Genomic DNA, 72,089 nt, shown 5'->3' on the forward strand with positions numbered 1-72,089 from the left:
GACAGACCAGGAAGTACACAAGGTTTTCATGTGCCAGACCTAGATGTGGCACCTTTGCCCACATTCCATTGACCAGAACTCAGGCATGTGCACGTACCTAACTGCAGAGGGATGCTGGGAAATGTAGTCTAGCTGTGTGCCCAGGAAGATGAGGGAAAGGGAGAGATAATCAGCCAGTTCTGCCACATGTTCCACCAACCCTACATAGATTAGCTTTTCAGCAATACTTTCCCATGAACACAGGCTGACCTTAGCTCATTCCGTAGGTGTCCTCAAGAAAGAGGAGCCTGAGGATGTGCATAAGGAACGACTGCATAAGGAAATGCCCTCCAGAATCATAATTTGTTCTTTGTTTCAATAAATCATGGGCTTGTGTTCTCATAGCGTTTTTGATTTTTTAAATTATTTCCTTTCATTCCAGTTCATTCCTGGGAAAAACAGAGGATGATAGAGGAGATTATTTCCAACTCTTTTTGCCTTTTTGGTATTTAATTAATGAACTCATTCACATCCACTGTCAAGAAGAAAAATAAAACAACAAAATTCCAAGCATATACATATATTGAAAACAGATTTCTGCCATTTTTTTGCTTGCCTTTTGATTTTGCTTATGGTGTCTTTGTATAAAAGTGTTTTATATTGTAATATTACAAACAATTTTTCAGTGATGTCTTTCCCCTTCCCTATTCCAAAGTCATAAACACATTCTTCCATATTTTCTTCCAGTACTTTTACGTATATATTGTTTAGATTTTTAATCCATCTGGACTTTATTTTTGTGAATGACATGGCATAGAAATTTGATTTTGTTTAGTGTTTTAGCCAGATGACTAGCTAAGTGTCTGTTACCAAATACTATGCTCTTTTCCAGTTATTTGAAATGCTACTTTTATCATCTCTTGATTCCTTTGTATGCATGGTGTATTAGATTCTATTGCTATTGTAAACAGTTAAACTTAGCAGCTTCAAACAGCACAAATTTATCATCTGACAGGTATGAAGGTGAGAGTCTGAAATGGTTTCACTGGGCTAAAAGGGCTGTGTGGAGGCAGCCATCTGGGGGCCCCAAGGGAGAATCTGTGTCTTTGCTATCTCCAGCTGGGCACATTCCTTTGCTCAGGGTCCGCTTCCATCTTTAATACGTTGGTGGTTGGTTGCCTTTCTTATACTGTATCACTCTGAAGCTGCCTCTCATGATGACCTCTTCCACTTATGAACTCTTGTGATTACATTGGGCCCATGTGGATAATCCATGATAATCTCTGTTTTCTGTTGCTTATAAGAGAATACCTAAAGCTGGGTAATTTACAAAGAAAGAAACTTTATTATGTCTTACAATTATGGAGGCTATGAAGTCCAAGTTTGGGCAGCCACATCTGGTGAGGGCCTTCCTGCTGGTGGGGACTCTACAAAGTCCTGAGACAGCACAGGATGTCGCATGTTGAGGGTGCTAAGCATGGTAGCTCAGGTCCCTCTTCCTCCTCTTATAAAGTCACCCATCCCACTCCTATGATGACTCAATAATCTATTACCTCATTAATCGATGAAGGAATTACCCAATCACTTCTTAAAGGCTCTAATTCTTGATTGACTACCACATTGGGATTGAAATTTCAACATGAGATTTGGTGGGGACAAACATTCAAACCACAGCAATATTCCTATCTTAATCAAGGTCAGCAGATTGATTCCATCTGCAACCTTGATTCCTCCTTGCTATGTGTTACAGACTGAATTGTATTCCCCTGTCCCCCCATTTCATATGTTGAAGCCCTAATCTCTGGTATCTCAGAACGTGACTATATTGAAGGATAGGGCTTTTAAAGAGGTAATTACGGTAAAATGAGGTCCTATAGATGCACCTTAATCCAATCTGACTGATGTCCTTATAACAAGAGGAAATTTGGACATAGGAAAAAGACATGAGGGATGTACATGTACAGAGGAAAAGACCATGTGAAAAAACTGAGCAATAGGGCTTCTATCTACTAGGCAGTACGAGAGGCCTCAGAGAAAAAGCAATCTTGTTGGTTCCCTGACCTTGGACTTTCAGCCCCGGTGCCGTGAGACAATAAATTGCTGTTGTCTAAGCTACCTGGTCTGTGGTATTTTGTTATGGCAGTCCTGCCAAGCTAATATACCAAGTAGCATAACATGATCACAGGTTCCAGGAATATCATCTTTGCGAAGCTTTTGTTCTGCCTATGACACATTAGTTGATGTGTAAGTTTTCTATTCTGTTGCATTGATCCACTCATCCCTGAGCCAATATCATGTTTCTACAATTACTAGGGTGTTATTTTGTTTGATAGAGTGAACTTCCTCTTTTACTTGTTTTCATTCACCCAATATTTTCTTGATTATTTTATGCATTTATTCTTCCATATCAATTTTAGAATCATCTTGTCAAGTTTCCTTGACAAGGAAACTTGTGTTTGCAATACATTGATAGATTGATCTGGGATTTATCTTTACATGAACAAATATTTTCCCACTTAGTCTGCTCTTCTGTATACCCTTCTTCATAATGTTATTTTTTATTTACTGGTACTTTTTTTCCCAAGCACTTTCTAATTTTTGCTGATGTTGTGAACAGGATAATTCTTCCTCCTTTACAGCAGGAAAACAGAAGCCCAGAGAGGGAAAGAGACTCCTCTGAGACTACACAGCATCAGGGAGCAGGCTCTAAGTGGAACACAGGCCTATGATTTCTAACTCCTGTGCTCTCCCCCTGGCCATGTGGAGCTTCTGGGCCAGATTCTGTTAGGTCCACAATGTGATGTTCTGTTTTAGCTCAACACTCATGTGTCCACTACAGCATTACTGGACCAGGCCTTGGGATGGTTGAGAGGTCACATAGGGGCCACTCTTAGTTCACTGATGGAGATATCGTAGGGTAGAGGGAAGGTAAGAGGGAATTTTGGAGAGCAAGCAAGGGAGCATCTGTAGAATCACTTACTTCTTAATCCTGGATGATTAAACAGCTATTATCAGGAAAGAAGGGTACACTCATAAAAAAACAACAAATAGAGCTCTTGTTCACAATTCACAATAGATAAAATCCAACTCTTACTCACCGAGGAGCAGTAAAGTCCCCAAGTCTCTTCATTAGGATGACTAAAAAGATTCAGAATGATACAAGAGAGACATTAGGTTAATTTGACTATGGAAGAGAATATGTCAATGACTCAGAGATGTAAAGGGTTAGGGAATGCAGAGAGAGGAAGGAAAAACTGTCTCTCAGGTTGTTCAAATCACTCCTCTACACGGCCCCAGCAGTAGGAGCAGCAGGAAGTAGCAGGAGGAGTTGACCTTGACTGTCTACCTGAATGACATGGGGCCCATCTCATTAGCTGCCCAGTTTGGACTCCCCCAGCCTCTCATGCAGATTTGGGTAAGAGTCATTATCCTTTGGCTACATGCAAGGATGCTGCATTCACAAATACTTTGGAGGATTTTCCAAATCTCTTTCAGCAGCTGTGCTTTCTAGATGGCGAGTGTCTAGGAAATTGGGGAATATTACTTATTTCCAATGAAGAAGGGGCTTTTGGGCTCCCATCTCTGCTCCATATCTGAAGGCCTTAATTTCACAAACCAGGAAATGGAGCCCTGAGAAGAAAGTGCCCTTACTTGAGCAACATTGTTCATTCATCCTAGGAGTCTTAATGCTGGGGCTCTAGCATCATTCACACTTCAGGGTACAACCCTTCCCCTGACCCCTCTAGGCAGATGGGTTTTATTGCAAGCCATAGAAACAATAGAGACCAATATGGCAATCATGATAACGGGTGTGTATGGGGTGGGGAAGGGGATGTGCAGGAAAAGGGGATGAAGTCCTTCATTTTTCTGAGGCAAATAGAGGACTGCCACTACTCCATGGACAAAAATAAAATGTTCTAATGGGAAATTGCATGTTGGCTGTATTTTGCCTTTTATTCATTTGTCCGTCCATTTATCCATCCATCCATCCATCCATCCATCCATCCATCCATCCCTCCCTCCATCCATCCATGCATATATGCACTGCCTGCCTAGTGCCTGAATGGTATGGAATTGTGACACGCCATGATGAAAAATTTGGAGTTAATTCAAGAGTTAGTGAGGAAACATTGAGGGTTCTTGGAGGAGGGAGTGACAAATGCAGGAAGCGATTCAGAGAGAGTGTGTCAGCTTAAAGATAGATCTAAGGGGCAAAGGCTAGATACGATCTTTTCACAGAAGTTTGAATGTGTCTGTTCTTCATTTGTTGTACTGAACCAGCTTCTGGCCCCATCTGAAAAGGGTTCAGACAGAAATGAGAAGGATCTAAGGATTGACCGAAAGCCTCAGAGAACAAGGTATTTGATGTGATGTGTCCAGTGGACTTGACTGGAGAATAATTGATTCAACCACTATTTGCTGGGTGCGTGCTCCTGAATTTTCACTATTATTTTCTCCCCATCTTCCAACCCAGAGGGGCCCTCTGCTTTCTGCTAGGACTGTTAGAAAGGAAAGAAAGAGACTGGGGATGGACACTGGGACGACATAGTTTGCACATTCCTAGACCCCTAGCAAATTCAGCAACCTGCCCTGGGGACTGGGCATTAGGGTTGAGGAAGGTACACCGTACATGGAGAGACAAGAATATAGAGAAGATAGTGGTGATCTGTTGGGGAATAAGCACCAAGAGTCTCCATTAGGGACAGTGGGAAAAGAGACCCTCTTCCATCTTTAATTAAACAGTTGCCTGTACAGTCTCTGTGTTGGAGCCCTTTAGAGTACATTGCTAAGGTCCCTCCTTCCCGAGGATTATGGCAAGGGGTAGCAGAAGGAGCAAGAGATTTAGAATCACACAGATCTGCTTACCAGCTGTGTGACCCAGGTCGTGTACTCCTCAGGCTCTCTGAGCCTCAGTTTCTTCAACTGGAAAATGAGGATAATAATGTCACCTGACTCATGGGATTATTTTGAGGACTAAATACAATAATGCATGTGAGAATTACTTTGTAGAATGTCAACCACTATTTCAAGATTGAGTATGAATAATAACAAGAATTTTTCCAATGTAATTTCCATGGTCTTAGAATGCAAGCACATTAACTCCTTTCCAAAATCCACTGTGGTGTTCCACCTGGAGGGACTAATGCCTGGGAGAGAAAGGCTGATCTGAGCCCCCCAGTATTTACAAGTGACGGCTGTGTTCTCAGCCTGTAAGTTCATGAGCATATGGATGAAGCACCCTGCCTTTCTGGGAATGCGTGCATGTCCTGTTTTCAGATTTCATGATGCTGTATTGGTTTTTAAAATATAACTTACTGCACTAGCATATCTAGTTGAATGTCTCATATTTTTTCCTTTTAAAATCACACTTAGAAAAGTAAAACACTAATTCCAAATGGTTGAAATTAGAGACAGAGGGTAAGGAAACATGGGCCCAGGTTGAACCTGATGAGATGAGGGCAGACTCCATAGCTTTCTGGAGACTTGATGGCCACCTCCCACTTTATCCTTCTCTGGAAGGAAAGACTTGCTGCTTGTGAGTCTCTGGTACAGCCCTTCTTTCTCCTGGGAGAACCTGCCATTTGCTGGACATCCCTCCAGACCTGCAGGATAGGATCACCACCGGGGCCAGGGCTGGGAGCTTGTCCTATTGTCTAGAGAACAGGGAGAAGAGGCGCAGGTAGAGGGTTAATGGCAGGAAGCCTTTTTCCTGACATCAAGTCTTGCTTCTAGGGGAAAGAAGGATGTTAAAACTGTTTAGTTTTAGTTTTTCCTGTTCAGCAACTGATAATCTGTCCCTCTGTTGAGGGGACGGTTTCAGTTAATGCTGGGGCTTTTTGCCTGTTAAATTGTTAAAATGCAGAATGACAGCCCCTTTGCTGGTTAAGGATATTTATTTCAAGTCCTAAATCAATTTCAGCCTCTCTCTCTCTCTCTCTGTCCCCCCTTTCTCCTCCTAGTGTATCCCTCCCCTTTGGAACTTGGGAAAATCCAATTTCCTTCCTGCCTTAATCTCTCTCCAGTTTTGCACAGGCTCTGCTCTGCCTGCACCTGCTCCTTCCAGCTGTGAGATTCCTTTTGGTAAAATACTTTGTGTCCTGCCAAGTTGTCGATGGACAAGACCTCCATTGCTGCTTCCTGGCTCTCTTAATGAACACAGTTGTTCTGTTCCACCAGGTCCCCAGGACTCCCCCGTTCACTCTATTAGCCAACAGCGGTTTCCATAGTTAGCATGAGTGAAACCCTTGCCCTGGGCTCCCAGGCTCCTGCTCTTGAATGAGGAAATAACTTGAAATCAAGCGCTCCCTTGCTGGTACTAAGTGTTCTGAGCTTCACAGTCCCAACTCCTGTATCACAGGAATGTCAGGCTAAGTGAGAGGGACTCCAGATCTGCCACCAACCCAGCCTTGGGGCTGAGCCATCATTATTAATGACAGCAATCACCACCCAGAACTCAAGTCATAAATAATAAGGGTCTTTCAGTCACAAGAATGGTTGCAAACATTCATCATCTACACACTTCTTGAAATAGCCATGGGAATGAACAGCAGAACTATTATGGCCAATTTCTCTCTCTATTTCAATGCTAACAGCTTAGTTTTATTTAAAAAAGAAAAGTCCAAAGCAGCATGAACTTCAGATGATAGATAGATATTGCACAAAAGAGGGTTCTGTGGCCAAATAAGTTTGGGAAGTTCTTTGTTATGAACAAAAGATAAATAGATTTCTTGATAGAAAGATTTCTCTGAGTCTTTAACATACTAATGTGCATTGGGAATTTCCAAGAGAGGTAAGTTATGTTTCCCAAAAGCATTTATTCTTAACTTTGCTTTTTTCTTCTTTTGCCCTAACATGCTATATCTTGCAGGTCACTAGTCAGTGGTGTGCTGAAAATATTTAACAATTGGTTCTCTGTGGGGGTGGGGAGCCCTGATTCATAGTATTTGCTGATTTCCATGGTGTGACTACCCCCACTGTGGTCAATTGTAAGCTATTAACATGAAGTCACTGAGAATGAAAGTTGGGAAGACATGCCGATGATCAGACCTCTAAGCTGATGTGACCTGATGGAAGCTGGTGCCAGCTGGCTGGAGGTGGTTCAGCACCCCACCATGAAACGCCATTGAGAGAATGCTGCTCTTTGATACAATATCCCTCTTTCCACTGAAAATGAGGCAGTGTAAAAAGCCAACGGATGTGACTGGTGTTGAATGCCACAGTGAAACAAGAATGGAGCATGAGAGGAAATTCCTGATTTGGGGAATCTTTGTTCATTCCCCTCATCAGTGATTCACGTGGACTTTGCCTGAGACCAGCTTATGATGGATGTTGGATTCTCTGACAAAGTTTCCCAGCCCTCTGAATTGATAATCAGAGCTGCTTTAGGGCACATCTGTCTTGATTTTGTTACAACTTTACTGGCCTCTTGTCTACCTGAAGATAGATGCATGAGTGCCTGTCCACTCTTTGGGCAGCTGAGTGGCCTCCTTTGCAGTGGGGGTCAGAACAACCTTTCTGAGCAACTTCCCTGCTGATTCTTGGGCAAATCCCTTTGACCCTGACTAGTGAATCTTTGTCTACATAAGTATATAACACAGAGGCCAAAGCTCAAATTTATATCTCAGCAGCACTTGGGGTAGAGGACCACTTTCTTCCTTTTTTTTAGTCATTTTCTTCTAGATTCCAAGATGGCACTCTCTCCTGGTTCTCCTCCTTCTGCTTTGGCCACTTCTGCTTGGCCAATGTTTTCACTTGCTCTCAAGAACTAGTTTCCTCTACCTCTGCTCCCCCAGCCTCCTTTCTTCCCCTTCTTTGCTTTTCCTTCTCTCTGAATGATTTGATTTATTCTCATGGGCTTGATTTTACCTTTGTTTCCTGATGACTCCCAATTTTTGTAACTCGAAACCAAACCTCTTGTTTGAGCTCCAGGCTTATATAACCCACAGTCTACTTGACATCTCTATCTGGATGTCTTACAAGTTTCTTTACTTGAACTTTTGTGAAAAGGAACTGAATGTTCCCTGTGCTTTCCACCCTGTTTCTCCCTCAGCCTTCCTTAACTCAATAAATAGCTTTTTTTTTTTTTTTTTTTGATCCAGTTGCCTGAGCCTGAAATCTAGGAATCCTCCTTGCTTCAACTTTTGTTCTTATCTCCATACTCAGTCTATTAGTCTTAAATGAGTGAAGTTCTCTCTACTTTCCTTTTGTCCCCTGAGAGTCATTATCTTATATTATAAGATATAAGATGTATTATAAGCTCTACAACAGTCTGTTGGGTTTTTAATCTACTGCTTTGCCCTATCAAGGAGAAAGATCTAGGAAAGGGATTTCAGCTAAATGACTCTTAATTCAAATTTCTTCTGACCATTCTCCAGAACAGTAAGCTCCCAAGAACCCCCATGTGTTCTCTCTGTCTGACAGATCCCAAATGAGTGTCTCTCATTCAATGGATCCAGGTTAGCCTGGGCTACCTTCATGTTTTTCTCATATTTAATTGTTGTCCTGTGGCCTTTGCTATGACAACCCCAACTACCCAACATAGATGAGTAGTTCAGTGGAACAGGCCCCTTGAGAAAATTCAGATGCGTGAGGGAAATTCTTTAATAAGAATTGATTTATTCAGGCTGGGTGTGGTTGCTCATCCCTGTAATCTCAGCACTTTGGGAGGCCGAAGCAGGCAGATTGCTTGAGTTCAGGAGTTTTAGACCAGTCTGGCCAGCATGGTGAAACCCATCACTATTAAAAATATAAAAATTAGCTGGGCATGGTGGCATACACCCATAATCTCAGCTACTCAGGAGGCTGAGGCAGGAGAATTGCTTGAACCTGGGAGGCCACGGTTGCAGTGAGCCAAGATAGTGCCACTGCACTCCAGCCTGGGCAACACAGTAAGACTCTGTCTCAAGAGAGAGAGAAGAGAGAATGGATTTATTTTTTCTTTTATCAGTTTGAATTTCTAGGATGCTTTTGGTTTCATGGTGATTCCTGTGTATCTCATTGTCACCTATGGGAAGCAGGGATTTTCAAGAAAATTTTCCCCATTTTAACATTGAGAAACTGAGGCCCAGCTTGTGACTGCAAAGCTCAAGACCATACAGGCAGTGACACAGCCATGTGGTTCCTTCGGCCTCAGTTTCTTAATTTCTGTTAAGAATAGATACAGGTTAAAGCCCAGGTGTCCCCAAGAGTATTGCTGTGTTGAAAGATGGGCATAAGAAGGTACATACCAGGTTCTGGGGGCCTCATGCTCATACAATCAGGATACAATTAGGAGCCTTTGTTAAGAAAAAGAATATGGAATTTTATACAAAAAGGAACACTTAACTAGAAAGGAAAAAGAAATCACAACAAAAATGACAAATTAAAAAATGCTTACAAAATGCCATAAGCATCACGGAATCCCGAAAATAATATTTATGCTTTTATTAGTTAATTAATGGGCTACTTCCATAATGCTTTCCTCTACATTTTTGGCTGCATAGTTTTTTAAATCACTTTTTCATATATTAATAATTTGGTAAGATTTTCCAAAGTGAGAACAAAGATAATTCAGTCTTTCTTCTATGTAGATTGAATTTTTTTTTTTAAAAAAATGGCTGATAACTTAGTATATTTCCTGTCAGTTTTATAACTTGTTATTGACAGTGTTGTATTGACAGTGTCATGAATTTTTTATTGTCAAATCCTAAATTTGGGAACACATCAATCACTTTTCTCTTATATCTGAGTTGTAAGATTTAAGGCATTTCAAGTTTTTTTTTTTTTGAGATTAAAAAATTTTAACTGTAAAATACACATAGGATTTACCATCTTAACCATCTTTGCATACAATTTAGTGTCATTAGGTATATTTACCTTGTTGTACAACCAATCTCTAGAACTCTTTCCATCTTGTCCAACTGAAAACTCTATACTCATTAAACAACTTTCCATTCCCCTCCCTGCCAGCCCCTGGTAACCAGTATTTTACTTTAGTTCTCTATGAATTTGACTATCCTAGATATCATATGTAAGGGGAATATTACAGGATTTGCCTCTTTGTTTATTTCATTTAGCATACTGTTCTTAAGATTTACTCATGTAGCATGTGTCAGAATTCCCTTCCTTTTTAAATATTGAGTAATATTCCTTTGAATGTATGTGCCACAATCTGCTTATGCATTCCTCTGTTGATGGATAGTTGGGTTACTTCCACATTTGGCTATGGTGAATAATGATGCTATGAACATGGGTGTACACATAGCTATTTGAGACCCTGCTTTTAATTTTTGGGGGTATATACCCAGAAATGGAATGGCTGGATCCTATGGTGATTCTACATTGAAGTTTTTTGAGAAATTACCTTATTGTGTTTTTTTTTTTTTTAATTTTTTTTTTTTTTAAATTTTTTTTTTTTTTTTTGAGACGGAGTTTCGCTCTTGTTACCCAGGCTGGAGTGCAATGGTGCGATCTCGGCTCACTGCAACCCCCGCCTCCCGGGTTCAGGCAATTCTCCTGTCTCAGCCTCCTGAGTAGCTGGGATTACAGGCATGTGCCACCATGCCCAGCTAATTTTTTTGTATTTTTAGTAGAGACGGGGTTTCACCATGTTGACCTGGATGGTCTCGATCTCTTGACCTTGTGATCCACCCGCCTCAGCCTCCCAAAGTGCTGGGATTACAGGCTTGAGCCACCGCGCCCGGCGTGTTTTTTTTTTAATAGAAGCTGCACCATTTTACATTCCCAACAGTGCACAAAGGTTCCAGTTTCTCCACATCATTGCCAATATTTGTTCTTTTCTTTTCTGCTTTTCCTTCCTGTTTTCTCCTTCCCCTTCCCTTCCCTTCCCCTTCCCTTCCCTTCCCCTCCCCCTCCCTTCCCCTTCCCCTTCCCCTCTCTCTTTCCCTTTCCCTCCTTTCCTCCCTTCCTTCCTCTTTCCCTTCCTTCTCACTCTGTTGCCCAGGCTGGAGTGCAGTGGTGTGATCATGGCTCACTGCAGCCTCAACCACCCAAGCTCAAGTGATCTCCCAACTTCAGTCTCCCAAGTAGCTAGGACTATAGAGTGCACCACAATGCCTGGCTAATCCTCTTCCCTTCCTTTCCTTTTCTTCTTTCTCTCTTTCTTTCTTTCTAGCCATCCTAATGGATATAGGTGGAATCTCATTGTTATTTGATTTGCATTTCACTAATAATTAGTGATAAGCATCATTTCATGTGCTTATTGGCCATTTTTATATGTATATCTTCTTTGGAGAAATGGTCTATTCAAGTCCTTTGCCAGTTGTTTATTTATTTATTTGTTTTTCACTTTTAAGTTGGGGAAAAATATACAGATTTGTCATATGGGTAAATTGCATGTCATAGGGGTTTGGTGTATAGATGATTTCATAACCCAGGTAATAATCATAGTATCTGATAGGCAGTTTTTCCAACCTTCCTCCTTCCTCCCTGCACCCTTAGGTAGGCCTTCGTGTTTGCTGTTTCCTTCTTTGTGTCCATATGTACTCAATGTTCAGTTTCTACTTATAAGTGAGAACATGCGGTATTTGGTTTTCTGTTCCTGTGTTAGTTCATTTAGGATGATGACCTTTGCCCATTTTTTTTTTTTTTTTTTTTTTTGAGACGGAGTTTTGCTCTTGTTACCCAGGCTGGAGTGCAATGGCGCGATCTCGGCTCACTGCAACCTCCGCCTCCTGGGTTCAGGCAATTCTCCTGCCTCAGCCTCCTGAGTAGCTGGGATTACAGGCACGCGCCACCATGCCCAGCTGATTTTTTGTATTTTTAGTAGAGATGGGGTTTCACCATGTTGACCAGGATGGTCTCGATCTCTTGACCTCGTGATCCACCCACCTCGGCCTCCCAAAGTGCTGGGATTACAGGCGTGAGCCACCACGCCCGGCCCTTTGCCCATTTTTTAATCAAGTTGTTTGATCTTTCGTTGCTGTTATTAAGCTTTCTCATGCGGTGACTAATTATAAACACCACTTGAATTGATTGTACTCATTTTTCCAGTTTGCCCTTCATGGTCTCGTAGTGGCATCTTGTGAGTTTATTTTCCAGTGACAGTACCATCAGCAAGAAATTTGACTATTTTTTTTCCAATGTTTATATAATTTTCTTCTCATTTAAAGTTGAATTACCAAAAAATTCCAGAATCTATTCACTACTCCTATTTAAATTGTATCTATTTTTTTTTAAAAAAAAATTTAAGAGGTGAGGTCTTGCTTTGTTGCCCAGACAACAGTGCAGTGGCATAATCGTCACTCACCGTAATCTCAAACTTCTGGCTTCTAGTGATCCTTCTGCCTCAGCATCCCAAAGTGTTGGAATTACAGGTGTGAGGCACTGTGCCTGTATCTCCTTTAATGAATTATTACTTTTGAAAATAATCAATTTTTTTGTGACACCATACTTGTTGATGTCAGAGTAATCTCTTGATTTAATGTAGAGACTTATAAAAGCTAATTTCATTGTACAGCATGTTTGTGATTGCATACATTGAATTATCAAGTATATTCTTGGTACAAGAATCTTGCATTTTGCCTAAGTGTTGATTAGAACAGAATCCTCCACTTATAATTCTATGCTTCTGAAACTGAACAGTTTTTCATGTACTAGCATCTGGCTCCTTATATTTCAAAGGTTGGTTCTTCTATATGGTGCAGACACTTCTAGTCTCGAGCAATAGGATACATTTATGTCACAATAAGCCCTCTGGCCTGTCATCTTTGTTCCAGACACTGGATGAATCAGTACAGTGGGTAGCAGGACTATTTCTAGAAGTCATTCTTACATTGGGAGAACTAGAACTGTAAATAGAAGAAACTAAACCCCATAAATATATCCCCAGTAAGCCCAAACTAAATATACCCTAGATTCGATACTTCTTTAGCTAAATCACACAAATGCCAACATTACTTTACAATAGGGGACAGAAGAGAATTCATAGTGGCAAAAGACGGTGGTCTTAACTGATTCTGGTTAAAACAGTCTTTTAGTCTTTTTTTTTTTTTTTTTTTTTTTTTTTAACAAACTTTGCCAAACACACACACACACACACACACACACACACACACACACAAAAGAGTCCATAAAAAAGTCCATCCAGTAAAACATTGCTAAGACTTTTTCTGGGGGTCTTGAAATTGGCCTGTGCAAGTGAAGGGCCCTGAAGGCTGCACTTCTTAGCTTCAGGGTAAACGGAGTCTGGGAGTAGGGTGGGAAGGAAGAGTTCTGTTTTTAGGAAGGGTGAGATGAGGAATGCTAGAAAGGGCACTGATCTGGCTGCTCCAGGTCCCAGGACATTTTCTAGCCTTCCTGTGCTGCTTCTGCAACCACAAATCACATGCTTGGTATTCCTGGAATGGCCCGTCATGGCTGGGGACTATGGATTTCCTGGTAAGATGACAGCATGCTGTGATATTTTTATTTTACTGTCCCACCATTCTTCACCTGCAACAAATGTCCCCTTAATTGCTTCAGCATGAACCCCAGCTGACATTCCCCACTGCTCAGGGTCTCTCAGTCTCAATCTCACAGTTAACTCGAGACATCCAAATGGTGCTCCCAGACAAGGGCAGCTGGCAGCTAGACATCATGGTCGATTTGAGCAATTAGCTGAGCTCCCATCCTGGGCTGGCCTCATTAAGGGTGGCCAGATGTCCACTGCTAGCACTGCCTCCCATCCCTTGGGTGGGCTGTCTCCCCAAGTGTGGCTGAGCTGGTGTCTGTGGGAGGCAGGTTAAAGCTCAGAGAGCCTTTCCTAATTTTCAGGGCTACTAATTGCAGTGCAGTGAGAGTCACAGAGGCACTGTCATTGCTGCCTGGTCCCTAAGGCTCTCTGGTTTTCCATGCATAATCGCTGTCTGCACAGAGCTCCCTTCATCTGGGGGCAAGCCCAGCTGCCACAGCTCAATCAATTGTGAAGGGTGTTCAGGCAGTCCTGCTGTTTGTCCGCTGCTCAGCTCTCACCATGACTAAATGGGGACATCTGGGAAAGGGCAGGGCAGGGCGAGGGCAATGGCAATCAGAAGGGCAGGAAAGGATTAATCCTGCTGCATCTTTATGGGAAGATTTTTCTTTGATAATATGTGCCTTTTCTTTTTCCATGTGGTGAGAGGTGAGGAAAGGAGAATTTCATCCTAGAACAAACTGACAGAGGGCACAGCCAGAGATACCAGCTGTGGCGAGGGCCTGCAATGCATTGCACTAGGGTGGTTCTCATCATAGCTCATATGACTGGCACTCCTTAGAGGTTTGGGGTACACAACATGTGTGGTTACAGTGCACCAGCTCTGCCAGTTGGACACAAACTGGACCTCAGGGTTTGTTTGAATTTGGTTGGTTCCAGGAGCAAACTCTGAGATAGGGTTTGGGCACAAGTAGTTTATTCGGAGTGAAACCAGGAAGCAACAGTGGGGAATGGGAAATGAGATGGGGAAGGGAAGGAGGAAAGATTGTGTTTACGATGACCAACCACCCCATTTGCTGGGGACTGAGAGGTTTCCTGGGACATGGGACTTCCAGTGCTAAATGGGAAAATCTTGTACAGACTGGGATACATTTGCACCCCTCATTGTGTGAATGACTAAGATTACTGCTTTGGGGAGCCAGGCTCAATCGCTTCCATTAGAATTGTCCTATTGAGGGGCAAAGAGGCTAGAAGCCACTGATTTCTCTCTGTCATTGGCTGAGGGCTGTTCCCAAAGGTGTTAATTCTCTGACAGTTCTGGTCTGCCCTTCTCTAAGGTGAGTGTGCTTCAATGGCCAGAGAAAGAAAAGGAAGAGAATCCAGAAATGAATACCAATCAGACCCTGCCTTCACACAGCTCATGGCTCTTAGTTTGGATGTAAGGAGGATGGAGTCTTAGAGGTGAGGAGGTCCTGCCCAGAACGTGCCTTCTCCCATGGACCCTTATTCCCTGCAGTTCTCTGTCCACTAGAAAGCTCCATTCCAGTCCAGTATAGGTTCTTCTGCTATGTCTTGGGAAAGCTAGCTTCAAAAAAGAAGGATGTGGCAGTAGATGCAGCAGTCGGAGGCAACTGGTAGCTGTGTCTTGCTAAGTTTGATGGGCAGAAGAGCCAGGTTTGGGTTCCGTGTAGCGTGCACACAGTGGGGTTGTACTTTGTGATCAGAGTCCCAGTTACTTTATAATCTGTGCACCAAAGAGTCCTGGTACTGAGGTAGATTGAATTTTGTGATTAGGCAGAATAATGGCCCCCAAAGATGACTTACGTATGCCCTAATCCCTACAATCTGTGAATATGTTGGGTTATAGGGCAAAGAGGGAATTAAGGTCATCAATCAGTTGAAAATAGGGAGATTAACCTGGATGAGGTGGATCCAAAATAATCACAAGTATAGTTAAAAGTAGAAGAGAGAGGCAGATGAGGAAATTCAGAGACAGAGATGTGCCCATTGAAAAAATGGTCATGGAGAGGCAATGTTGTTGACTTTGAACATGAAGAAGAGGCATAGGCCAAGACACATTGTCACAAGCTAGAAAAGACAAGGAAATGGATTCTCCCCTTAGGGCTCCCAGGAAGAAATACAGCCCTGTTGGCATCTTGATTTTAGCCCAAGGAGACCTGAATTGGACTTCTAACTTCCAGAGGTTAGTGACGTGTTTGAGGCTACTAACGTTGCAGTGATTTGTTACGGCAGCAATGAGAAACTAATACAGGTTCTGGTCCTTTCAAAACAAGCTTCGTTTTGCTCAGTTTCAGGCATTTATGATTCCAAGTAATATTTCACTCACATGTGGAGTTCCAGGGCTGGAAATCTGAAAGTCAATGAACCAAGTCCATGTAGATCCTGTCTGCTTAAGAGTTGACAGTCCAGTGGGGAAAGCTGAGAATGCATCAAGTCCCACGTGTGTGGTGGGGGGCAGGGTGGGAGCTGGAGGAAGTTCTCTGGGAGCAGCCCTCCTAGGAATAACTTCAGCTTTCTGAAATTAGGGCCTTGTCTTCAAGGGTTGAGCTTTGTTGATGCAGGGGGATGACTCCATAGGGCCACTCAATGGGGCCCAGGAATTGTTTGTTGAATTCAATTGAGTTGAGTGGAACTTAGAAGTTGACTCTTAAATTCTGTTTCATTTTTTTATCTGAGAATTCTTTTTTCATAATGCTAGGAGTACCCCCAAGACCTTTCTGAAGCAGCAGAGTCCACTTTGCTGCTGAGTTTATCTCCAGAGAGGCTGATTTTTTCCACATATGAGTCACATAATTCCCAAGGCCCTTTCCTGTGGTCACCGATATTTCTTCAGCAGCAAGAATTAGCTTGGGTCTGAATTAGCTTACTTGTTGGGCCCATGTATCCTCTGTCCTGGGGCTCCCTCGGTCCCAGCATGATATGTATATGTCCACTAAAGCAAGCATCATGTTCTACTGTGGCTTGTGTTATTTTATCTGACTGTCCGGTTAGACTACGGGTAGCCGGAAGGTCCAATTATGTCTTATTCAATTTTGTAGAGTGACAGTTCTTAGCAAAGTGCTGGGGGCTTGGAATACTCTAGCAGCTCAGTAGATGTTTATGAATCAACTAATGAATGAGGTTTTATCCTGGTTTGCTCTCTAAGTTCATATTTCCTTCCATGGCAAGACAAAAGTAGGAGCTGTTAATTCTGACTTAGAGTGAAATGCTTCATGTACCCATGTGGCAACTGAGCTAGTCCCTTAGAAGGGAGTAGAGTAGATGGGTGTGGTGGCCATGTAGAAGGCAAGGGGAAGGTCAGTGTGGGTCCAGGTACAATGTGTGCTTGGGGATTAATGATCAGCTTGGTGTGGCTGTGGCACAGAGGACATAAATAGTTGTAATGAGAATTGAGTTTAAGATTGTAGATTGGGTACAGATCATGATGAACTTTTGGTGAAGTGTCAGGAGAGGCTTGGAATTAATCCTCTGGCCAAAGGGTCAGGGGCCAAGGAAGTGTTTGAAGGATATGAGAAAGTAGATTGTGGTGATAGTTGTAGGGTTTTAGTTTAGATATTTTGGAGGGTTTTCCTAAGGTTAATAGGCCTGAGTTATCAATCTCTCAGGCATTTTGAAATGATTGTAAATAAGCTTCCCAGGATCTTTTAAGGCATGATCCCTGTAGAGACCCTACAAGAGAATCTATAGAGTGTCTCAGATGTCTCTAGACTTAGCAAACTTCATCTGTAACTTTTCCTCTTGGGAATAAGCCTGTGTGGATGTGCTGTCCTGAGAGACTCCAAGGCTGAGCATCACTGTTGGAATCAGCCAGAGGTCTCCAGGTCTTCTGGGGACATTAATTATCCATCCCTATGTAGCTTCTTCAGTCCAAGAGGTGATGAATTGGACTTGAGGTGTGTGCAGTACATCACCATTTGGCTCAAGGGTGCAAACTCTGTGTCCTTCATGTCATTACCTAAGAGTAATTCACAGTATGTTCTAGAAAGCTGCTGGGAAGTATGAAGAGCAACTTGTACTCGTCTGGATTTTCTTTCCTCCAATCACCATTGTTCCCTGGAAGAAGAGGAATCTTAATCCCTGGAGTCTGGATCACAATCTCACATCTGAGACTTTTTCTTAATTTCCGGTGGAGAGACAATCTGTTAGTTCATGGCCAGAGTGGAGTGCTGGAGAGTTCAGGAAGGCCAAGAGGAATTTGCAGGGCACTAGAGAGGAGTGCTGAAGGTTGGGGCCACCTGTCCATGCTCACCGTTAAAAAGTGAGGCAGCAGAGTCTGTGCCTAGTCTGCCTTCTTAACCTGCCTTTCCCCCACCTGCCTTAACCTTCCTTCTTTCAAGAAGTGATGTGGGATTGGAAAACCCTGACAATGGAGCATTTGCCAAGGAGTTGGGGTTGCAGTGGTGACGGGAGACTTGTTTTCATGGACTTTTCCTGGATCCAGGCATAGGGGGCAAAGTGGCACGATATGCCTGGTGGGCCTCCTTTATGGGAATTTGTCCACCAGGTTTGCAGAGCTCACATTTCCTAAATTTAAAACACACACACACACACACACACACACACACACACACACACACACAGAGTCATGTATTACTTAACCACAAAGATATATTCCTGGGATGTGTCATTAGGTGATTTCATCATTGTGTGAACGTGGTTGAGTCTATTTACAGAAACCTTAACCGTAGAGCCTAGTAAACACCTGTGTTACTGTGTGATATAGTCTGTTTCTCCTACGCTACAAACCTGTACAGCATATTAATGTGCTAAATACTATAGGCACTTGCAGCACAATAGTATCTGTATATCTAAATAAGAAAAGTTACAGTAAAAATATGGTATTATCATCTTATGGGACCACTATTGCACATGACTGTATACACACATGCATGCATATATATATGTATACACACACACACATACACATGCATACATGCAGGGGGACCATTTGATAGATAGCATGCATAGGTTTTTGTGGATAAAACGCCCTGTTGGTCTGTGTTGTGTTGTTTGCCAGCAATCGTCAACACATAGAGGAGGTAGAAGGCACTGCAAATAGAGACCACCTTGCTCTCTCTTGACTAAACTATGTGAGACTCTGAACAACAGTACTCCGTCAAAGTGGCATTTGTGAGTTTTAGGGGACTGTGTTAAGAGGATGTTGGATTCACAGAAAGCATTTTTTTTTTTCTGGCTGTGTTTTCCCAAAAGTTTTAAATGAGAGGCTCATCTGAATACCAGTCCTGCAGGAGGGAAGGAAATCAGAACTGACATTGGGAATGGCTCTCTCCTGGAATGCTCCTTTGCTGTGAGCTATCACTTACACGCCAGCTGGGGAGCTCCCCCCATGCTTGGCTTGTTCTCAGAACACCGTGTGCTGAGTCCATGTTTCTGGGCTTGGAAAGCCCACAGAAGACAGCACAGGCTTTCCAGACTGCAGAGCTGTCAGCAGGCAGGCTCGCTGACAAAGGGACTCCTTTGGACCAGGCAGAACTGTCTTATCAGCTGGGATTTGGGTTTCACTCATGGTGCTGATGTCTTCCCCATGCCCTGTGTAGCTAAGCGAGAATTTATATTAAAACATAAAATAGATGCCCTTCTCTCTTCTTAGGCTAGGGTCTTAGGTGCTCAGACTCTGGTCTGGTTTCCACGGGAATCTATAGGTCCCTGATTGTTGAAAGGAGGCATGTTCTGCTTAGTTAGATCAGGGAAAAATTGAGCTCAAAATTTCTCCTTTTTTTCCTCCTTTCTTTGTTCTGTATTCCCATACTTATTCCCCTGAATTAAACTATTAAATCAGGCTCAGTTATCTGGCTGTGTTAGCAGAATCCAGAATATGGATTGTTTTCCAGATTTCCTCCTCTAAGAATGTTAGCATGATTTTTCCCATTTCAGTACTATCTGCCTCCTGCCTTTAGAGAGGGGGAAACAGAGGCACAGAAATAAAAACAAAAATGTCCACTCTGCAGTCTTTATTCCATTGCTGACCCCACTGGCTTCCCAGTTCGATGGTGCACAGTAATGCACAAGAGACCCAGAAAGAGGTTTGTCCAAAACAGCTTGGCGGAACGGCTCTAGATTTTGCTCTGGGAAGATAAGTCCATGGCTTCACTATGAATTTATGCTGTAGTCTTAGGCACACAAGTTGGCTTCTCTGAACCTCGGTCCCTCCCCATGCAAAATAAGGGGGCTGATTTAGGTGGTCTCCAAAGACCCTTTGATTTCTGACATTCCCAGCCTTCCGGCCTCCTCCTAGCATGCTGCTGCTGCTGCTCCCGCAGGCAGGCTCGCTAACACAGAGATTTATGTAGGCCACTGGCTTTCCCTAGCAGCCCATTTCCACAGCTTATTACCAGAGGGATGGGAGTCATTAGCCTGCTTTGCTTACTGAAACCTTCACTCTCAAGATTTTAGGTAGTGGTGGCAGCTTTAATCCCCCAGGCTCACAGCAGCAAAATTTCTGTTGCACTTTATTAATCCTAGAACTGAAAAGTGAGTTAGGGGAGAAATGGTGGGTAAGGAGAACAGAATGCCTTTCAGTAACTGCTGATCTCAGAAGTTGGGTAGGGACAGGGGCATGTGTAGGAATACAAGGGCCAGGAAGGAGATATGTGGTTCTTCCTTTTGCTGGGAATGCGTACTTAGATTAATAGTGAGTATTAGAAGGGGTGGGAGGAGTAGCTGTAACATTGTGTGGAAAGCAAGTGGGAGAACCATGAAAAAAATGATCCCGTACGTGGAAAAGAATAGGAAGAAGGAAATGGGCATTGCCTAGAGTTCGTTCTTGATGGTTAAGCTCAGCTTTTATTTATTCGATAGTCTGCTGATGTAGACTTCTAGTATTTTCTCAAAGGATCAGAAGAATTGTTTTCAACAGGGATCCAAAGACTTTGGAACTTGAAGTCTGAAGAGTAGGGAGATTTCTTCCCAGGGGCTGATACTTCTGGAATTTCTGCCATGAGAACTCAGTATTTGTTTAGCATCAATCCTATGAGATGTTTAGGAAAAAAAGACGTGTCTCAATAAATTCTGAAAATGCTGTGGGCGAGAACATTATACAATGTGATAGCAATGTCTCTGTAATTCTATAGGGTGAGGGAAACTATTTAATTTTGTTTAACCCTGAGCCACTCAAGTGTATTTGAGAACAGCATCATTTAAATTTTGACACAAACATCTACTAATCCCAACTGGCATTCTATGGCTCTGACATTGGGAAATGCTACCCGTTGGTGAACTCTGCCAGTGGAAACGATTGGTTTGGGGATGTTTTGCTGCACAATTGTAGTGTCTGATCAGGGTCTGTGTGAGTGGGATTTTATTGTTCTCTAGATCCTAGGAAAGACATGTACCTGGATTTATATTTGATTTTTGATAAATCAACCAAGGGCATCCTGAAACTCCAAACTCAAGATATAACCCAAAAATTAATGAAATAAAAACAAAGTGACTATAATCAGTTGTGCAACAGCTGGCAAGGTATACAAGCCCATTTCAAATCTCCCACTGGGGAGACACATAAGTTAGAGGGAGAAAATACAGTAGCGAGTGGCTAGAGATGGGCAGTTTGCCTAAATTAATGCCTCCACCTGGAGAGAAAAAAGCCATAATGAAGGCTGTTTTAGGCTGCGTTCTTTAGAACAGAGAGTCTGAGGCAAACATGCTAACATTTCATTGAAAAGTGCAGTACTAAGGTGGAAAGAATGAGGGCTACGAAAGAGGAAGCAGGAAAGGAGGAAAGGAAATACAAACTCGTGTGTTACTGAGTTTGCCACAGCCTTACAAGAAGACCAAACAGTGAGCTGGTTGGTCCCATGGGAAATCTTTGGAGGAAAGGTAAGGAACAGTGTTGGAAGATCTTGGAACAGTCCTTTGGAAAAGCAGAGAGGAAGAAGAACTTTTCTGCTGACTCCTTCCTGTCTCTTGCTTCTTATCTTTCAGAGGCTAACCTTTGAGGCAGCTACAGGGAAAGCCAGAGCCTCCAGCTGGGTTAGATGTAGACAGTGGAGCTGCTGAACCTCACACCTCAGTGGGCATGCTGGAGGCCATGCCAAAGCCCAGCTCCTGCTCGGTGGGGTGGCTGAGATGGCTGGCAGTGTTAGAGGATAAGGCCATGGCGGTAGTAGCATCTGAGATGCCAGTGAGCAAGCAAAGAGGTCCAGGGGCAGGTGGGGCCAAGCAAATCTGGAGAGAAAATAAGCGGAGTCTAGTAGAAGGACTCTCTTGAGAAATAGAAACAGACATAATCCCTTGGAGGGAGAGTGCAGTAAGTTACTTTTTTCCCATGTCAGATTTGAGGACACAGGCATGGTGATAGAGGATGGACAAGATAGGGCAGGCAGTCAGAAAGCCAACCTGTTACCAGTCCCACATTATCTTCTGACATTTGGCAGGAGCCACATCCATGCCGTGGAGGACACACTTGAGCCGCTTTTCTATAGCCTCCTCAAGTGACAACTCCATCTGGGGCGATCTCCAGCCTGGCCCAGGAGATGCTGGGGGGCCTTAAGTTTCAGGGGTTACTTTTGCCTGTTCTTGCATTCAGACTATGCAAATTTATTTTGGTTGAACCTTGGCTCATCTACTCCCAGAGACTGATATCTCCTTTGTATGGAAACCCTCCTTCACTTTGTGGTCTCCAGACGGACACTTGGCAGGCCTGGCCCAGCTGGAAGGCCATCTAGGGTTACATCTTTATAGGAGCTCACAAAGATTGTTTTCCTCAAGCTTCTCAAATGTTTTGCAAATGAAAAAGGAAAGGAAAAAAAAAAAAGAAAAGGAAAAAAAAGCAAAACAACTCCTCCCCTTCTACCACATAACTTGGGCAAGGACCTGGGGTGGCTTCTGAGTTTCTGGTCTACAAGGACAGAGCATCCCCTCCTTCTGGGAGGTATAGCACTTAACAGGATGTTTTAAAACCACAGGACAAAGCGAGGCTGAGTAGAAATCAGAGGTCTGTGTCTGGGCATGAGGTTTACGGGTTGGGCTGATTTGAACATCGAGTTCATCTCAAGTTGCCATTTTTACACTGTAAGCTACGATCGGGGTCAGGGTGGTTACATAACTTTCCTAAGGTCACAAGGCAGCACGCAAGACATTGGCTCTAAGTCAGGCCTGCCTGAGTCCAAATCCATTTGGATCTCACCCTTACCTCATAGGGTAATGCCTCCCTTCAAGGCTCCTAGGCTTGGCGGGTAGTGATGATTGAAGGGCCTTCAATTCCCTGCAGAGCGATTGCCTAGTACTGTCCTCAGAGGTGAACATGTTTAAACTAAAATAAATTTAGAACCTGGAAAACTTGGACATCCGTCAAGACTTCCCACATTGACATCCTCTCCTTATCCCCTTCAGGGATTGGCTCGCCTCTGCTGCTAGAAAAAGTCCTGGTGGCAGTTCTGCCTCTGGGTTAGGGCTGGGTTTCCTTTATTGGCGAAGTTTCTGATTTGTTCCTGGGTTTGGCGTCTGTTTATGGCAGTGACGGCCTATTGCAAAGGTCATTGTGGCCATCCCCCAGCTTCTGAGCCCTGGGATTCCTAAAGGAAGACCACAGTAGAAGAAAAGGGTCTTTCCTGTTTTTGTTCTAGTTCGTAATTTTAAGATTCATCAAAGTGCCGTTTATTAATGCATTTGTTTCTAAGTACAACATATGAAAAAAATGGTTTAATTTTGACTTTGTTTAGAAGAATCTTCTAGACAACTTACGTCATCACTTAAAATCAGGACCATTTTTAGCATGATTGTTATTACATCTCAGAGAAAAAAGATTCTAGAACCAAAGTTCCCTAAGAAGGCCTGAATTCCCTAAATATACAAGAGTTATGCTAGAAATATATGTGTCCCTTGGCATTTCTTAGATGCTGTTTTATTTCAAAGGCAGAAGGAGCTTACTTCTTCTTTGTAAAGATCAGTACAACTCTCTTTGGATAGAAATATATTCACTAATAAAACGTTAAATCTGGGAAGGATCTTTGCAAGCATGCAGGCCAGTGATTTTCAAATATATTTCATGAAAACCTGGGGCCTCATGAAGGAGTTTCAGGGATACTGCAAACATTTATTTTATTCACGTTTTATTCTAAAAATATATAAACCACTTTAAAAGTTCTAATAAAATCAACATATATTAGACACCACACTTTAATGTATTTGAGAACTCCAAAAAGTTAATTTGGGTTGTCAGGTTGTTAGGCAATGTTAGTTACTATAAAAAAATTACACAATGGTTTCAGTAAAATAATAGAATAAAGTCTAAAACCGGTGTTCTTGAATGCTGGGCAACTCTCCTTCAAGCAGAGACATGGAGTCCCTGACTTATTACTTCTTGCGGCTCCACCATCTTCCACTCAAGACTTTCAAGTTGTCTGTGTTCCTCTGCATTGAGCCAACAGAAAGGAAAGGAACACGAGTGACCGGGTGTCCAGGGCTCTTTGGGCGCAGTGCACATCCTACACTTGATCTTAGCCAAAAGACCGAGAAGCGATGCCGCGCACATCCTCCTTTCACATGCTATTGGCTAGAAATCTGTCACGTGGCCTCATCTAACTGTAAGGGACTCAAGGAAATGCTGTCCACCTGTCTGGGAAGAAGGGAAAGAACTGGGCTTGGAAAACAGCTAACCTGTCTCTGCTTTACTGAGTTCACTCTCCTAGGCACAGACTTACATACTTGGAAATCAGATCTGTTGATCTTAGGAATAAACTTTTTTTTTTTTTTTGAGATAGGGTCTTGCTCTGTTACCCAGACTGGAGTGCAGGAGCATGATCCTGGCTCACAGCAGTCTCAGCCTTCTGGGCTCAAGCAATCTTCCCACAGCAACTCCCCGAGTAGCTATGACCAGAGGTGCAAGCCACTGTGCCCACTAATCTTTTAAATTTTTTGTAGATATAGGGTCTCACTATGTTGCCTAGGCTGGTTTTAAACTCCTGGCCTCAAGTGATTCTCTCATCTTGGCTTCCCAAAGTGCTGGGATTACTGGCATGAGCTACTATGCCCAGCCTGAATAAGCATTCTTAAACCATTTACCTGTGTGAATCTGAATTTTGAGACTGTGTGATTAAGGTGTCAGATTAATAATAAAAGGTGTCAGATTTTATTCATAGTTCTGGACCTGATATTTTTGTATTCATGAAAACAGCCTCATTTGTCTCATTGTTCATGTAAATATCAAATAAATCTTATACATTTGAATTTAAGAAATGTTTTTGCTCATAAAATGCTACTTTTAATATGCTCTATAAATTATGAACTTTTACTGCTGAAAAACCTTGGGAAAAAAACACCAACCAAGTGCAATGTCCTTAACTTATAGGAAATTGAGGCACAGAGAGAATAGGACACTTGCCTGTGGTCCTGGTCATACACTGATAAAGAAACAGCTGATATTTGAATTCAGACTTCCAGGCTCTTAGGTTAAGTGTTTTTTCTTACATTTCAACTTGTTCCAGGCCTGCATGGCCCTCATAACTCAGATGTTTGTCAGCCCATTTTCATTTTCTCAGTCTTCAAGGGAGAGAACAGCTGAAGTGTAAGGGTTGTTAAATCTGTCATAAGATTTAATGTCTTGCATTTTTGGTCCAGCTGCTTCATGAACCAGTATTCAACGAGCACTTACTGAGCATTTATTATGTGCCACACATGATGCTGGGAGCTGTTGATGTAGTGATGCAATTGACATCTTTCCAGAAGGATCTTGCAGTCCAGCAGAGGAGCCAGATAATTAATACACCGTGGAACAAAAGTAGAAATATATGTATTTGTAAATAGGTGCTATGAAGGAAATAAGAAGAGGATGAAATGGAGAGAAACTAGGTGAGGTGCTCTCCTTCAGATGAAGAGATTAGGAGCCAGTGAAGTCCTTAGCCTGGTTCTGGACACATTCCAGTCTTGGGCATATGAACAAGCCACGGTCCTGGAAGGAATGGCATCTTTCCTCTATGAACATTACCAGTGAGATTCTTGGCCTGAGAATGTAGGTCCTCAGTGTTTTTTTGCGGCATAAGCAACATAAAACTGTCGGAGGTTGCAGAATGTGCACAGATGTTGAAATAAGTATAAATAATTAAAAGATGAAAGTGAGTCAAGCTTCCTCCAAGAACTAAATAAGGAAAGGGTTTTCCCTGATGGCTGATGAAGTAGCTGAGTGAAATATCAAAGATAAATAGCTTTTCCATTTTCTTAAAGGAAGAGGTTATGAAAACAATTTTATTAAATATTAATTGGCATCCTTGCTGCCTTTCCCTTCTCTCTGAGTTTTTGTATCTGCAACCTGTTCTGGCATCTTCCTGTGAAGACAGGTGAGGCAAGGCTATGCAGGTGGTGGGTACTGAGATGGATACAGACCAGGGAGCAGTGGGCATAGATGGAAGTGTGTATGTGGTGTGTATGTTGGGCTGCACGTCCAGGAGGTCATGATGGGCGTCCTTACGAGCTTCTCACAAAGGGGGCGATGTGCTGGCAGGGGGTGGGGAGGAATCACGCGATACCTTAGAATGACAGGGTCCTAGATGAGAAAGGGATCTAAAAGAGCACCTATGGGTTCAATCTCCCCCCTCCCCGCCTTATTTTCTGTGCAAGAAGACTGAGGCCAGTGAGAGAAAATGATGTGCTCAGGCTTGCACAACGAGTTGGTGATTGGAGCCAAGACCAGATCTCAGCACTCTCATTTCCACCCCAAACTTGCTCCAAGACTCTATGAGCCTTTATTGAGAAGCATGGGAGTAGCGGTTAGTCTAATTGAAAAAAGAATTTGGGTTGAGTGCAGTGGCTCACTCCTGTAATCCCACCACTTTGGGAGGCTGAGGTGGGCAAACACATGAGGTCAGGAGTTTGAGACCAGCCTGGCCAACATGATAAAATCCTGTTTCTACTAACAAAAAAGAATACAAAAATTAGTCAGGCATGGTGGTGCACATCTGTAATCCAGCTACTTGGGAGGCTGAGGCATGAGAATCACTTGAACTCAGGAGGCAGAGGTTGCAGTGAGCCGAGATTGGGCCACTGCACTCCAGTCTGGGTGACAGAGTGAGTGAGACTCTGTCTCAAAAAAAAAAAAAAAAAAAAAAAAAAAGAAGAGAACTTGATTCCAGAACAGAAGGCCCTATCTTCCACTTGCTTTGGAAGCCAGAGTGATGTGGCTAACATAGAAAAGAGATGACGACTGGAAATGTACAGCCCGGTGTGGCAACTGCAGCCTTGTGGCTACAGACAGCATGAGATAGGTGGAGGATGGGGTGAATGAGGCAATTGTTTTCCAACATCTCAAGTTGAAATTAAGTTCCTGGTGAGAACCATATATATACTCATACTTTATGGGTACAATGATACTTTTATTTATTTTAATGACATTTTCTTTTTCTTTCCTTCTCTGAAAACATTTGAGTAAGTTTGTATAAAGAAGTAGGGTTGATTTATTTTGAGTGAGGACAAGGAATCCAGCATAATAATTTTTGAGCTTTTGAAGAGCCATGTCATGTTTCTTTTCACTCTATGCGTTCTCTTGGCTTCAAGCACTACTGGCATGTGTGTGAGTCCTAAGTCCACCCTCTCTTGTGGGTACCATTGGCTGGATAGCCATCTTCATCTCCTTCTCCCACAGTAATTGCAAACTCAACGTTATTTTTCTGTCTTAGGCTGAGTTTTCCAGAAAGTAGAGCCTGAGACAAAGACTTATGTATTGTCTTAGTCACAGTCCTCCAGAGAACAGAACCAAAACGATGTGTGTGTGTGTGTGTGTGTGTGTGTGTGTGTGTGTAAATAAATACAACATTTATTGTAAGGAATTGATGTATGCAATTATGGAGACTGGCAAGTCCAGAATCTGTAGGATGGGTCGCCAGGCTGAAGACCCAAGTAGAGTTGATGCCACAGCTTAAGTCTGACTTCCATCTGCTGCACAATTCTTTTATGCTTTGGGAAGGGCTGTCTTTTGTTGTATTTAGGCCTTCCACCAATTAGATGAGGCCCACCCACATTATGGAAGGCAGTCTTCTTCACCCAAATCTACTGGCTTTACTATGAATCTTATTTAAGAAATACCTTCACAGAAACATCCAGAATAATGTCTGACCACAGGTCTGGGCACCATGACCCAGCCAAGTTGACACATAATATTAATCTTCACATGTGTGAATAGCTCATGTGGGAAAGTGATCCCAAGGAGAAGTGAGGGAAAAGGAGCATGAAGCAAGGACGTGGAGAGATCCAGAACACAGATGAATTCCCACGTGGACCACGGGCAACTGGCTGATTCAGAGGCTGAGTGGGGGAAGCACTTTTGCAGATCTCAGCCTCTGCTGGTTACCTTGAAAGCAGAAATCATGTCCGGTCGTCTCCTGACATGCATGTCACAGAAGGCTCGGCTTGGACCAAAATAGGTGCTCAGGAGGATATGCACAGATGTGGTGCCAAAGGGACTATGCTCCGAATCTTCGTCGAAGGACTTCCTACCTGATACCCTGATGCAGAAGGCTGGGGAATGATCACATTATGTCCTCTGGCTGAATTTCAGAATAGGTGAGGGCCTTGGTTATCTGGATTGTGTTAGGGATAGACCTGCCTCAACAAAGAGGCGTTGGGGAGAATCCATGTGCCTCAATGGAGGCCCTTTTTTAATGGTGAAGGGCTTAAGAAGTCCAAGTTTAGCTTAAGCAGAAGCTGAGTTCTTGAGGTCTATCCAGAGGAGGTTAAGTTTTGGCCAGTTTGTTTCCCGAAGAGCCAGTACTTCTAAGTTCTGATGATTTGTTCCCTAATCTCTGCTTACAGGACTCCAAGTGGCTGGAGTCTGCATGAAAGGGGCCTTTGTCTGATATGGGAATGGCTTTGGGGGCTAATCTCTCCTTGGATGCATTTTAATTCATTTTAATGACTGCCTCCTGTCAGGCTTTTCTTCTGTGAGGGGGGTTTGTTAAAGAGATTAGGAGGAGTGAACGTGATCCCCTGAACCTTGCCTTCCTCTGAGGTTGCTGTTACAGGAAAAATAGTGTTCTGCAAAATGTATCAGAATGCTCTGGGAGTGAGCGGGGAAGGAGCAGAGTGGAGAGCAGGAAACATAGGTATCTAATAAACATGCACAGTGTAAACACTCTGCATGTACTTACATCGAGCTCACTCACCAGCCTTCTGCAGTTCCTCCCAGCCTCTACCATCAGTGGTGGGAGTCAAAGCAGACAAGACAGAATGATGTCATCCCCAGAACATTGTCCTTTCTCTTGTCCCTCTCTCCCTTTTCTCTAGTTTTGTATAAACACAGCTGTTTGTGAGGAATGCTGGCTTGGGAAAACATAAACTGTCTGCATTAATGACTTTTCCTCCCTGCCAAACACCCCTTCCTACTGAACGTGGGAGACTGGAATGCTTTCAGCCCAGCAGGCTGATTGTCTTCATGTCTGCAACACCTGGTTTTTCAGCTTTCTGCTTGGGCCTGGGGTGACCAGACTCAGGGACTGTGCAAAGCCCGATAGGCCAGACAGAAGTTCTCTGGCACTCTGGCTGCAGGGGATACTTCAGACCACCTGTGGAAGATTCCTAGGGAACTGCAGAGAAGAGAGGAGGGTGTCTCTTTTCCAGGCTTGGGGAATGCAGGGTGGAGGTTGGAGGGATAGAAGAGATCCACAGTAGGTACAGGTGCTGTCTGATCTGCCAGCTTTGCCCACTGGGAAGCCAAGGGGGAAGAAAATAGCAACGGGGCCAATAGCTTTGGGCCTCTTCTTAATGTCAAGCTATTGAAAGGGACATTAGGGACAACCCCACCCTCATCATAGCAACTCATCCCAGTTTCCAGTGCATTTACAGTCACCATTTGGGACCAAAAGCCTTTCATCCTTTCAAAGAGTAGGATGCAGGGGTGGCTAAAGGGAGAACCCAAGCTTGAACTCATGCAGTCCAGTTTCTTTTGAAATCCCACGGTACTGTGGTCCGTAGTAATTTATTGACGGTGGTTTTCCATTTCCAGATGGTGACCTCAGGGCCTTGGAGGTTAGGATGGTTTTTATTCAAGCTACTGAACTGGCATTTTGGCTGAGAACATGTTTGCTTCCTGGCCCCTTGCCCCCAGCCCAGTCTACTAAATCTCTCTCTGTGCCCTACACTCTTACATGGTTTTGTGACCACAGCTGCCAAGAAATAATGAGTGCTTGCTGGGCCTCCCTTTCCAAGGGTCAGGCACCTTAGATGGGTCCCAGGACAGTTGTCATTGTGGAATGAATGGGATTCAGTGCCAAAGAGGTGGGGGTAGATGAGGAGCTAACAATCTTCTGGAATGTCCTCTTGGGTTTCCATGGGGAGAGAAGACAAGTCTTCACCCTTGTTTTCATGCTAAGTAGAAATCACAGAGGCGTACCACTGGGCTACTGGTTACCTCTGTTGCCTACAAGTTGCCAAGAAAAATGTAGATCTGTAACCCACATGTACTGACTACCTGCTGTGTGTTGGGCAGGGTGCTAAGATGCTTTGCATCTGTTTCAATTTTATCCTTGCACCAACGCAGTGTTACTAGGTAGAGCTGTTTTATAATTAACAATGAAGAAATTGAGAAAGGTAGTTTTAGAGTAGGTGATGCAGCCAGTAATCACAGAACTTTGAATTTTAATGTCTATACATTCCAAGAATCAGGAGATTGAAGAGTTAGCAACGATCACAACAAACCAGATAGATAGACAAAGGTGGCAATTGCCTTTATGAGGTGATTTGAGGGATAAAAACAACATCCCTCACCTTCCCAAATATTCCTCCTACAGCCTGAAATCTATTACCGTTATTCCTTTGAGTTAAGCGTTGCCCTCTGATTTTGCTGTGTTTTTGAATGCAAGTATTTTTAGAAAGTCATTAAGCAGTTAAAATGGTGTATTAAAATATCCTCATTTTCTTTTAAAATGTTTTATTTTAAATTAATTGTATTCCTTGTAAGGTAATACTTAACAAAAAGTAGTTTGTATCAGAAAAAAAACGGCTGGGGGGGAATCTCTTAAGGGAGTTGAGAAGTGTTAGCCTTTGACATTTATATTATAAGTGCATTTAAAGTAATTTCTAGAAACTGATAAAGTCTGTTAGGAGCAAAGGATTTCTCTTTCTCTTTTTTTTTAAGTAGTAGAAAATTTTACTCTTCTGATCTGAAAAAGAGATAGACATGGGTTTTAACTTTCTGTGATATACCTACATAATTGTAATCCCTTGAGATTCTGCTTCAAGGAAGGTAAAAGAAGGAAGTTGAAAGATATGTTGGGCCGAAGTTTCATACATGAAAAGATGAGATGATACTGGTAAAAGCACTTGGATGAGCCCTAGAGTTAAATGAATAGCAGCTACTATTATTCCTCCTAAGAATTATATTGACAATGAAGGAAGAAAATGAAATAATTTCCTAAGACAGTATTCCCAAGAGCTTTCTGCAGACCACTATGTCCTCTTTCTTTCTTTCTTTCTTTTCTTTCTCTCTCTCTCTTTCTTTCTTTTTCTTTTTCTTTCTTTCTTTTGAGATGGAGTTTTGCTCTTGTTACTTAAGCTGGAGTGCAATGGCACGAACTCAGCTCACTGCAACCTTCGCCTCCTGAGTTCAAGCGATTTTCCTGCCTCAGACTCTCAAGGAGCTAGGATTACAGGCTTGTGCTAATTTTTTTTTTTTTTTTTTTTTTTTTTTTTTTTTTTTTTTTTGTATTTTTAGTAGAAACGCAGTTTCACTGTGTTAGCCAGGCTGGTCTCAAACTCCTGACCTCAGGTGATCTGCCCACCTTGGCCTCCCAAAGTGTTGGGATTACAGGAGTGAGCCACTGAGCCTGGCCTGTCTTGGGTTTTTAGTACGTGCTACATGATTGCAGTGTTTTCTGGTTAAACGCGTTTGGAAAACACTGGGTTAAACAAAGTTAACCCAGTTTCTTTACCATAGGAGTTATCAGAACTTTATAGTTATACATGGTAATTCTCCCAGGGGGTAGACTGTATAGTAGAGAGGCTTTCCTAAATTTATTTGACCAGCACAGAATCCTTTTTTGAGGAATGGGGGATTGGGTGGCATTTCATGAAACCAAGTATTCCCTGGAACATAGTGTGAGAAACAGCTCTAATCAATAGTCATATGGGCTATAAGAGCTTTTGAAACTAAGATGTCTTGAAGCCTTAGGAAAGCAGGGATTATATTCCTAGTTAAGAGGGGATACAGAGTTATAGATGTATAGACAATTATTTACATTCATATTAGTGAATAAGCATAGGGAATTGAATAAAAAAGGCATTTTGACTGGGCCGTTTGAGCCCATTTCATCTCTAAGATGTGCCAGGATCCCAAACTTCAGTAGAACTGTGTCAGAGAGACAGGCATTGGGCAGTAAGTATCCTTCCACCCTCCTAATCGAGGGCTTGCCTCAGATCTCTCTCCCCTCAAGCCATTCTAGTCACTGCTGTTAATCTTGGCAGATCTTTGATCATGTCACAACCCAAGGTATATAAAGTTAAATTTGGGTTCTCCAGTCTGAAATGCAGAGCCCTTCACTTTTTGGCCCTGTAGTTATGATGTGGTGGTTCAGACAGTCTGAATTCAAATCCTAGCTTTGCTACTTAATAGGGATATGAGCTTGGGCAAGTTATTTAACTTCTGCATGCTGGAGAGAGATTTAGCAGACTGGGCTGGGGGCGAGGGGCCAGGAAGCAAGCATGTTTTCAGCCTAAATGCCAAGTTCAGTTTCTTTCACCAGTAAAATGGGAGTAGAAGCATCACCTTACTTACTTAACTGAGTCATGAGGCTTCAACAGAGACCACCTGCCATATATTAAGAGCTCAAGGTTGCCATCACTGACATCTTGCCTGGGTACCCTGTGTGTACTCTGAGCTTTGGCTTCAGCTAAAAGCAGAAGCTCACCCTGCATTTCTTCATCTTTGATCATATCCTTTCCTTCACATAAAATGCCTTGCCTATTCTCATCTTGGCCTGAACAACAACAAAAAACCTAGCAAGATGTATCTCCATCCTGCTTGCCCCATGAGACCTTCCTGGATTTCCCAACTTTCCCTCCTCTAAATCCCCCACATTCTTCTGTAGATTTCTTAGACTTTGAACATCCAGCTTTGTATTTTTGTGTTGTGTAATTTATTTTATCCTTGTGAAGATGTTGCATTTGCCTGTGATTTTCTGATGCCTGGTTTGATGTCCTTCATCAACTGGATTTTCACTGAAGGTTGGCTGAACTGTTATTTTTCAGGGCATTCTACTGAGATACAGATACTCCCTTAGTGAAATTATCTCTTTTATTTCCCTTCACTTTTTTAAAAAATTGTACTTTAGGTTCTGGGGTTCATGTGCAGATCATGCAAGATTGTTGCATAGGTACACAGGTGGCAATGTGGTTTGCTGCTTCCATCCCCCCATCACCCATATCTGCTGTTTCTCCCCATGTTATCCCTCCCCACCTCTCCACCCCGCTGCTGTCCCTCCCTTGGCCACTCCCAACAGACCCCAGTGTGTGGTGCTCTCCTCCCTGTGTCCATGTGTTCTCATTGTTTAATACCTGCCTATGAGTGAGAACATGCGGTGTTTGATTTTCTGCTCTTGAGTCAGTTTGCTGAGAATGATGGTTTCCAGATTCATCCATATCCCTACAAAAGACAGGGACCCATAATTTTTTATGGCTGCATAGTATTCCATGATGTGTATGTGCCACATTTTCCTTGTCCAGTTTATCATTGATGGGCATTTGGGTTGGTTCCAGGTCTTTGCTATTGTAAACAGTGCCACTATGAACATATCTGTGCATGTGTCTTTATAATAGAACAGTTTATAATCCTTTGGATATATACCCAGTAATGGGATTGCTGGGTCAAGTGGAATTTCTGTTTCTAGGTCCTTGAGGAATCGCCACACTGTCTTCCACAATGGTTGAACTAATTTACACTCCCACCAGCAGTGTATAAATGTTCCTGTTTCTCCACATCCTCTAGCATCTGTTGTTTCCAGATTTTTTAATGATTGCCATTGTAACTGGCATGAGGTGGTATCTCAATTTGGTTTTGATTTGCATTTCTCTAATAATCAGTGATAATGAGCGTTTTTTCATATGTTTATTTGCCTCATATATGTCTTCTTTTGAAAAGTGTCTGTTCATATCCTTCGCCTACTTTTGGATGGGTTTGTTTGTTTTTTCTTGTAAATCTGTTTCAGTTCTTTGCAGATTCTGGATATGAGCCTTTTGTCAGATGGGTAGATTGCAGAATTTTTTTCCCATTCTGTTGGTTGCCAGTTCACTCTAATGATTGTTTCTCTTGCTGTACAGAAGCTCTGGAATTTAATTAGGTCCCATGTGTCTATTTTGTCTTTTGTTGCCAATGCTTTTGGTATTTTAGGCATGAAGTCCTTGCCTATGCCTATGTCCTGGATGGTTTTGCCTAGGTTTTCTTCTAGTTTATTTATTTATTTATTTTAAATGGTGTTAGGTCTTATGTTTAAGTCTTTAATCCATCTGGAGTTAATTTTAGTTTAAGGTGTCAGGAAGGGGTCCAGTTTCTGCTTTCTGCACCTGGCTAGCCAGTTTTCCCAACACCATTTATTTAACAGGGACTCCTTTCCCCATTGCTCTTTTGTACTGTTTGTCAAAGATCAGATGGTTGTAGATGTGTGGCATTGCCTCTGAGGCCTCTGTTCTGTTCCATTGGTCTATATCTCTGTTTTGGTACCAGTACCATGCTGTTTTGATTACTGTAGCCTTGTAGTATAGTTTGAAGTCAGGTAGCGTGATGCCTCCGGCTTTGCTCTTTTTGCTTAGGATTATCTTGGCTATGTAGGCTCTCTTTTGGTTCCATATGAAGTTTAAGGTGTTTTTTCCCAGTTCTGTGAAGAAGATCATTGGTAGCTTGATAGGGATAGCATTGAATCTATAGATTACTTTGGGCAGTATGGCCATTTTCACAATATTGATTCTTCCTACCATGAGCATGGAATATTTCCCCATCAGTTTGTGTCCTCTCTGATTTCATTGAGCAGTGGTTTGTAGTTTTCCTTGAAAAAGTCCTTTACATCCTTTGTTAGTTGTATTCCTAGGTATTTTATTCTCCTTGTAGCAATTGTGAATGGGAGTTCACTCATGATTTGGCTCTCTGTTAGTCTTTTATTGGTGTATAGAAACGCTTGTGATTTTTGCACATTGATTTTGTATCCTTAGACTTTGCTGCAGTTGCTTATCAGTTTAAGGAGATTTTGGGCTGAGATGATAGGGTCTTCTAAATATACAATCATGTCATCTGCAAATAGAGACAATTTGACTTCCTCCTTTCCTAATTGAATACCCTTCATTTCTTTTTCTTGTCTATTTGCTCTGGCTAGAACTTCCAATACGATATTGAATGGGAGTGGTGAGAGAGGGCATCCTTGTCTAGTGCCAGATTTCAAAGGGTTCCAGTTTTTGCCCATTCAATATGATATTGGCTGTAGGTTTGTTGTAAATAGCTTTTACTGTTTTGAGATACGTTCCTTTGATATCTAGTTTATTGAGAGTTTTTAGCATAAAGAGCTGTTGGATTTTTCGAAGGCCTTTTCTACATCTATTGAGATATCATGTGGTTTTTGTCTTTGGTTCTGTTTATGTGGTGGATTACATTTATAGACTTGCATATGTTGAACCAGCCTTGCATCCCTGGAATGAAGCCTACTTGATTGTGATGGATAAGCTTTTTGATATGCTGTTGCAATTGGTTTGCCAGTATTTTATTGAAGATTTTTGCATCTGTGTTCATCATGGATATTGGCCTGAAGTTTTCTTTTTTTGTTGAGTCTCTGCCTGGTTTTGGTATCAGGATGATGTTGGTCTCATAAAATGATTTAGGAAGGAGTCCTTCTTTTTGTACAGAATAGTTTCAGAAGGAATGGCACCAGCTCCTCTTTTTATGACTGGTAGAATTCAGCTATGAACCCATTTGGACCTGGACTGTTTTTCATTGGTAGGCTATTAATTGCTGCCTCAACTTCAGCCCTTGTTATTGGTCTGTTCAAGGTTTCAACTTCTTCCTGGTTTAGGCTTGGGAGGGTGCAAGTGTCCAGGAATTTATCCATTTCTTCCAGGTTTACTGGTTTATGTGCATAGAGTTGTTTGTAGTAATCTCTGATGATAGTTTGTATTTCTGTGGAATCTGTGGTGATATCCCCTTTATCATTTTTTATTGCATCTGTTTGACTCTTCTCCCTTTTCTTTTTTATTAATCTGGCTAATGGTCTATTTTGTTGATCTTTTAAAAAAAACCAGCTCCTGGATTTATTGATTTTTGAATATTTTTTTTTGTGTCTCTATCTCCTTCAGTTCGACTCTGATCTTAGTTATTTCTTGTCTTCTGCTAGCTTTTGAGTTTTTTTGATCTTGCTCCTCTAGCTCTTTCAATTTTGATGAGAGGGTGTTGATTTTAGATCTTTCCTTGCTTCTCATATGGGCATTTATTGCTATAAATTTCCCTCTAGGCACTGCTTTAAATGTGTTCCAGAGATTCTGGTACATTGTGTCTTTGTTCTCGTTGGTTTCAAAGAACATCTTTATTTCTGCCTTCATTTCATTGTTTATACAGTTGACATTCAGGAGCCAGTTTTTCAGTTTCCACAAAGTTGTGCGGTGTTCAGTTAGTTTCTTAATTCTGAGTTCTAATTTGATTGCCCTGTGGTCTGAGAGACTGTTATGATTTCCATTCTTTTGCATTTGCTGAGGAGTAATTTACTTCCAATTATGTGGTCAATTTTAGAGTAGGTACAATGCAGTGCTGAGAAGAGTGTATATTCTGTGGATTTGGGGTAGAGATTTCTGTAGATGCCTATTACATTCGCTTGGTCCAGATCTGACTTCAAGTCCTGGATATCCTTGTTAATTTTCTGTCTTGTTGATCTGTCTAATATTGATAGTGGAGTGTTAAAGTCTTCCACTATTATTGTGTGGGAGTCTAAGTCTCTTTGTAGATCATTAAGAACTTGCTTTATGTACCTGGGTGATCCTGTACTGGGTGCATATATATTTAGGATTATTAGCTCTTCTTGACGCATTAATCTTTTTATCATTATGTAATACCTTTCTTTGTCTCTTTTGATCTCTGTTCTTTTAAAGTCAATTTTATCAGAGACTAGGATTGCAACTCCTGCTTTTTTTTGCTCTCCATTTGCTTGATAAATCTTCCTCCATCCCTTTATTTTTAGCCTATGTGGGTCCTTGCACATGAGATGGGTTTCCTGAATGCAGCAAACCAATGGGTCTTGACTTTTTATCCAATTGGCCAGTCTGTGTCTTTTAATTGGGGCATTTAGCCTGTTTACATTTAGGATTAATATTGCTACGTGTGAATTTGGTCCTGCCATTTTGATGCTAGCTGGATGTTTTGCCCATTAGTTGACACATTTTCTTCATTGTGTCAGTGTTCTTTACTATTTGGTACATTTTTGGAGTGGCTGGTACTGGTTGTTCCTTTCCATGCTTAGTGCTTCTTTCAGGAGCTCTTGTCAAGCTGACCTGGTGGTGATGAAATCCCTGAGCAATTGCTTGTCCATAAAGGATTTTATTTCTCCTTCGCTTTTGAAGCTTAGTTTGGCTAGATATGAAATTCTAGGTTGAAAGTTCTTTTCTTTTAGGATGTTGATTATTGGCCCCCACTCTCTTCTGGCTTGTAGGGTTTCTGTGGAGAGATCTTCTGTGAGTCTGATGGACTTCCCTTTGTGGGTAACCTGACCTTTCTCTCTTGCTTCCCTTAGCATTTTTTTCCTTCATTTCTACCCTGGTGAATCTGACGATTATGTGCCTTGGTGTTGCTCCTCTTGAAGAATATCTTTGTGGTGTTCTCTGTATTTCCTGGACTTGAATGGTGGCCTGCCTTGCTAGGTTGGGGAAGTTCTCCTGGATAATATCCTGAAGAGTGTTTTCCAGCTTTGATTAATTTTCTCTGTCACATTCAGGTACACCTATCAAACATAGATTAGGTCTTTTCACATAATCCCATATTTCTTGGAGGCTTTGTTCATTTCTTTTCACTCTTTATTCTCTACTCTTACCTTCTTATTTTATTTCATTGAGTTGATCTTCAATCTCTGATATCCCTTCTTCTGCTGGGTCGATTCAGCTATTGAAACTTGTGTATGCTTCATGAAGTTCTCATGCTGTTTTTCAGCTCCATTGGTCGTTTATGTTCTTCTCTAAGCTGTTTATTCTAGTTAGCATTTTGTCAAACCTTTTTTCAAGGTTCTTGGTTTCTTTGCATTGGGTTAGCACATGTTCTTTTAGCTCTGAGAAGTTTGTTATCACTCACCTTCTGAAGCCTGTTTCTTATCAATTCATCAGATTCATTCTCTATCCAGCTTTGACCCCTAGTTAGTGAGGAGTTGTGATCACTTGGAAGAGGAGAGGCATTCTGGTTTTTGGTGTTTTCATCCTTTTTTCACTCGTTTCTTCCTGTCTTCATGTCTTTATCTACCTGTGGTCTTCGTACTTGGTGACTTTTGGTTGGTATCTCTGAGTGGACATCTTCTTGTTGATGTTTAAGCTATTTCTTTCTGTTTCTTAGTTTTCCTTCTAACAGTCAGGCCCCTCTGCTGCAGGACTGCTGGAGGTCCACTCCAGACCCTGCTTGCTGGGGATCACCTGCAGGGGGTGCAGATGTAAGGGTTGTTGCTGGTTCCTTCTTCTGTTATCTTAATCCCAGAAGGGTACCCGCCAGATGTCAGCCTGAGCTCTCCTTTATGAGGTGTCTCTTTGGGTATATGGGGATTGGGGAGCTGCTTGAGGAGACAGTCTGTCCCTTATAGGAGCTCAAGTGCTGTGCTATTGAAAGTAATTATGCTTCATTTTTTTCATATGCACTCCTCTCTGATTCTAGGTAAACTCTGGAAATAAGTAGAGCTCTGCAGAGAAGCTGGGACATTGAGGCCAGAGCTTAGCCAATCCTTGGCTCAAAGCTTAGATTCCAGGAGTCTCATGAATTCCTCTGCAGAAGATGTGTAACTAAGAATACATGGTCAAAGTAACTTCGATGATTCTCTACTCCAATCTCCTTGTTTTTCAAATAGAGCATCTAAATGCTTCATATTTGGTTCCAAAGTGCTATGGTTTGAATGTGACTTTCAGAACACATGTGTTGGAAACTTAATTTCCAATGCTACAGTTTTAGGATGTGGGGCCTAATGAGAGGTGATTAGACCAAGAAGGTGGGGTGAATGGATTAGTGCTGTTATCATGGGAGTGGGCTTGCCCTTGCAGGAGTAGTTTCCTTATGAAAGTGCAAGGTTAGCTATTTGGCTCCTCCCCTCCCTTCCCCTCCCCTCCCCTCCCCCCTTCTTTCCATTCCCCTCCCGTATTCTCCCCTCCCCTTCCCTCCCCTTCCCTCCTCCTCCTCCACCTCCTCTTCTTCCTCCTTTTCCCTCTCCTCCTCCTACTCCTTCTTCTTCTTCTTCTTCTCCCTCTCTCTCTCTCTCTTTCACCCTTTCACCTTCCACTATTGGATGATGTAGCAAGAAGTTCCTTCCCATATGCTGGCCCCTTCATCTTAGACTTCCCAGTCTCCAGAACTGTAAGAAAATTAATTTCTGTTCTTTGTAAATTATCCAGTCTGTGGCATTTTAAAAAGTAATAGCACAAAATAGACTAAGACACAAAGGAATGGAAAATGATTTTGGGGTTGTAGTCCTGGTGGTCCAAGAAGAGTGATTGCCTCCCATGTCCCTGGGTGAAGAGGAAGGGACTCACATGTGCCTCCTAGAAAACACCGTGTTATTTTGTTGGGTTTCTTATTCTCCACCTGCTTGCCACCTGTGTTCACTGCTAAGCAGGGGCCTCTGCCAAAATATGGTAGTTTTGGGAAGAAGAAGGCTCTTACAATGAGATTTGATGTCCCTGTCCCACACAGGCATGATCCCACTCTCAGAATGTGACCCAGTCTCTATCTGCCAGAAGTTCTGGCAGAAGAGCAGAGTTTCAGCACCATCTTGGGTCCTAGAATGGAATACATGGATTTCCCAAGGTAAAAAGGACTGGTGGACGACACCCAGTGAGAACTGGAGGCCTCCACCCATTCTGCAAGGCGTTTCAGGTGATGGCTGGAGGCAGAGGATGATGCACTTCCATCTTAGTGAATTTCTAGTGTCTCAGAGCCTCTGGCCTGTCCATAGAGCCCAACTGTGCCTGTTCAGGGTGTGGCTCTAGAACATCCACTTTTATTCTCTTCTTCCCAACAAACCTGGCCCTGCTCTTTGTTGAGATGATGAGGAGAACAGATAGGGATTGAGTAGAAGAGAAACAGATGAGGTTTGGAAATGGTCAGTGGATTTATTAGGTAGATTATGAAGGTCAGCTGGGCAAATATCATTGATCCTATTTTACACATGGAAACTGTGAGGATTAGAGAACATGTTGGCCAAGCTCCTTAGAGGTTATAAGAAGAGACACACTAGGTCAAATTCAAAGATCAGTTCCTGGGGTTTATTTCAGACATACAAAGAAACCTGGAGTAGCCTGGAATGTTATCACTACAGCAGAGCAGCATAAGGGAGCCCGGGCTTCCAGAACTGTGGGGTACAACACTGAGCAAACCCTTCACCTCATTTAGGATTAGCCATTGTTTCCAGGAACTTGCCTTCTTATATATGAATTTTAATTTACCTAGTCCATGGGTTAGGATGTTTTCAACTGCAAAAAACAAAAAAGAGTCTCAAGCTTATTTAAATGATAGAGACGTTTAAATCTCACATAGAGAAAGCCTAGAGGTAAGACAGACTCTCTGCCAAATATCTGGATTGCTCTTTGTGTGTGTGATTTACTCTTCTCTTTTCCTCTGGAAGGTTTGGTCTTGGCTCAGGCTGCCTTTCTTCATAGTTTCAAGAGGGCTGCCAGCAGCAGCTGGGGGAATGTGCTTTCTTAGTTCACATACAGGCAGATAGGGAAAGCCTGGAATAAAAATCCCTCTTTTCCACCTGAATTGACCAACTTAGGTTGTGTATACTCACTTATGGACAACTAACATTGCCAGGGGAATGCCCTGTGGTGATTGGCCTACACCTGAATCCTTGAAGCAAACACTGGTCAGGAAGATGAGATTACCAGAACCCGCATCTGAAGGCACATAGGGTAAGAGGGGGAGGGTAGACACTTGAATAAAATTGAGTTCTCCTAGAAGGGAGAAAGGGACAAGAATTACTCGACAGATATCCAAGAGAGTCCACCACACCTAGCATTCAAGCATCCAAAGAGAGCTCTCAGGACCCGTGTACCTGCTGTGAAGATGTCATACTGTCTCATCTCTGAGGTTTTTGGTCTTTCCCACCTTCAGCCAGCTGATATGGCTGCTCCCTTCTTCCTGGCCCAAAAAGTTGTGACAGGGTGGCAGGGTTGTTTTTTCGCAATACCTGAGGCATAAGCTGTAGTAATTTTTGCAGGAAATGACATCATAAAGTGTTTTTCCTCCAAAGGGAGCTATATATCTGGCAGGCTCCTAGGGGCTTCCCCACGGACTGGTTTCCAAAAGGTTCAGTCCCTCAGTACAGTACCCAAGGTCATGTACTGCTGATTGTCAGAACCGGCTCTAGAGACAGGTCTTTCCATTACACCATGAAGGTGTCAATGTGGTAGAAACGATGTCAGCCCTTTGGGGCTAAGCCCACGTGTAAAGAATGCAAATTTCCACCTTGGGCAAAGTCCCTAATTTTTTAGGCCCCCGTTTATGCACTAATATAGTAAAGGAATCTTATTAGAAAATATGGAAAGTACCTTCCAATTCTAAGAATCTATGAATAGCTTTAGATCATGGGCATCTTCCAAGAACCTGATAACACTTGTTCTATTAGACCATTTAACTACAGATTATTTATTTAAGTACTTTCCCAGGAGTGACCCAGAACATCCTGCATAATAAACGAGTTGTTAAATCATAAACAATATGGACAGGACTCATCATCATTATGCTTCTCAACTGAACATCCCTGGGGCCTTCTGGTTGCTTGGACACTCTGCCTAATGGAGTGTTGTCAGGGATTCCCTATGTGGGTGACTGCTTTTCCAAGAATTAGAAATAACAGGCTATAACAAACACTAGAGCTCTGCTGGAAAAAATGTGCTGTGCTGTGTGTGCGTGTGTGTGTGTGTGTTTGTGTGTGTGGCAGAGGGGGAGAATGAAATGGAATTATGAAAAACCAAAGAAATGTGCCGCATTCTTCTTTTATCTCCCTTCCTTCCTTGTTATCAGTCCCATACCACATCACTGTGAAGTTGTCAGCTTGTGGCTCACTAATTCCTACTTAACTAGCTGAAGTTTAGAGTGTTGTGTGTCCTGGAGTATTCATAGGAAATTGTAAAGCCTCCAGACTTAAAGAAATGTATATAGGAAGGTGTAAGTAAGCGTAGCCTATCATCACCAATGGAGCATTCCCCAATTTTTTTTCCCACAGTTTTATCCCAAAACTCTTGTCCTGGGTCTCTTTGGCTTGTCTTGAGTCAGTGCTCATCACTATGACTTGGATTGGCCAGGCTCAAGTCAGGGGGTAAGAGCAGTGGAGTTAGGCACATCCACCCAAAGGACTGAGCATGTGGGGCCAAGTGGTTCTCTAAAGCACATCCACAAAGGGAGGAGGCGACTTTATCCTAATGTCACAGGCCAGTGGGAAGACAGTGCCTACCAGGAAAGCCTTTCAGAACTTGGGGTGCATGCCCAGGAAGGCAGCCACACGCTCATGTGGGATAGCCTGCTGTTCTCCCTTTTAAGATTGGGCTTCAGAAAAGGTGAGCGTCCCTCAGTGTACATGGCAGAGTGGCAGGAAGGCCTGGGGAATGGAGCTGAGGAAGCGGTAACTGTTGCATTTAGTCTGGGCTGCTTAGATGGAAATATCCACTGCAGTCTGAGTCATCTTTGCATCTACAGCTCAGAAAGGTGAAATAGTGCCCAGCAGGAGCCAGGATCTGGAAATAAAGCCACCATCAGGTGTACTATGTCCTAGAAGCATCTTAATGAGAGAGTGTGGCACTGTGGTCAGCTGGCCGCAGGGTCACTATAGGGCTCTGGATTTGCCAGCCCCTGCTGTTTGCTTTACCATGGCATATGTTGGCTCACGCAGGCTGACAATGTACCCCAGCAGGTCTCCGAGATACCTATAGAGACTGTCCTCCTTCTGAGCCCTCCTATTAGCATGGCCGCCTGTCCCCATTGCAACTTGTTCTGCAGTGCAGGGAACTGGGATGTTGCCAAAATTCAGCTTTGTTCTTTGTATTAATGGAGACTTTCTCAGAGAGATCCGAGACTACCTCTGACCCAAGGTCTCATCTAGTTGGGACAGTGGAGATTAGCCCTCCCCTTAATTTCTAGGGGGCAACTCAGTGACTCTTACCACCTTCTAGGTAGAAGGAAAGAGAATCCATCAAACACCATGATCCTGAGCCTAAACCCATGGACAGTCACCAAGCAAGGATTCCAGTGTCGGGGGAAACCGTAACTGTACGAGGGGCATTTGGTTATTTAGTTCTTGTGTTAAATTCTTCGCAAATGGATGGGACCAGAACCCAGAATGTTTAGAGTCTCAGTCACTGTTTTCCTTGCTTGCTCCACCTCCCTGCTGACTTTCTCCAAGTGAAGTGGGAGTGCAAAACAAGGCAAAGGCAGGGGCAGCGAAACGAGCACGGGGCTGGGAGCTGCGCCCAGTTTTAGGTTGAACACACGTCTCTCCTTGTGTTTCTTGATTGTCGTAGGGTTGGAAATGCCAGTGCCACAGGGCATGTTGGTCTTCTCGCTTGTTTCTCTTTGTCCTTTTCTCCTGGAGGGCAGCTAAACTGAATTACAGAGAAGAGGTATCCCAGGTCGCAAGCCACATCCTGGCTAAAGAAGGTGGGAGAGAGGTAGTGGTCGCACAGACATTTTCTTCTAGAAAACTCTAAAAGCACTTCTCAGGCTCAGGGGAGGCAATTTTGATTCCGTCCATGGAGGAATGTTTATAATCCAGAGTTGTTCCACTGTGAAACGTGCTGCTTAGTAAGGTAGTGAGCACCCTGTCGGTGGAGGTGATCAAACAGAGGCTGAAGCACCAGCAGACAGACTTGCTCCTTCATAAGAGTCCATGACTCAGCAGAGTGAGACTCCCCTAGGCCCAAGATCCACTGGGCTCAGAAGCTTTCCTTTCTTCTTGGTCCTGGCCTGGCTCAGATGCTGCAGCTGAGGCCCAGGAGGTACAGGTCCCAGGCCAGTCCCTGCGGTGCCTTGCAGAATGCATGCGCCTGCCAGCACTTCATCCCAACCACTGCTGGGACGAATCTCCCAATGGTTACATCCACTTAGCTATTATTTATTTCTTTATTTATTTTTGAGACAGAGTTTTGTTCTTGTTGCCCAGGCTAGAGTGCAATGGCATGGTCTCAGCTCACTGAAACCTCTGCCTCCCAAGTTCAAGTGATTCTACTGCCTTAGCCTCTCAAGTAGCTGGGATTACAAGTGCCCACCAACGTGCCCAGCTAATTTTTTTTTTTTTTTGTATTTTTAGTAGAGATGAGGTTACACCATGTTGGCCAGGCTGGTCTTGAACTCCTGACCTCAGGTGATCCACCTACCTCAGCCTCCCAAAGTGGTGGGATTACAGGCGTGAGCCACCGTGCCTGGCCAACATCCACCTAGCTTTCCATTCTACTTCCTCCATGACTGCCCCCAAGTCCACAAAGCTACTGATGGTATTTTTACTCTTAGAAAAGTCACATGTTAGAGGAAAGAAACTTTAACATTCTTCCCAACTCCCTGCAGGGAACCTGCTTTCCGGTCATAAAGTTGGAGAAAGGAGTTTTTCATCTGTTTCCTGTTATGACCCCCATTGGATTGACTGTGGGCAGGGCAAGAGTGAGAGTGAGCAGGGAAGGACAGACGGGCCTGCCTGATGTCTGGATATGCACGCCAATCCACAGTGGAGCTAGGAATGGGCAAAGTCATCTCCACCTCGCACTGTCCCCAAGGCCACTAGCTAAGAGAGCCCGTGTGGAGTGAGCTCCCTGCTGCTGCACCTGGGCCTTCCCCCTGGGGCCTGTGTCTGTCTCTCACTCTAGGGTGGGCTGGTGTGGTTGAATGCTGCACTGTTGGGGCCGGTGGTGAATTTGGAGGGCCGTGAGCCTTTGGATCTTCTTGGTTAAATGACAGAAATGAGGCCTGGAGAACCCCGCAGGGAACTGGTGGCAGAGCCTGAGCACCTGTATGCCCTGTGACCTCATTGCCCCTTCTACCATAGGAGGCTGGCAAGATGCCCCTGCTGTTCTCTGTGCAGTGTGAACAGGATCCTAAAACATCTGACTGCCAAGGACACCCCAAATCCTCTGCCCTTCTCCCATTGTGCAGGTGAGGAAACTGAGACTCAGAGAAACAGAATGCTCAGAAAGATGAAGTGACTCGCTCCACATACACATGGCATTGAGTTACCCGCTCCAACTTCCCTGTCCTCCCAAACTGGAAGACAGCTTTCCTTAGCGCCCCGTGGTACCAGACTCCAAAGGCTAAAAGGCTAAAAACAACTGAACCAAACCTTCCACAGTACTTTTCCATTTTCTCAAAGTGCTTTCACAGTGCGATCTCATTTCCTTCTCACCTCAGCCCTCCCAGTAAGCGAAAGCTCCTGACAGCCCGTGCTTAAGGGGTTCTGTTCTTCTAAGACACCACCCACGCACAATCTGTGAGGCCTGCTCTGTGCCAGACACTGGGTGTGTTTGCACACCTGGTAAGCAGGAGGGTCACCTCCTCACTGGCTTGGGGTGCCATGGAGACAGCTTGGTCACTTGCCAGTCATCCATGTCACTCAGCAAGTCACCGGCAGTCTTCACTCATTGTCTCTGATGACTGGCTCCCAGGTCTCAGAGCAGGTAGGGGCCCCTTAGTGACGTTGTAAATGAGTGAGACTTCCCACAGCCCCAGAGAGAGCATTTCCTGCAGTGTCAGGAGGTTTCTGCTACCAGGCAGTTGTCAGCCTTTTAGAATATGCTGTGACCTTTGGCAGGTGTTGGGTTGGGTGGGATGGAGTAGGCAGGTGAAGCTGTCACCTGCACTGTGCATTTTGTCATCCTCTATGATTGATTGTAAAGGAGTGACCAGGACACCAGGGTGACATTCTCCCACTTGTCCCTCCTTAGTGTTCTGGGCAGAAGCAGGGCCAGTGCATCTCCTTCCCCTCATGGTCCTGGTACAGTCCTGCACAGCTGAGGCTCTAACAGTGCCACATGTTGAGGCCCAGCCTCTTCCTGCAGCCCACAGTCTGCCCTCTCCAGGGCTGCGTTCACCACCTGCTGTCTTCCTGACACTGTGCATCCCCCTGTCCCAGGTGTGCCTGTAGGACCTTATGCAAATCATTCTGGATACATGGAGATCTGGCCTGCACTCCAGGAAGGCAGTTCCCACCTTCCCCTGCACCTCTCCCACACGCACTGTCCAGAAACTCCCTGTTGCTGCCTGAATCCCACTGGCTGAAGGCAAGTATTTCTTTTTCCTCCAGCCCTGCTTCCTACCCATTCAGATCAGCAGCAGCATGTGGCCTCAGAGCAAAGTGGGTGAGAGCCTGGACCCGGCCACGGTTCTCATGATGCCTGTCTTTACTCTTTCTTCTTTAAGGATGCTCACCTTGGTTTCCACCACAAAGCTCTTTGCCAGCCACAGCTCATTTGGCTTTTTATCTGTGAAGAGTGTTGAGATGGGATTTATCTGGTGGAGAGGAATAATCCAGTAAAGAACAGAGGCTTACAGAGGTTAAGGGACTGAGCCCATGTCACAAAGCCAGTGGGAAGCAGGGCTGGGTCCTGGTCATTTAACTCCCACCCAGGGGCACTTGCTCTCTTGTCTCTTTTCTTGCTGCCTCATGCAGCCTTCCTGCTTCCCCTTGGATTCTCGTCCAGTCCTCCACCTTCATGGCTGCCTTTAGTTCCCACCCACGTCCCTTCCCTTCCTGAGTCCCACCTCCCTAAGCAGTATTGACGCAGTGGTCCACTTTAGCCATTGAGGGACATGCGTGTGTGTGTACACGTGTACACACACACACACACACACACACACACACACACACACACACAGGGAGAGAGAGAGAGAGACTGAGGACACAAAAGGCAAACAACACCCTGAGGAAGAGAGGGACAAGAGAAAGACCCGTAAGTAGAAAGACAGGCAGATGGAGACTGGAAGGGAGGTAGGTGTGCCTAGTGGAAGAGATGATAGCTACCTAAACTCTGCTTTGATGCCTACTGGCTGAGTCACTTGGGAGAATCATTTAACCTCTCTGGATCTCATTTCCCCATCTGGAAAATAGGCATTTAGTAAATATTTATTAAGGGTCATTTTTTTTAGGTGCCTAGGATACATCAGTGAATAGCATAGTTAAAAAAAAAAAAAAATCCTGGCTGGGTGTGGTGGCTCACGCCTGTAATCCCAGCACTTTGATAGGCTGAGGCAGTTGGATCATGAGGTCAGGAGATTGAGACTATCCTGGCCAATATGGTGAAACCCTGTCTCTACTAAAAAATATATAAAAATTAGCTGGGTGTGGTGGTGTGCACCTGTAGTCCCAGCTACTCAGGAGGCTGAGGCAGGAGAATCACTTGAACCCGTGAGGCTGAGGTTGTAGTGAGCTGAGATCCCACCACTGCACTCCAGCCTGGATGACAGAGTGAGCCTCCATTTTAAAAAAATCCTGCTTTTCTGTGGGTGGAGGTGGAAATAAAAGTAAATGCACAAAGTAAAGGATTTTGTATAATAGAAGATTGATGCTATAGAGTGTTAGTTTGGGTTGACTATAAGATTATGTATGTCAGGAACGAACACTCAAGGAGTTCTTTAAAGAACATGCCTGTGGGAGGGAGAAAGGGAGTATGCCAGAAAAGGCTCCAGGGAGTCCCCAGTCCACCATGCAAATGTGACCTTGAGTGAGGAGAGAGAGAGGGAAGGTTGGGTAGAGGAACCTGGCTCGGTAAAGCCATCGAAGAGTCAGTCCTCAAGCCAAAGCTGAACACCAGGAGTCCCACGTCTCCCTCATGACCTCAGTCTTTGGCTGGGAACCGCCCAGGGGAGGTGGGGTATCAGCTCCAACGCAGTGATGGGTTTCACAGCATAGCAGCTGAGGCCCTTAGTCAACTACAGGACCGGGAGTTGGAGGTCTGTGCAGTACATTCTCATGGTTGCCACACATGAGAAAAGAAAATCCTAAAGAATGGAGCAGGGTATGGAGGATAGGCATTGCCGTGGTGTGGACAGATCAAAATTTTAATAGGGTGGGCAGGGTAGCCTCACTGAGAAGATGATATTTGAGCAAAATTTGGAGGAGGCAAGGGAGAGAGTCACACAGATGCCATTGCCATCACTGCTGCTGACATCATCACACTGCCACCCTTGCAGGACAGTCGAGAGGATGGCATGGATTCATGCCTGGGAAAACCCTTTGTAACGGCATAGACTTAGCTACCGGAGAACTATAAACAAGGCTATTTGTCCTGGCATCTTGGACTGATGTGTCCCCGAGAGAGGAGCTGCTGGCCTCTATCCCAGGCCACGTCAGACCTCTCTTCTGGGGAGGAGCAACCGGGATGACCACACCACTGTTGGGAAAGCGAAGTATTCTATTTCCAGGGCTCACTGATCCCAGGGGCTTAGAAGTCTCTAAAGGGCTGAACCACACAGCCGCCAAAGTCCCCAAAGGGTAGAATCTTATTTTCAGCTCAACAATGAGATATAAAACAAAATCTTTCTCAGACAACTAGATGAATATGTTATTCTCCCTGAAAACCAGAGTTAACAATAGATCCTGATAAGAGATCATTCTTATCTCTGTGGCATCCTGGCAGATGAAGCTTCATTGGTAACCAAGTGTCTACTATGTGCCAGTCTCTGTGCTGAGTGAAATAACTTATTTTATTTTCTTGAGTATCTGAGTGTTTAGTCCTATTTTTACAAAAATAGGACACTGATGTGAGGCCCCCACAGTTGGTGAGGTGGTAGAATGGGGATGCAAACCCAAGTAATTACTCATCTGAGGCTCTGTCTCTCCCAACCCCTCATCCCTTGTCGCATGTTGCCTGCCCTTTACAGGAGCAGGTGGACCCAATCGTTTCTGCTTGACCCGTGCATGAGGGGCCCTGCTGCCGGGAGCCTTTCAAGCTGGATAATGAATGGTCAAGCCACACTCATCCAGCTGTTTGCAGCTTCTAAGTGAGAGGCTGGCCATATGCTTTCTCTGGAACTTCATAAAACTTATTAGTATTACCTAAGGGAGGTTGTTAAAATATAGGTTCCCAGGTTCTGCCATTGAAAATTCTGATTTAGTATGTTCAGTGTATGCCCAAGAATCTGCATTTAAGGAGCATTGCTTTGTGAGAACATGCATCTAGGTGGGTGACTGTCAGGTTGGTGCATTTTGTGGCATTTATTCCTAGGGGAAATAGTCCGTGTTTTTCCTCTTGTCCTCAGGAAAAAGGCCAAGGAGCAGCGGCTCTACCAGCCCCCAGGAAATACCCAGATGACCCTCCCTAGCTCCAGTCACAGGACAAGGACCTGGATCAAAGTAGAGTGGATTTTGGAGATCTGGGTGGGAGGTGTATGTGTGTGGGAGGCATCATACATGTCCTTTATGCAGTCAAGCTTCCTCTATTTGCTTATAAACACCCCTGTAATCTTAGAGAAAGTTGGGTGAGCTTGTGCAGATTTCAACTGTGTCCCGGAGATGTACTTACGTTAGGTGGTGGAAACCTCAGAGATCTAACTATCTCATTCCCCTGATTGGAATAAGGGCTGGAGAGTGGTGGGAGTGGTTTGCGGTCATATAGCCAACAGCCCCAGAGTCAGACATCAAGCCTAGGTTTCCTGAATCTCACATCAGCCCTCACTCCGTACTTCTTTTTGAGCCCATAGACGTGTGCTGCTGTATAGCCTGGCCCAGCAGTCCTGCTACCTAGCTCTGAAGATACACAGGGACATTTGTGGGCCCTGGCACTGAAGCCCTCTGAGAGCTCACACTCTCATTTCCCAAGTCCTCAATGTGCAGCAGGAGTAATGCCCATCAGTACATCAAGAGTGACAGCTAGTCCCATCTGCTCTCTCCATGCTCAGCACTTCCTAATGCTACCCCTGCCCTCTGCTTTCTGTTAATGGATTAGCATTTCTCTTTGAGTTTATTCCTGTAGCTTGGTGGTATAGGATGTGACTTTACATGGCAGTAGGCAAATATTTTACTAGTTAATGTATATTGCTTACTGTATGCCAGCTCTAAAGACTCTAGATATATTAACTCATTACGTTCTCACAACTATTTCATGAAGTGGTATTGTTATTATCTCATATCTCCGTTTTATAATAATGAAACTGAGGCACAGTGAGGTTCAATGACTTACTCATGGCTGGGAGCTGGCATGTGGCAGCAGCAGGTTTAGAATCCAGGCTCTCTGAGTCCATGTGCATGATTTATACTCCAGTTAGATCTTCATTTCAATGTGTGTATGGAAACAATGCAAAACATTCAGTGCTGTTGTAAGATATGGACACCAACTACAACCCGCTCATGGGTCATGGCTGAGGCAAAGACAATTTCTAATAGGAGTGGAGCTTGAAACAATTTCAATGCAAGTCTGTATTGTACTTTCTGTGTGAGAAAACTGAGGCCTCAGGAACCAAGAATCACTTCTCCAATGTCTTGCTGTGAGTTGTTGGACAAGCTGAAGCCGGAATCCTTCTCCTGACACCAGCTCCATGTCCACTGCTTTCTTCTTGAGGATTCACAAAGCATGGATTTGATTGAAGTCGTCTTTCACCATCTAGATCATTTAAATGTCACACAAGTAGTTTGTAGTCGGGCACTAAACATGGTGTGTTTTTCATGAAAAAATGTAAAATCAATTTCCCAAGGGTATTTGGTCCACAACACAGTTGAAGATCTGCTGAAGGGCCATTTAAACCATCATTAACCATCTCAGTCAAGACATAGTTGAGGGACAAGGCACCATGATAGGTAGTTATCTTTAAGTATCACCGTCCTTTCCTTCTGCCCATCACCTCTCCTTCCCAAGGAGGCTGCCCCCATTTACCCATCATTCCCTTCCTTCTCCTGCCCAGCGATACTCACGCCCTGCAGCAGAGGCTGCCCGGCTGCCACTTAGGGCTCCTTTTGTCCTGAACTCATCCCCTCTTCTCCAGAAACTTCCATCTCAGGTGCATATCAAGCCCTTGATATACCTATAGCTTCATCCTATGTCCCAAATGGCAGAGAGCAGGGATTCATAATCCTTCATTTCATCCATTCTTTCTTTTTGGTGTTTTCGTGCTCTAGCAGTGCTTTCTGAGCCATGATCTCCCTTCCCTTTGCTGTGCTTCAGTTTCCTTCTCTGCACAACGATGATCAGATATGATGGTCATCAATAACCTATTGACCCAATGGTGTTCACATTGAAATATTGTTTATTCCACTTGACCCTCATTTGATTTCCTCTCCTCCCCAGACTCAGCTGTCACAGGCAGGCAGGGTGATTTTCCATTCCCCAGGAAGTCTTCAAATAAAACTTATTTTTCAATGGCGGTGGGAGGAGCTGCACATAATTCTCTTTCAAAATAATGACAGGAGAAGGGAAAAACAACAACAACAACAAAAATCCCTGCAGCGACCAACACAGGAAAGTCCGCCCCTGTGGGATGAGCCGGGGAGGAAGGACGGCACCCACCACATTCCGAGGAAACTTCGGCCCCTGCTTTGCGGTTTTATATATTATTAGAGAATTTACAACAAACAGATGAAGAGGAGAAGCTGGACAGTGCTGACAGTTCTGGTGGGAAGTCGATCCTGCCCAGCAAAGGCCCTGTCTAAAAATACCCGGCCAGGACCTTGCTGTTTCCATAAACAGATGGACACCACGGCCTGGCACAGGGGCAGTGGCAGTGGGAGGAAATTGTATCTGACAATGATAACAATCTGGCATGTCCCAGAGCTTCACATCCTGGAGAGTCCAGCGGGCTGTCCAGATCTCCACTGGTGCAAATGAGACGGCTGTAGATAGAATTCTCCCAGCATGGCTGCCCCTTGTCAGGGGCCCACAAAACATCTCTCCTGCCCCCTCCTCCCAATTCCATCTACAAAGAGGAGGCAGAGGAGGTGTGGAAGCTGCGAGAGGGGTAGAGGAGTTAAGGTGGGACCCCTGGGGGGACTCCATGGAGCAGATGAGATCTGTCTGTGGCCTGTGCTTGTGAATTTCAGGAAGTCTTGCTTCACCTCTTTGTATCTAACCTTCTGATCTGTAACAAGGAAGGGACATGATTCAGAGTCAGTATGTTGGGTTTGGCAAGACACATTTTAAGAGGGGCAATAAGCTCAAGTAGTGGGATCAGGTGGAGAAGAGACCAGATGTGTGAATGCTTGTGTTGTTCTGGGAGAATGTGTTCCTCGTCAGGGTCGCCCAGACTGGGTGGGACATCAGGAGGAAAGAGTTGCTCATCACTTAGGCAGAGCAACAGAGGCTGGGAAACTGTGTCCCGAAAAACGACAGTAGAGATGTGTCATGACTCAAGATGTAGGCTTTGGAGTAAGCCTTCCTGGGCTTGAACAAGGCCCTACTCACTCAGTGGCTGTGTATCCCTGGGCATGTTACTTAACCTCTCCGAGCCCTTGTTTCTTCACTGAAAATAGACATAATGAAAATGTCTACTTCACAGGTGATTGTGAAGATTGAGTGAGATAGTGCATATAAAGTTGTGCTGGATAGTCCCGTTTAGTCCCGCAGGGCCATTCTCCACCCTTCTCCACTCTGCTTTTCTTCCTGAAGTCTCACCTCAATGGACCACATCAGTGAGTTCTCCTGTCCTCTGGTTTCCCATTGGCCTAGCTAATGGGAGCCCAGCAGGAGCTCAGAAGGTAGTAGGAGAGTGATCTGGGTATTTATTCTCCCAACGACCTCTTCGAGGAGTTGCCAGGGGTCAATTGTGTTCCTAGGCTCAAGGTCAAATCTCCTGGTAGAGGATCCTCTCCCATGTTCTCTCTGGGGTCTAATAACCGCTAGCTTGCCTTACTCTTTCCAGCCCAGGGGTGATAATGGAGCCTCAATGTCAACAGCCTTGGACTGTCACAGTGCCCCTTGCAGTTTCCCTGTACTTTGTTCACATCTTTTTAAATGGCCTTTTTCTTAAGCTCACCTATTTGATTCCAGTCTGGTTGTGCCTTTTGTTTTCCATTGGGACCTGGACTGCCACATAATAAACAATCAACTTACTCATTCAACAAATATTAAGTGTCCATTATGTCTCAGGGACTGTCCTATCTAGTGGAGGTTTGATGATGAACACAACAAAGATTCCTGCCCTCCTGGAGCCTTCATTCTAGTAATGTCTTTGCTAATATTTATTGAGCACTTATTATCTTATTATGTGGCAGAGAGACTGTTCCAAGTGCTTTATTAACTCACAGCATCTTTAAACAACTCTATGAGGTAGAGACTAATATCACCGTGTGAGAGATGAGAATGTGATTCAGGGAGGTTAGATTGTGTTATTTCCTGTGCTGGGAAATGACAGAGCCAAAATTCAAAGTATAAATGTCAAAGTAATTTGATTAGTAAACACGAGATACCAATGGGATGATAGCAAATATTAACATTTATTAATATTAACTTTGTGATATTCACCGTGCTTGACTTTTTATATGGCTTAACTTTCCTGAGCCTCATAATGATTCTGTAAGTGATTCTGTAAGGTTTATGTTGTTATTATTCCCATTTGGAGGTAGAGACAGACATTGAGGTTTCTCTGACCATGTCTTTTAAAATTGCAACATTTCCACCCTGCTCAGACACGGAGGCTTCCCTGACCTTGCAACTTAAAATTTGCAGCCTCTCCACCCCTTATTTATCTTTTGTCCAATGTCATATATCACCAACAGGTATAACCAGCATCTTTTTCCTGATGATTTTTATTTATTTGTCCCCTTTCCCTGGAGTGAAATCTCTGTAATGATGAGGATTCTTGTTCACCTGTGCATTACCTGTGCCTGAAACAGTGTCTGGAATATAGTGAGAGCTTGATAATGTTTATTGAAGGAATGAATGAAACAGAGTGTCATGTAAAGCCCCTCAGGACACACAATCAGTTGAGCGTAGAGCAGAATTCAATTCCCAAGTGACAACCTGCCTTTTTTACCAAGATATCTTTAAAACGGTTATTGGCAAATTGGAGGGGGCAGTGGAATTTGGATACGTGAGTTCTAGTTCTTGGTCTGCCACTGGTTCCCTAATCAAGTTGGGTGTCATCCCCTTCTCTTGGATTTCATTCTTCTCATCCTAAGATGACAGAGTGAGTTGAGACAGGTGGTTCCTCATATCCTTTCCAGCTCCAGGTCTAACATGTGGTAACACCATGTGGCCAGCAGAGGGGCCATGATCTGAGGCAGGATAATGGCCAGTGGGACCTGAGCAAGGACCCACAAGCTCCTTACTTGTTTCAGCCCCAAAGACTGAGCAGGTTGAGGAGAGAGGGGACCCCCAAAATGCTTTTGGCAGGGACTCAGAGTTTCTCTGCAAGGCTGTTTCCTTTCTCTGCTCATCTGTACAAACCACATAGCCATAACATGAGACTCCACTGGCGAGAGCAGGGACCCTCAGGGGCTCCATGTGTTTTCCCAGGGTCATAAGCTTGGCGGGATAATTTATTGAAATATTAGTTTGTATTGTTCTTGCTATTGCAGAAGAATCAGAATAAATCAGAATTGTCTTTGTTTTAAAACTCTTAAAAGGCTCCCTCCTCAACCTGCTCAGCCTTTAGGGGCTGAGACAAATAAGAAGTGTTTGGGGCCTTTCTCAGGTGCCAGAGGCCACTCTCCGGCCTCATGCCATAATGACCCCTTTGCTAACCACAGGAAGTCACCACACATTAGACCTTCGTCTGTTCCATTTTGCCTAAAAGATCAAATAGGGCTATGAATCAGGTGGTGAATGGGGATTTTGTTTTCCAAAGGAGCTGGATGGCGAAGGCAAAGGGGGCTCAGACACGGGGGAAGCACAGAATTTTGGAGCTGAGGAGTAACTTGTCAGAAAGGAAGGAAAGGAATTGTATCCACCAGGGTCCAACTGGGGAAACAGCCACATGAAAGACTGCTAACAAAGAGAATGTATGAAGGGGAATTGGTTAGTAGGCAATAGAATTGCTAAGAAGCCAAACAATGGATGAAGAGGCAACCCTGAGATTAGCAAGAGTGGGAATTCTGGTTGCCCTGGGCTGGAAGGACAAAGGGAGGAGAGCCCGAGGGCAGCTGAAACCAGGGCTGACCTGTGCAATGGGAGCTGAAGCCACAGAGGAGAGGCGGCTGCTGCTGGAGAGAGAGGGAGCGAGGCTTGGCTTCTCCCTGCCACATCCAGTTTTCTAGCAGTGCCTCACCTAGGAATCAGCTGGAGAACTGTGCCCTGTTTCTTGCGGAGATAAAGAGGTGAGGTCCTTTGATGGGCAGCACAAGGTACCAGGGTTGGAATGCTGAAGAGGAGCCTGGGGAACCTGAAAGACTCCCATACTTCCCAAGGCACTGAAAGATGTCAAGCAACTTTAAGGATGATGAGTACCCTCAGAAACCATGTCCTTTGCCTATATGTGAGTACCATCTAGACAGCAGCCCCCACAATGTGACAGAGACTGAAGGAAAAAATGAGGAATGTGGCACTATTTTGTACTCAACTTGTGGAATGAAATTGATTCCTGCTGCAAGAATTACCAGTGTTCTCCGCACCCTGTCTTCACAGCATGATTTTTTGGTCAGACTGCTTCAGCTCCTTCCTCTTCTCCACCAGGACAGTAAGGATTTACAGCCCAGGAACCAAAGACTTTGGACATTTTGCTCTACTTGGGAAGTTTGTAATGTTATCTTTTGCTGTGCAACATAGTGCAAAGAAAGAGGAGGAAGAAAGGTGGGTTTTTTTCAGTCTCTACCCCAATGGCCAAGGAGACTTGCTTCCCTGAGGGTTTCCTCTTCATTGCGAGTTTATTCCAACCCCTCACTACAGAGATGGACAGCTCATGTGGCCAGAAGACTTTAACTCAATGGAATTAAACAATGATTTGTTGAGCATTTATTGCACACCAGGGAATGTGTGAGGCTATGTGACTGGCATGAGATGAACAATGGGAAGTTCTTGCCCCATGGAAGGTCATCATTGGAATTAGAAATCCTAGCATCTCCTAAGCAAAGGCTCAGCTCTTCCCTGGTGGAGGGCTGGGAGTCTTCCTGAAGAGGCCTTTTGGACCCAGAATTCTTGTGTCATTGCCTCTTGGCAGGAGGTTTAGAGACTCCCTTCATCAAGAAGTTCCGCAGACTCCCTCAGCCTTTATCTTTTCTGAGTTCTATGGGGAACAGCTAGGTTAGATATGTGGAGTGACTCACTGAGACCTGGGAGGGCATCTGCTTGAGGCTGTGGGGACCTTCTTAGAGAAGAGGTAAGCTGCAGTGTGGAGGCTGGGGGCTGCACAAGATGATCTCCAGAATCTCTCGGCCTTCAGAAACACCAGCCCTTTGAGGTCACATTCCTTCCTGGTCTGGCTCAGTGGAGGCTGTGTTTCCCCACTGTTGCTTTTTCCATGGATTTGTTCAGCAATTGAATACTTCCGAGGCACCTTCCTGTTCTCACACAGCTCTGCTTCATGGAGACTCACCCAGATTCACCAGAAAGCAAAGCCTGCCTGAGTCCCTGTCACCAGCAGTGTTTCTAGAAGCTTCCACTTGGGAGGACAGCATGGAGCAGGGGCTAATGAAGCAGCAACGTCAGCACGAGCATAGCCAGGCAGAGGCAAGAGGAGCAGAGTGAAGGGGAGCATTCTCTTCATTCTTCCACCTGCCTCTCCTCCAGCCAACACATCCCTTCTATTCCCTGCAAGGCCATTTCCAGGGAGGCTTACAAAGACAGCAGGTGATGTGGATGGTGATGGAGGGACTCTGGGTGCTGAGCTGTGCCATGGACCTGGTGGAGAGAAGCGCCATGCTCTGAGCAAGGTCACATGATGGTGGTAAGGCTTGTCAGGGACTGTTGGGATTTTACATCTCTTCCTATCAGCTTCTCTGACCATCCTGGCTCCGAGAGCTCTTGTAGCTTTGCAGTCAACCTTCCTTTTAACTGTACATTTAAACTATGAAAAGACAAGGCTGTAAGAAACCTCTTAGGACTAACTGCTGCTGGCTTCATTTTCTGTCTCTGCCATCTGCTTACTAATTGAGTCACTTTGGACAACCAACTTCTTTGAGCCTCAGTTTTATTTATTTGAGGCTGAGTCTTACTCTGTCACCCAGGCTGGAGTGCAATGGCACGATCTCGGCTCACTGCAACCTCTGCCTCCTGGGTTCAAGCGATTCTCTTGCCTCAGCCTTCCGACTAGCTGGGATTATAGGCGCCTGCCACCGTGCCCTGCTAATTTTTGTATTTTTAGTAGACACGGGGTTTCACCATCTTGGCCAGGCTGGTCCCAAACTCCTGACCTCCTGATCCATCCACCTCGGCCTCCCAAAGTGCTGGGATTACAGGCATGAGCCACCGCGCCCAGCTGAGCTTCAGTTTTAATACCAGTAGATACCAACAGTAACTTCCTGATACGATTTTTATGAGTAAAAATACAAAAGTGTAGCATAGTCCTAGCATAGTCCTATTATGTAGTAGTTGTTTAAAAATATTACATCCTGTATCAGTCAGGCTTCCCGCAGGAAACATACAGTGTCTTAGGTTGGACCCTCCACGAGCAGGTCCTGAAAACAGATTTGGGTGCAAGTGGTTTATTTAGGAGGTAATCTCAGGGAGCACTAAGAGGGGAGTGGGGAAATGAGGCAGGAAGAGGCGGCAACTGAAATGGGGAATGTCAATGAGAAAGTTCCCACTGTGGGCAACCAGGGCTCAACCCTGCTGGGCACCTCCAGGAGATGATGTGGAACACACTTCTGAGTTGTCCTGAAGGCCTAGGAAGCCGAGCTATTTATTTATCCATCAACCGCCACTTATCATTCTTTGAGGATGGCTCTTCGGGGACCCTTGTGCATTCCAGCATGTCCCTGGGGCTGGAGAGAGCGCACAGGCAGAACCACAGGTGCTTGCTGCAAGAAGCGCAGCGGGAAGGGTGCATGGCTGGGGTCTGCTCACAGAGAACCAGCAGCACATGCTCTGGATGTGTCTGGACCTCCAAGGGGTGAAAGGGGAGTTTAATGAAGAGTTTATTTACATTGTTGTGGGCAGGTTAAAGGAAACTAAAGAAGGGTGCTGAAACACCTGGGGCTACAGGTAAGACACAATTACCACCTCTAGCCCTGAAGATACCAGAGGAGAGGCTAATTGCCCGGATTCAGGGAGATGGTAGCTATAGGAGAAGGGCCTCCAGAGAGCATTTATGTCCTCAGATTGCAAAATGCTTAGACAGGAAGGGCAGGAACTGGAGAATAAATCTCCAGGCATCTTGCTCTTCCTGCCCACCAATTTCCTGCTATTACCTCGCAGTAATATTATAGAACCCAAGGAATCTACAGAGAAGGGAGTTTGGTTTGTTTGTGCATCCTTGAGACATCACTCTCTAGGGGTGCAGAGCAAAGGTTGAGATGGGATCTGGGAGAACAAGAAGGGAGTTCTCTCTTGCTGGATTTCACTAATCATGTCTTTACTCTCATATCCACAAAGGCAATGTAAAGTCCCAGAAGGCTGGGCTATGCCGCATTTTGTGATCTTGTTTCTAGCAAAGTGACTTGCACATATTGGAGACCTAAATATTGGGTGATTGCCTGGAGTAATGAAACCTGAAGGCTGTTGAAGAGAAGTGGGTGACTCCTGGGCTGGGGGTGGTGGTCCCTGATGCCTGAGCCAAGGAACGTGGTTTGAAGTAGTCCCCAGAAATATTAGTCTTGTCTGGGCTTGTCAAGGTCACCCAAGGATCAAGGAGACCACATGAGGATGGCTCTGAAGAGGACTTTTTAACCTCTGCCTCACTTTTAAGAAGGATGCTTGCTCTTTGACTGTGGTTGGTCAGGCAGCGGGTCTCTTGGGGGTGCTCCTCCATGAAAGCCAGGATTCCTCTGAACCCCCGCCATGTCATTCTACCACTGCAGGTGCCAGCTGTGGCTCCACTCCCTTTTCCGTGGTTTAATTTCAGTCCACATATTCCAGCTGTTACTATCATGGTGATTATGATTTGTGGGGTAGTAACAGAGGGTTTGGCAACATGGCAGATAAAGAGATGCTTCTGTGTATGTTTTCTGGCTGTTGAGACGCCACCACCTCTTTGATTTGTTCTGGAAGATTCTGAAAGACTACTACTTCACCTATTGGGTCTTGCATGGGAGTTAACAGGGCAGTATTTCCCAAAGGGAAGAGTGTGAACTACTTACAGCGGAATCAGGTTGAGAGATAAAATGCAGGTTCTAGGACTCCACTCCAGATCTACAGAATTATAATCTGAATGTGCCCTGGTGCTCTGTGGTTTAATTAGCTCCCCAGGAGCTTCTCAGATCTGGTGATTTTTAAAGGAATCCTGCTCTGGGAAAGCCACTGAGTGGAAAGGAAAAATGATAAAACAGGCAGGGTATCAGCATGGTGTCTTCTCCAAATCTAAGAGGCAGACTTGTGGAGAGAACCTAGTAAGAAATGTTTGGTAAAGAAATACTGCCTACATTTGTTTTAAGACACTAATAAATACAATACAACATGAATTAGAAAACAGTGCTTCGTATTGCTTGGTTTTAGACTCTTCCTAGCAAAATCTTGTATGTAATATTTGTGAAGCTGATAATACTAACAATTGCTTCTTGAGTGTGTGCTATTGGCTGGACATTCTTTGAAGTGTCTTACATGCCTAAAACTCACTTAATGCTCACTACACCCCTAGAAGTCTGTACTACTAGTATCCCATTCTGCAGATGAGGAAACTGAGGCACACAGATAAATTACATAAATCGCTGAAGATAAGAAACTTGTCAATGGACCCCGGATTCAAAGCCAGACATTCTGCCCTCCTGAACATACTCTCTGCCAGCTTCTCATGTAATAAAAACAAGGATGTGTTTGTTAGTGTTCTCGCACTGTTACATCAAGTACTAATTCAAGAAATTCTCAGTTGCCTCCTGTATGCTAGGTGCTCATTAAGAATAGGCAGATAAAAGACTTGGATCTTGATCCTGAAGAACTTGGGGTCTGGAGTCAGAAAACATGCAACTCAATTGCATGTATTTGTTTATGTTTAAATGTAGCATTTGGGATTCTGTACAGGCTGAGCGTCTGAAACGTTCCATCTGAAACGTTCAGATTTCAGGATCCAAAATCTGAAATGTTCCAGAATTCAAAACTTTTTGAGCACCCACATGAAGCTCAAAGGAAATGCTCATTGAGGCACTTCAGGCTTTGGATTCTTGAATTTCAGATGCTTAACCAGCAAGCATAATGCAAATGTCCCAAAATTTGAAAAAAAAATTCCCAAACTTGAAAATCTTCTGGTCCGAAGCATTTTGGATAAGGAATACTCAAGCTATGCAAGATGCTTTGGGAAGTCAACAAAGATAGCTCAATTTGCTCTGGTGAGTGGGGGAGGTATCATTATAGTAATGACGTTGCAGCAATTTTTGCAAGACAGGTAAGACTGCTTTGCGCAGAAAGAGAGAAGGAGAAGCAAATTCCAGAGAGGAAACTACGGGGGTGCAAAAACAGAACAGGAAAAAGAGTAGGGTATTTGACATAAATTGCAGCTGTCACAACATAGAAACCGTGGTGTTGAGGGGGTGAGCAGTGAGATTGGGACTATAGGCTTGGGGTCAAATCATGACCACCTTGAGAACTGAGTAGGGCATATGAGCTTGTTCTTCAGGTATAGGGAAACCATGGCAGGGATGGCATCATCACAAGATGACATCATCACAAGATGACTGGCAGCAGTGGGGAAGAGTTGAGATTAGAGGTGAAAAACAAATGGAGTTCAGAAGATGAGCTTTAAGGTGTAGTCAAACAAAAATAAAAATTAAAGAACCTAGATAAGAGTAACGAGGACTTGAACTCATTGTAGTAGGGCTGAGGATGGAGAAGAGATAAAATTGAGAAACATTGGGAAGATGGATCACTAGTTCTTGGAGACTGATTGGATACTGGGGGCTAATAGGGAGAGAAAAGGCTGACTCTTGGGTTTCAGGCTTGGAAGACTAAAAGGTGGTAATGCTAATGTTAAGGGAGAGAATAGAGGATTGGGGATGGTTTAGGATAAAAGTTAAAGGATTTAAGTTGAGGCATGTTGCATTTAAAGGATGCAGAAATTTGAATAGGGGACATAAGAAGATCAGAGATGGTGATATATAAAAATAAGATTTACTTTTTGTTATGAAAATTCTTTTGCTCTCTGATGGTTCTACTTGAAATTTTTGTAGATCCACACTCTTCTCCCACTCCAGCCTCAACTGGAGAAATGATTTAAAAACGTTTTTGAAAGATACTTGTACTCTACCAGCTGATAAAGAACTTACCTACCTGGTAAAAATGTTACGCAGATCAAATGTTTAGAAATGCAGTTTCATTTTTTTTCAAAATTGAACTCAACCACCAGTTTTGGCTGACAGTTTAAACCATGATCTTTGTGCTTTTAAGTGACTTAGCCACTTCTGGTTTAAAACTTGGTAGATTCCAAGTTAATCTTTTTGAAGCAGAACTGGGTTTTCCATTTTCTTTTTCTTCTTTGTTTTTTCTTGTCCTTCCCCCCCCCCACACCCCACTTGGTGGCTTCTGAGCAGAGGTAAGTGGATATAGTACCATGGTGGTAGAGACACAATCTAGAAATGCCTAGGAAATTAATTCACTTATCTCCTGGTATAGGAACATACATTTTGAAATGTTAAATTATGGTGTTTTAAACTGTATTTTTTTTCTCCTCCAGATTTAAGGGGGTAGTCTGTAGGTGACAAGGAACAGAACTTTTATCAGGGCTAACTCTAGAGAGAGACAGCCTCTTTGTACCTCACTTTCCTTGTCTGTAAAATGGAATAACAATAGCACCTACCTTATAAAGTTTTGTGAGAATTAAATAAGCTAACCTTGTAAAGTGTTTAGAATGTGCTTAGCACATAAAAGAGCTATATAACTATATAAGTTGATATAGCTTATAAACTTATATAATTATATAAGTTTTCAATTATATTAATTCCTTGCTTTACAGGATGGACAATAGAAGCTACATTGAAATCAGAGGCTGTCTCTGTAAGCCTAAACTGACCAGATTTTCTAGCTGTCCTAGAACAGAAGGGGAAAAGGCGGAGGCAAATACCTTAGAGTGAGACAGAGTGAAAACATTCCTAGGGCTAGGTTGGGGGCTATCCTGGTGAGGCCCTGCAGAGGAGGCTAGTCTTAGAGGGAATGGTGGTGTGAAGGTCTCAGGAGATAGGACCCAGGGCACAGTGACCGCTAGACCTGAAAGAACTATATCAGACAGCACAAGGTACATCCTAGCAGATACTGGGTGGGCCCATTATCCAGGATCTGGGGAGTATTTGTAATGTTGGCACAATTCTTGGCAGAAGCCTCTTGTGACAATGGAAATGGACTCCCCAGCAGTCTTCTGCTGGTAGGTTAGGGACTTGGAATGAGATACCAATGTATTTAAAGAAAGTCAAAACTTAGGTCACTTCTCTTTTTTTTTTTTTTTTTTTAAGACGGAGTTTTGCTTTTGTTACCCAGGCTGGCATGCAATGGCCTGATCTCGGCTCACCACAACCTCCGCCTCCTGGGTTCAAGCAATTCTCTTGCCTTAGCCTCCTGAGTAGCTACAGGCATGTGCCCCCATGCCCAGCTAACTTTTGTATTTTTAGTAGAGACGGGGTTTCACCATGTTGACCAGGATGGTCTCAATCTCTTGACCTTGTGATACACCCGCCTCGGCCTCCCAAAGTGCTGGGATTATGGGTGTGAGCCACCGCGCCGGCCAGGTCATTTCTTCCTTGCACGTGTGAATGAGTGGGCGCAGTCCGTTTCAGGTCAGAGCATGGAATGGAGGAGCACACAGATGTCTGTAAGACTCTCTGTTTTTAATTAAAGAAAACTGCTTTTTCCCCTCCCTCCCTTCTTATCCCCTGGAGAAATAAAAGCTGAGTCCTTAGCCTCTGAGTTTAACCAGGACCTCCCTAGAGCAGTAGTCAGGCAGGAAGATTTAGCCTCATTTCCTTCCACTTCCCTCAGACCTCTACCCTGGACTGCCTGCCCTTCGCTGTTTCACTTCCTGTCCTTCTCTTAAGTGCTCCCCTGCACAGCTGCTCCACAGCTGGAGGCCCTCCAGTCACCTCCCCCCACCACTTCCCTTTTGAAGGGGGCCTGGGGAGAGTCAGAAGGTGCCACATCAATGTAAGACATTTCCTCCCTGCCCCTCAGCTGTGCCACTCAGCTGTGTCTCCTCTGGCACCCACAAACTCAAATACCAGCCTTCCAGATGTTTGCACCTACAGGCTGGCAAAGCTGACTGCAGCAAGTCCTTCAGAAGGGAGACAGGTATTTACTTGGGGGCAACATTAAATGGAAGTTTTGGCCTGAGAAAGACGTGGAGGGAGGGGGTTATCATTTCCATTTCTCTCCCTTCAGGAAGCATGTAGCTAAACAACTGAATTCTTTATGTTGTAAAGACATCAGATGGAAGAGTCCATACTTCCCTTGGGCTTGCTGTCCGTGGTTTCTCTTTACGACCAAACATATTTCTTTCTAATTTTAGGGGAAGTAGTCTAATACCATGCAGAGCTTATACGTAATTATTATTCTTCCTTTCTCCCCAGGGTGATTATTTGGAGGTAAGGAAGTATGGTGGTGTGGAATGAGCATTGTCTTTGGGGTCACACAAGCCTGTGTTCAAATCCAAGTCTAGCCCCATATGGCTATGACCTGCCTTAACGTTCATGTCTCAATTTCATCCTCTTTAAAATTTGGAGAGTAGCACCTACGGAGAAGAGTTTTGTAGACTAAATAAATAATGTGTATGCATATCTAGCACTGTTGCCGGACTCAGAGTAAGCTGCCTGTGTGTCATAGTTATTGTTGTTATTATCATGGATAGCCTGTTTCTTAATTCAGACAAAAAAAAAAAAAAAAGAGAAAGATGTCCACCATTAACTATCATCTGCCCATCTATGCTGAGTGCTTATTAAGCTAAGTGTTGCGCAAAGCAAGGTAACCCACGGATACCTTTTCTTTAGTTCAGGGTGTTTAAAGGTATGCTGTGGTTCACCTGCAGCAGATCATTCTGATTCACAATCTATTGGCTGGCAGAGAATCAGCCTTTTATCAAACATCCCCCCAAATTCTTATCTAAAGTTTGAGAGCTAGTTTTCTTTCTTTTTTTTTTTTTGAGTGTAAGTTTTTGTTTTTATTTATTTATTTAATTTATTTATTTTTATTTTAAATTAGTAGACTTTCTTTTTTTTATACTGCATTTTAGGTTTTGGGGTACATGTGAAGAACATGCAAGATTGTTGCATAGGTACACACATGGCAGTGTGGTTTGCTGCCTTCCTTCCCCTCACCTGTATCTGTCATGTGCAGAAAGCAGAAACAGGACCCCTTCCTGACACCTTGCACCAAAATTAACTCCAGATGGATTAAAGACTTAAACATCAGACCTAACACCATAAAAACCCTAGAAGAAAATCTAGGCAAAACCATTCAGGACATAGGCGTAGGCAAGGACTTCATGACCAAAACACCAAAAGCAATGGCAACAAAAGCCAAAATAGACAAATGGGACCTAATCAAACTCCACAGCTTCTGCACGGCAAGAGAGCTAGTTTTTGGAGCACATTCGTAAGATCAGGTTGCCCACTGGTCAAAGAAGGTTCGCCACCTAGTACTTCTGGGTGCACAGAGCAGGAGCTTTGCCATGTGTCCTTTTCCCCTCCTTTCCCTTCCCCTCCCCTCCCCTCCCCTCCCCTCTTCTACTTTTTCTTGAGACAGACTCTGGCTCTGTTGCCCAGGCTGGAGTATAGTGGCACAATCTTGGCTCACTGCAACATCTACCTCCCAGGTTCAAGCAGTTCTGCTGCCTCAGTCTCCCCGGTAGCTGGTATTACAGGCATGTGCCACCATGCCTGGCTAATTTTTGTATTTTTAGTAGAGACAGGGTTTCACCATGTTGGCCAGGCTGGTCACAAACTCCTGACCTCAGCTGATCCACTGTCTCGACTCCTAAAGTGCTGAGATTACAAGCATGAGCCATCTTGCCTGGTCCCCTTTGCTCTTTTTAATAACCGACAGTCAGCTGGTGCTCACCTTCCTGGAATCCTAGAGTCACAGAATGTTAGCATTTGAAACAATCTGACAGGTTATTTCACCCAATCTCTCACCAGAAACAAGAATTTATTTTATGAAAGCATCAAGAGTGGTTTTTTTAGGGGATTGGGGGAGGTGAGATAAAAGAACCTAGAATTACAGCAATAGGAAGGCAGAGGTTTAGCCAAGGCCTGGCACAGCTGGATTTGTGGGATACTGGTTGTGACAGGAGCCCAAACATTGGCTTTGGTGGGAATAACCTGCGAAGGAGTTGATAGGGCTTGGAGTGTCCCCACCCTGCTCAGCATCTGCAAAGAAACTGGGAAACCTAGTCGGTCGCCCCAGTGCTTCTAAATGACCAGATTTTGAATGCCAGAGTTTTGGAAGTTCAGGGTCTTTCTGGAGGACAGAGTGGGGAGCAAGTAAACGAAAACAGGAAGAAAAGAGAAAAAACAAGATATAGACCAATGTTGATTATTGAATTAATGAACGCATTTATAGAGTCCTACTGGATGAAAAGCCTGGATATACAGACTACTCAAACATAAATATTCCCCTCAAGAGGCAGCGTAATGTGTGGGAAGAGTAAAGGCACTGGAACAAGATTCAAACTAGACTCACTACTTAGTAGCCCTGAAACATGAGAAGTGCCTTAATTTCACTAAGCCTCAGATTGCTCATCCTGCAAATGGTGTAATTAGTAAATACCTTTCCGGTGGTGATGAATACTAAATTAGAGAATGTATACCAAGTATCTAGTACACTGTCTGCACTTACAAGTATTGAACAATTGTGACAATCCCAATAATTCCTTCCTAACTATCCAGATGCAAGTGACATCATTAGTAGTTAGTTAAAGCTGGTTTTGGTTTTCCAGGGACCAAGTGGCCTTGACTCCCGAATACTGGAACCCACGAATATGTTTACCATACTTTTTTCAACTATAAAAATTCACACAGTCCAGGAAGGATGGCATTTTTTGTTAGATCCTTGAAGTTCTCATTAGACCTTATCTAGAGCCTTATCAAATAATCTTGAGTCATGCCATATTGAGAGAAACAGCAAAACTATTTGTCCCTCTGAAGAATAAATCCAGGTTAAGAAAAATGTTTTGGTCATTTTGTTTTATTAGTATTATTTTTTAATTAGAAAAATAGGTAAAGAAATAAAATACAAACACTTAAAAAACATGACGGAAGAAGGTTCTCGGTCTGGGTAAGACAGAGTAGGCACACTCTTTTCTGTCTCCCCCATTGAAGGAACAGCCTGAACGGAATGCATGAGGAAGTTATTTGAGGGCTCTGAAAAGTAAGTGGTAGAAGGAAGATTGAGGGTAAAGGTTATAATTGAAATTACCATGAAAATAGGAATGAGGTTATCATTTTTCACACTCTGGTGTTTCTAGACCCCAGCTTTCTGTCCAGAGAACTGAAAAAAAAGGTGCCAGAAAGGGAACCAGAAAGTATGTGAGAGATTGTAGAAAGGAGCTTTTAGGAAGGGGACCCTTTAAAGTGGCTTATGAACTCCTTGGCAACACCCCCATGAATTATGCATGAGTGAACTTGGTCCTAAATAGTATATTTATATCTCAAAGTGGACTTTGAGAACTAAACTATGGGCTATACCACTACCTAAGTTGAAAACTGGCCACTGGGTGGTATACATGTGAGACAGGCCCAAACAGCACTACAGAGGTTTTGAAAATTGAACTGATACTAGAACCACAACCCTTATAAAGCTAGTTGGAACTTGTGGACTGAAACCAAGTGGGCTATTTACTTATTAAAATGAAGACATAGAATAAGCAATAATGACTTAAATACAATCAGAGTGTTTAAAATAATACTGAAAATGTCCATGATATAGTCCAAAATTACACAGCATACATAGAATGAACAAAATCTCAACCTACAGCAAGGCAACCAATGTAATTTAATGTCTAGGTAACATGACCAAAAAAAAAAAAAATTAAAGCAGCTCTTGTAAAAATGTCTTACTTAGTAAGAGAGAACACTCTTGAAATTAATGAAAAGATAGAAATTATCAGCAAAGAAAAAGAAAAGATATAAAAAATACAACTTTCTCTCCATCCCCCCCGCCAAAAAAAAACCCCTTAAGAAATGGAAATTTGGGGAAAAAACTAACACAAAAACACAATGAAAACATTGCTAGATGGCCTTAATAGCAGAATAGAGACAACAGAAGAGAGAGTTAGAACATGAAAACAGATCAAGAGAAGTAATCTAATTTGAATAGCTGAGAGAAAAAGATCGAAAAAAGAGAACAGATTTCGGGGACCTCTGGGTCATTAGAACACCAGAGGAAAAAAACAAAACAAACAAAACAAAGTTGCTTGAAAACTTTCCCAATTTGGTGAAAGACAGAAACCAACAGATTTAAGAAGCTCAGTGACCCTCAAACCAGATAAACCAGATAATCCACACTCAGTTATATTATAATCACACTACTGAAAATGAAGACAGAAAATTCTTGAAAACAGTCAGAGAGGTGTTACCTACTGGAAACAGTCATGACTGTGCATTTCTCACATTTCTCATCAGAAACCACAGAGCCAGAAGAATTTGGAACAACATTACTCAGGTGCTGAAAGAAAAGAACTGTACCTCTAGAATTCTATATCCAGTGGCAATATTCTGCAGGAATGAAGATGAATAAAAAATTTTCAGATGAAGGAAATAAGAACAAATCTGCTAGCAGTAGACCTGCTGTAAAAGAACGGCTAAAGGGAAGTCTTCAGACAGAGAGAAAATGATACCAGAAGGAAAACTGAAACATCAGGAGTGAAGAAAGAAAACAGAAATAATACACATTTGGGTAAATTTAATAGACTATTCTTTTCCTATGAAGTTCTTTAGAATATATTTGATGGTTAAAAAGAAATAAAAGTAACATTGTCTGATTGGGTTTTCAGTGTATATAAATATAATACACAAGATAATCACAGCATATATGGGGGAGGGTAAAGGGACCTATATGGTGATGAGGTTTCTACCTTTCACTTTAAGTAGTAAAATATTGAATTAAAGTAGACTGAAAAGGTTACGTGTATATATATGCAGTAATGCCAAAAGCAACCAGTAAAGAAACACACAAACAAAAAAGCTATACAAAGAGATATAGTCAGAAATCTAATAGATATGATAAAATAGAATAGTTTTTAAATGTTCAAATAGTTCCAAAGATGACAGGAAAGGAGAGGGGAAATAGAGGAACAACAACAACAATAACAACAACAAAACAGAGGAAATGAATAGAAAACAAAAAATAACATGACAAATCTAAATCCAAGCTTATCAATAATTGCATGATAAAAATTCATTTCAAATGAAATACCTATAAAAAGAATGTACAGGAGTAAAAGAATGAAAGGTGATTTACTAGACAAACATGCAAAGGAAAGCTGGAGTGGCTACATTCATATGAGACGAAGTAGAATCCACAGCCAAAAAGCATTAGGGATAGAAAGGGATATTGTATATTATGTAATGATAAAAGACTCTGTTTGCAAAGAAAATACTCATCTAAATAGTTTGCCTTTAAGGATAGAGCTATAAAATACATGAAGGAAAACCTGACACAACTGAAAGAAGAAATAGACAAATCCGTAATTATGGTTGGAGACTTCAAAAGTCTTTCTCAGTAATTGATAGCACCAGCAGACAGAAAATCAGCCAGCATATAAAAGAACTGAACAACACTATCAACCAATCGGGCATATTGCTATTTAAATAACATTCCACTTAGCAACAGTGGAATGCACATTCTTTTCAAGTACTCATGAAAAATTCACCAAGATGGAGGCCACCAGTTTGCTTTCTTTCTTGAGGTAGGAGAGGTCTTGGAGTTTTATCTATGTTGTTGTGAATAACAAGATGTTATCCTTTTTATGGCTGAATAGTACTCCATTGTGAATAGATACCACATTTTCTTTATCTGTTAATCTGCTATTAAACACTTTGATTCCATATCTTGGCTATTGTTAAGTAGTGTTGCAATAAGCATGGAGGTACGGACATCTCTTTGCATACTGATTTCCTTTCCTTTGAATAAATGCCCAATAGTGGGATCATATGCTAGTTCTATACTTAGTTTTTTTGAGGAGCCTTCATACTGTTCTTCACAGTGGCTATACTAGTTTACATTCCCATCAAAAGTGTGTACGAGTTCCCTTTTCTCCACATTCTCAACCAACCTATGTTATTTTTTTGTCTTTTGGATAATAGCCATCCTAATTGGAATGAGGTGGTACCTCAGTGTGATTTGATTTGCATTTTCCTGATGACTAGTGATGTTGAGCATTTTAAAATATATTTGTTAGCCGTATATATTTAATTAGATTTTTATTTTTATTTTTATTTTTTTGCTGTTGAGATGTTTAAGTTCCTTGTATAGTCTGGATATTAATCCCCCATTGGATGAATAGCTTGCAAATATTTTTCCCATCCTATAAATTGTTTCTTCACTCTACTGATTATTTTCTTGGCTATGCAGAAACTTTTTAGTTTGATATAATCCCATTTGTTTATTTTTGCTTTTGTTGCTTATGCTTTTGAGGTCTTATTCATAAAATCTTTTCCCAGACCAATGTCCTGAAGTAGTCCCCATATGTTTTCTTCTAGTACTTCTACAGTTAGGTCTTTCATTCATCAAAAATATGTATTTTTTCTCCCTTAAGAACTGTTTCACCCAATGTTAGGCTTCTAATTGTTCTTTCTTAACAATAGTGTTTTAACATCAACATACTTAATGACAGTAAACTATATACTTAAAAATAATTAAAATGGTAACTTTCATATGATTTCTATTTTATCATAACAATCACAATAAAAAGTATCATTTCACCCTTCTGCAGGAATCCCAATGAATTCGTTTGTAAACCTGGCTGATTATCAAAGTCAAAATCTTTGTAATATGAACTAAGAATCTGTGTTTTTAACAAATTTTCCAGGGGACTTGCAGCCACCGACTATACTAATGGAGTTTTCCTTTTAAGAAAATGAAATGTGCAACTGGGAGATCCTGGGACCTGGGATCTGCAGCTGCATTTACAGCATCATGACAGGTGTAGGGGTCCTCTGGGACCTGCCAGCAGTGCTTATTGTCCCTTCTGGATGATAAGGAGAAGTATGGCCTTCTCCATAGGCTGGCCTGAGGAATCAGTCAAGCCTGGCTCCTCATCACCAGTCCAGCCCTTCTGCAGGCCTGGCTCTGTGGCTCCAGCTTTGAGCTGCCTGGACATCTCCCACAAAGGTTGTGCTGAGTTGCAAGTAAGTCAGCTCTCCCTCACCTTCGGCATGATCTAAGCATGTTGGAGTTGCCACATGAAAGAAAGCTGCTTGTTTCTCAGAGAAGGTTGCCAATTGGATAACCAAAGATCATCCTCCCAGCCCACAATAAAACCTCCATTAAAAACTTTTATTACATTACCCATCTGTGGAGTAGAACTGCCTTGAACCAAAGACTGATGAAGGAGGTTCCAACATGGGTCTCCAGCCCCTTGCCTGCAGCTGTCTTCTCTGACACCTTGGAGGGCAGTAGCCTGCTTGGCAGTGTGCAGAGGAGCTTTGATTCCAGAGCCTGACTTGGCCTGTGTAATTAGATGCTCTGGCTAGACCCTATCTCATGGCTGAGTCACCCAGAGGAGAAAACAGTTACTAGGTCCTGGGAAACCATGAAACTGTCTGCCAATCATTTCCTAGTTGTGAAGGTTTATGTCTACAAAGAAAACCATATGGAGACTCAGCAGCTATCTGAGTAATTTCAGGTTCTCTTCAAATTACTTTCACCTATGCAATCCAAATATGAAGTAAGACGACCTTATTTTTGCCTACATGAATTGGTGAATTACCTTTCTTTTATATGCTGCATTGTGCATTTGAATGTAGGGGACGTGAAGGAAGAACTATAAACAGCTGATACTTCACAGATGTGAGAGGGCATTGTGATCTTACTTTCCAGAAGTCAAGATAGCTACCACAGGACGCTTGGGAGAGAATTTGGGCTTGGAAGACAGGTTAGCCATGCACCTGGATTAAAAATCTTGGAAAAGTCATATATCCTCTTTGATTTTTTTCTTTAAAAAATGGAGTTCAAAGGATTTGTGCAAAAAATTAAATAATAAAACGACTATGAAAGCAATCTGTAAACTGCGGGTTGTTAGTGTTACAGAATTGGTTAGACTGAAAATTAGGTAGTAGATCATATCATTCTACCTTCTCTCACATGCAAAAAATAAACAATGATTTTCCGAATCATACATCTTCTCTCCTTTAATGGTCATTTTTCTCTCTTCTGCCTGATCCCCATTCTGCATTTGGGGAGACATAGGAAGCAAGAAGACCACACCTTGACTTCTTAAGAAATCTACTTGACCCACAATAATTACTTGCTCAAATAATCTTCCTTCAGTTTTCGACGGCTCTCCTATTTTTCAGTCCTTTCCTCTTGGCCCTCATTTCCGGCACCTCTTTCTCTGCCAACCCCTGGACCATTGATGTTCCCAGGACTTGCTCTTCTTGCTTCTCTGTTGGCTTCCATGACTTCTGCATGCATCTCCACACTGAAGACTTCCACACCTCTGACCTTGGTCTAGACATTATAATTCCTGCCTTCCCAGATCTATAAAACACCTTCAAATCCAACCTCTATTTTTTTTATTGAATCGTATTTTTATCAAAGAATTCTTATTTCCACCTTACAGATGAAAATGCTGAGACTCAGAGTCAAGGGAAAGACTTTTCCACAGTGAGGCAGCCACACTGGCAGGACCAAGACTGGGACTCCTGGCTCTGTGTGCCAGACTGTGGTCACTTTAGCCATGAAGTGAGATTTTTCACCTCCTCAGGACCAGGCACAGAGCTCCACTTCAGACCCAGCATACCACATCTTAGTAAGATGAGAGGCACTCCACACCGATTCCTTTCTCCTTGGCCCTCATAAAAATCTCTTTCTCCTTGACATTTCTCTTACCATATGGAATCTGTTTACTCATGAGAAGCTCAGCTTGGATGCCACATCTGCTTTCTTGCTTTCTACTCCAAATTTCTCAGCCGAGTTTGCAAGCAGGAGGAAGCTGAAACATTTGTAGAGTTAGCTGTGGTGGTGGAGGTGGTGGCAGTGTGTGTGCTGGAGGGAAAGTGAGTTGATGAGAGAACTGCTTGCTGTTGCTATGCAGACCTTGATTACTCTTAGACTTTACTAACCATAGAAGCCACGGTGTGCTTTCAGTTTCTAGGCATCTCAAGATTCATTCCAGAGGTCAGCCTTGTTCCTCATCGACCCTGCATTCATTCTCTCTCCTGATAGGAGGATGCCTGGGGGTCTTGCCCTCTTGGTTCTTCAAGGGGAAGCACTTTCTCCTCCCATTTGTCTCCAGCTCCTAGGATTTTGGGCCTGATCTGGAATGGGGGGTCTCTCTGTCTTCTCAGGGCCTTTTCCTCATTGCTTAGAGCCCTTGGGGAGCGTGAACCCTGTCCCCACACTGCCTCAGCTCTGTGGAATGCTTTTCATC

The sequence above is a fragment of the Saimiri boliviensis genome, chromosome 5 (assembly GCF_048565385.1).
Source record: "Saimiri boliviensis isolate mSaiBol1 chromosome 5, mSaiBol1.pri, whole genome shotgun sequence".
NCBI classification, from domain to species: domain Eukaryota; kingdom Metazoa; phylum Chordata; class Mammalia; order Primates; family Cebidae; genus Saimiri; species Saimiri boliviensis.